Source organism: Epinephelus moara, chromosome 1 (assembly GCF_006386435.1).
Source record: "Epinephelus moara isolate mb chromosome 1, YSFRI_EMoa_1.0, whole genome shotgun sequence".
Classification (NCBI taxonomy): Eukaryota; Metazoa; Chordata; class Actinopteri; order Perciformes; family Serranidae; genus Epinephelus; species Epinephelus moara.
This window is the reverse complement of record NC_065506.1, coordinates 21,304,602-21,371,224: the sequence shown is the minus strand read 5'-3', so window position 1 is coordinate 21,371,224 and position 66,623 is coordinate 21,304,602. Positions and strand designations below refer to the sequence as shown.

Sequence of the window (66,623 nt, the reverse complement as noted above, 5' to 3'; positions counted from 1 at the left end):
GTACTGGCGAAATACCTCGATAGCATCGTTAATGTGGTCTGTAGGATCTGTAGCGGTCGCCGTTGTTGCTATCCTCACCAGTTACCCACTGGCGTACAGCTTGACATCAGCGTGGCGCTGATTGGCTAATCGCTAGACCCCCGGTGTTCATTGGTCTGTCCAGCGTTTGGACGAGATAAATCGCAAATTCATTGCAGTATGCCAGACCAGAGATGCAAGCCTACTCAGTTGAGTGGGCGGGGTCTATGGTCTGGAACCAGGCTAAACCGGCATGCATTGTGCGCTGATCGCCGGTGATCGAATCTGCGCAGGACTGGCTCATCTCGAACGAACCTGTTAATAAACATGGATGCCAGTACTAGTTTTGAGACTGAAGAGGTTGAAAATGTACATTCATATGCGTATGACGGCCCACAGGCTTATAATTATGAGCCTGCTAGGCGTCCAAGAGACCAGGAACAGATCAGGGTTAGGAGAAATAACGGCCACAGGAAAGAAATAGAGCTGTGGTGTGAGGAGAACCAGTGGAGAACTGGGCAGGTGTCTTGGAGGCCGTTTACATGTACACGGTGATTTTGATAAACGGAGACATCTTCCTTCGTTTGTGGCCTTCGTTTACACGCAAACGGAGTTTTCTCCTCTGAAAACGAGTCTTTCTAAAAACTCCGGCCAGAGTGGAGATTTTGGAAAATTCCGGTTGCGGGTTTGCATGTAAACTGAGGTAAACGGAGTTATAGGCAGCCGACGTCACAGTATGCACCGGAACTTGCGCCTGTGTCAAAAGTGCGACCTATGTTGCTATGGTGACAATGGATACATGGAAGGCTTGAGCTTCTCGTTACACTGCCACCTACAGGTTTGGCATGCTCTTGTGTATATATACACGGGTAAGTGTAAACGAAGATCTCTTTGAAAACGGAGACGGTGAAATGTCCGTTTATGAAAATAGCCAGCAACGTGTAAACGGCCTCTTGGTGAGCGACCAGCGTTAGCTAACGACAGCTAACGATGTCTAACGCTGTCTAACGCTGTGTTCACATCACAACATTGAGAGAGAGAGAGAGAGAGAGAGAGAGGATGTCCTGATAATTTTTTGTGTGATAGGTGCTTGTGTGGGAACTGCCAGCCCATGTCCTCAGCTGTGGAGAGTATGTGCTGCAGGGAGGTGGATGCCTTCTGGGCTCTGGTGGAGAATCTGACCGCCAGACCAGACATAACATGCCTCAAACTGCCCATCAACCTCACGCCGCCCGCTCCCGTCTCAAACACGGAGGCCTCCCTCTCCGCGGAGCCAGCCCGTACTCGCACATAACCCCGGCTCCGCACATACCCCTGAGGCTCGGGAGACCCGAGGGGGTATGTGCGAGGGCGGGCGGGCTCTGCCAAGAACATAATCCTCCTGTCCAAAATGAGCGCTGCACACGGCTGCGTTTTTGGTCACAGATGAAGCCGTGAAATCGCGCCTCTTCATCTGCACAAAACGCACCCAGGCACGAAAACTAACTCCACTCCTTTTTCTGTCCGGAAAACGGTGGAGTCGATGTCCTGACAGACTCGAGTTTGTGCAACCTGCACAAACACAATAATTCGGCATAATCACAAATGGTAAAATGCACTGTTAACAACCGAAAAAAATACCAACTCACAAGATTACTACCGCTCAGACTCACTACCACCTACTACTGCGAATTGATTGGACAGAGGCAGGGTCAAGGACGCAGAGTCCCTCTCGTGACGTAGTGTCAGGCGATGTTGGGGAAAAAAAGCGTTTTTAGAAGGGGAGCTAAAAAGAGCCACTTTTTCCTCTGAATTTGTGCCCTTATGTCGTGTAAACCATAATAAATTCTGAATTAACTTCTCATGGTAATTTTCAGACAAGGTTATGTATATATTTTAAAAAAAAATTAACCTGCAAGTTGCACTTTAAGCTTTTATTTTCACAGGAAGGGCCTTGTTTCATGTTAAGCTTTTATTTTCACAGGAAGGGCCTTGTTTCATGTTTTAGAAATTAAAAACAAATAATCATACCTTTATGTTTTAAACTTAATTTAGTATTGTCTTGGGGAGCTCTGATAGCCTCTGGGTTAAGGCATCACACAGAACTGTGCCATCCCTGGTTCAACTGCAACCTCTTGCATATTATTTCCCATCTCTCATTTCCTGTCATTGTTCTATTGTTACCTCCTAACATAAAATGCCCCAAATAAACACTGCTCAAAAAAATCAAGGGAACACTTAACGGTCACACTATAACACCAGGTCAGTTAAACTTCAGGGATATCAATCTGACCATTTAGGAAGCACAAGTGATTGTGAATCAGTTTCACCTGCTTTTTGTGTTCTGCTAGTGTGCTTGTCACTACTGGTAGCATGAGGTGGTACCTGCAGCCCAATCAGGTTCCACAGGTAGTCCAGCTCCTCCAGGACGGCACATCCATATGTGTAATCGCAAGAAGGTTTGCTGTGTCTCCCATGGAGGAGATATCAGGAGACTGACCATTACACGAAGAGAGGGTCGTAGAAGGGCATCAACCCAGCAGCAGGACCTGTATCTGCTCCTTTGTGTGAGTGGAACAGGAGGAGCACTGCCAGAGCCCTACAAAATGACCTCCAGCAGGCTACTGGTGTGCACGTTTCTGACCAAACTGTCAGAAACAATCTCCATGATGCTGGCATGAGGGCCCGACAGCCTCTAGTGGGACCTGTGCTCACAGCCCAGCACAGTGCAGCTTGATCAGCATTTGCCAGAGAACACCAGCATTGGCAAGTCTCTTCACAGATGAGAGCAGGTTCACACTGAGCACGTGACAGGCAGGGAGGAGCCTGGAGACGCTGTAGTGAACCTCATGCTGCCTGTTACATCATTCAGCATGACCGGTGTAGTGGTGGGTCAATGATGGTCTGGGGGGGCATATCCTTGGCATCAAACATCAAACAGCTGCTGTTTGGTACCAGGATGAAACCTCTTTCATTTACTCATGCAGTAAATGGTTGCAAGCCGGACTCAAACCTGTGACCACTGCGTCGAGGCATTGCCTCTGTACATGGGGCGCTGGCACTATCCACTACGCTACCGATGCCCCATCAATAAAGATTTTCAACTTGAATAATTTGTTCATCATGATCTAATGTGTGTTTAAAGTGCTCCCTTCATTTTTTGTATGAAAAAAAAAAGAATTACCACCTTGCAGTTGTATGCCTCCCCAAACCAGTCAAGTTGCAGTTAGTTTACATGCATGTCTGTCCATGACAGCTGACAGTGCTTTAAATATGGATGAGCTGCAAAGAAGTTACAACTTCTAAAACACTGATGCTTCACACACATCAAAACAATAGAGGTTAGTGAGAAAATGATAAATGAGTCATGAATGGCTGTAAAGTGAATTAATTTTGAGCTTTGTGAAAACTGAGTGTTCATGCAAATTTTTCACTGCTTCGACACAACTTTCCACTGAAAGGGTCATCAGTCAAATCACGCTGTTGGCATGCTGCCTTTGCTTTGCTGTAAGGATTGTTTATGTCACGAATGTTCAGCTTACAAGAGAAGTGCCGTGCTGCACTGGTTAAATGACAGGTGAGCAGCACGGACAGCACTGCCACAGGACATTTTGTTGAGACACTTCAAGTGTTTTCACTACAAAACCTGTGACCACTGGATATCGGAGGTTCTACATCAACCTGAGGAACCACTGAAAAAATGTTCACAATTCATCTGAATTCATCTGGTTCTCATTTCAACCGCTCTCGACACAGCAACTGCTGGCTGCTGAAAGATGACACAGATGTTGGTCTGTCTCTTATCTCCATCATCTTGATTAGTAACTTTGTGGTGGGCCTCCCAGCAAATGTATGGGTGGTTTGGCTCATTTGTCACATACCCAAAGAGGTGCTGTCCTCAGAAATCTATCTCCTAAGCCTGGCTGTTTGTGAGATACTTAACTGTTTGGGGCTGCCAGCACAGCTGTACTGTATGTACAGCTTTGAAAAACTCAGTCATGAGCTCTCTTTCCTGTTGTCAGTACTGTGGATGCTGGGGTGGGTTGGCTGACCCATATTCCAGTGCTCTATCTGTGTGGAACGCTACTTTGCAGTGGTCCACCCTTTGGTCTTCATCAGGTAAATGTTTGAACAGATTTTCTGCAGTTTAAGTCAGTCCTGTGAAAATAAGTCATATTTTGTGCTGCTTCTATTCACAGGTTCAAGCCCCTAAAGTACAAGGTGCCACAGTGTGCTCTGACCTGGTGTGTCTTCATTTTGACCATTTATCTTATGTGGACGTTACCAACAGAATCACACATCGGATTGATCTGGTTTCTGCCCATACTATGCATGCTTTTGTTCTGCTACTTCTCGGTGCTGTGCTCTCTGAAGCGGCGCGGTCCAGGAGAGAGGGAGGGAAACGAGAGAAGAGGTGACAAATTGAAGGGAAAAGCCTATAACATCATTCTGGTTCACCTGGCATCTTTTTTGCTCAATTATTTCCCCATACTGGTCCTTTCATATTTGAAAAAACAAATTCATATTCCAGGTATTGCTACTGATCTCATTCTGTTTGTGGGGATGCTCTTTGGGCTTGTACAACCTTTAGTTTACCTGCACAACGCTGGGAAGCTATCCTGTGTAAGAGAGCACGGACCTGAAGGTTAAATAGACAGAAATAACTGTTAAACTTATGGTAGATGTACAGTGAAACCATAATTTCCCTGACCACACACTGCTGAAACAAATCTTCAGCTAGACTTCTGCTCTGACTTTGTATTTATTAATGGAAATACCTCTCCGGGACTAAATGCACTTGAAAACTAGCCTCAGTCCGGGTAACTGGAAATGTTGTGTTTGCTGATGTGCATATGGTGTGTGTTTTGGCAAGCCGCTGTGACAGCAAAACAAACACAAGCACAGGTGTCCCCTGTGATAATTTGCCTTTGTAATGGGTAGTAAAATTGATTTGTAGCAGTTAAATCATTAGTCAAGGTGTGATGACAAGTTGAGTTGCTGAATTTGTTGGACTTTTAGAGCCTTTTGTATAAACTGTGCATGTAACAGAATATTAACTTTAAATAGTTAGTTAAAGCAGAATCTATTTTTCAGATGAGATTATGAATTTTCCCACATCAATCTATGTAATCTCATCCATGTCCTACCCAGATGACAGTGACTGTGCCATTAGTTATCCTAAATAAGATACTTGTTCATAATACTCTCTCTTAACCTGTAAGCGCTGGTCTAACATCTTTAGAAAAGTGTCTGTGCCATTATCTTGTTTTTATGTGTGACTTTAAAGTGAGATTATTAGATAGATATTAGTGAGTAAACATGAGAGCAAATAACATGTGACATGACAGAATATAATTAAATAAAACTAGATATTTAGGGTGTCTGTAGGTACAAGTTATATTTTCTTTTAAACTGTACAAACTATGATGAGTTCAGGTGACCTCTAGCTCAGTGGGGAGACTGTATGTCCCATATAGACTGAGTCCTGTGCAGTGGCCTGAGTTTGATTATGACCTGCAGCCCTTTGCTGCATGTCATCACCCCTCTCTCTTCCACCTCTCCTATCCATCTGCAGCGGTACTATTGATAATAATGAAAATAATAATAATTATAATAATAAAAACAAAACTATGATGACTTAAGAGAGTGAATGTTCCATGAAATGGCTTGAATAAACCCTGACATATTCTGGTGCTCAGACCAAATACTACACTGGTTGTTTGATTTTGATGTGTTTTAAGTTTGCCGTTTTTTTCCACAAAAGCCTTGAATTACACTTATTTTGATTTTTCAGTGCTACAGTAAATGTCTCTGTGAGTGATCCATAAACACTGTTTTACACAATGATGATCTGATTATGTAGGACGATTCTGTCGCTTTGCTCCTTTTTTTTCTTAATGCTGTCTGAAAATATGTATGCTGGACTCTGGTCCTGGCTTGTTTGATTTTATGGTGTCTTATAAACCCTTTAGGGCTGGGCATAATCACTTGCATAACACTATAATTAAAAAAAACAGTCATTCATTTATATAAACAATTTAAATTTACAGATTTATTAAGACAAGTTTTTAATACCACTTTAAATTATACTTTCTTTCCAAGCAAACACATTGATGTCAATTCATGAATAAGATGAAAGACATTGATGATAAGTAAGTACATACACAGGTGCATCTCAAAACATTAGAATATCATGGAAAAGTTATTTTTTTCCCCCTTACTAAAAAGAAAACTTTCATATATTCTAGATTCATTAAACATAAGTGAAATATTTCAAGCCTTTTTTGTTTTAAAGATATTTTTGGGCATTTTTAGCCTTATTTGACAGGACAGACAAGTGTGAAGGGGGGAGAGAGAGAGGGAGTGACATGCAGCAGAGGGCCACAGGCTGGATTCGAACCCAGGTCGCTGCGGCAACAGCCTTGTACATGGGGCGCCTGCTCTACCACAGAGACGCCGTTTACACGTTGCCGGCTATTTTCATAAACGGACATTTCACCGTCTCCGTTTTCAAAGAGATCTTCGTTTACACTTACCCGTGTATATATACACAAGAGCATGCCAAACCTGTAGGTGGCAGTGTAACGAGAAGCTCAAGCCTTCCATGTATCCATTGTCACCATAGCAACATAGGTCGCACTTTTGACACAGGCGCAAGTTCCGGCGCATACTGTGACGTCGGCTGCCTATAACTCCGTTTATCTCCGTTTATCTCAGTTTACATGCAAACGCGCAACCGGAGTTTTCCAAAATCTCCACTCTGGCCGGAGTTTTTAGAAAGACTCGTTTTCAGAGGAGAAATCTCCGTTTGCGTGTAAACGAAGGGCACAAACGAAGGAAGATGTCTCCGTTTATCAAAATCACCGTGTACATGTAAACGGCCTCGCAGCCACCGACGCCCCGCCTTTTTTGTTTTAATTTAGCTGATTACAGCTTACAGCTCATGAAAAATTAAAAACCCAGTATCTCAAAATATTAGAATATTACTAAGACCAATCAAAAAAAGAATTTATGATACAGAAATGTCAACCTTATGGTCATTTATGCACCCAATACTTGGTCGCGGCTCCTTTTGCACAAAGTACTATATCAATGCAGCGTGGCATGGAGGCAATCAGCCTGTGGCACTACTGAGATGTTATGGAGGCCCAGGTTTCTTTGAAAGCAGCCGTCAGCTCATCTGTATTGTCGGGTCTGAGAGTCCAGAATATATACAACAATTTTCAATTTCTGCACTAACTGACAAGAAATATTGAGCTTTTTCACAATATTCAATTTTTTGTGATGCACCTGTACTCTTGTCCTGTGGTTAAGTTGAATTTTGAGTGTTTCCATTTTATGCTACTTTGTGCTGAAACTTCACATTTTGGGAGCAAATATTGTACTTTTTATTTCACCACATTTATCTGTCAACTTAGTTACTTTGTAGATTCAGAATACAAAATATAAATTTGATAAAGTGTGATCATTATAGATGAGACTATATAGCAGTGTGTGAAGTAATTTAAATGAGCTCCATCTTTACCAGCTGCAACATTTAAGTGATGAACTCACTGATGCATCAATGATAATAATAATATATATTATTCTGAAATGGGCCATTCTGCATTAAGGAGTACTTTTACTATTGATATTTTAAGTACATTTTGATGCGAATACTTTTGTACATTTACTGAATTAAATTTCTGAATGCAGGACATTTACTTTTATATTTTTTACAATGTTATATTAGTATTTTTACCTAAGGAAAAGATCTGAGAACTTCTTCCACCAATATTCTCAAGCAATTTGTTGTTAAACCTGCATTTCCCTACTTCCATAAACTAACAAAATGGCTCGTAAGACCTTAGTTTAATGATGCAGATTCACTGTGTGATCTTAATGCATGGAGGGGGTGAAAATTGAGGCACTGTGCACATACAGGTGATGTGCTGAAGTCCACTCCCCTGCCAATTAGTGTTTCCCTCCTGTTACTGCCTTGGTTACCGTAAATTCTTGCAGTGATGAACTAAAAAACAATTAGGATCCATTTAATCTGAATTTAAGACTAGCAAGACTTTGTAAGTACCCACAACCACCCTGTATTTTAACAAAATTCAGATGTTTATTCATAAATATACAATTATCTCCAGTACAAAACAGATCGTAGTAGTAAACTGTTCATGACTAAAAATGGCAGGATGGTGAATTCCTTTCCCCACACAGTTTTTCTTGGCAGTTTCCTTTGTTAAAAAAGTCATTTGAACCATTTGTAGGTTCAAACAGCTGGCGTCACCTCCACATACACCATTACATGTGTCCATGGTTTTCATTCTGTATTTTGGCCAAAGTGCTGGTCTGACGAGTATCCACTATTAGAAGACATAATTGCTCTTATGGCTCTTCCCATATGTGCTCTAGTTCAGCAACCTTTTACACAAGGCAGAGCCCACTCGGCTCCTCTCTCGCTGTGTAATGTCTTTGACAGCTGCTTTCAGTATTACAGTGTACTGTGTTGCTGTTTGATCCACCTTCCACTCTGCAGCATCTGTTGTTCAGACAGTCTCTTGGTTCAGCAGCTGGTGTGAGTAGATCAAATCTTCATAGTGGTATTTCTCTGCTATCGCCATGATGGAGTCGTTACACCTGATTCTGCTCAAAATCTGCAGCACTTCAACCACAGAAGACCTGCAGCAGACAGAGACATACAAAAGTGGGTTAGAGTTGTGTGTTGCTGTAAATGCAGAAAGAAAGCCATGATATCTGAATGAATTTAGAGGATAACCAATAAATAAACTAAACATTTCTGTCACATTTGCCACTTGGGTCTTGAGGGAGGCAACTTTAAGTCAAACTACTGGTTCATCAAGTAACCACACACATACAGCCTTTTCAATAAACAGAAGTATCAAGGGTAAGCATTTTGGTTTAAAAGGCAATAACAATACATTGTTTTATTTGATAGTTGAATGGCTGTGAAAAGGTGAACTTAAAGACATACTATGCAGGATTTTCCCCAAAAACAATGTAAAGACTCATATAGAAATGAACCCCCACAGCACTCAGGTGGGGTTGGTGCTTCTCAAAAAGGTAGCGACCAGGTGCCAGACCGTTTGCAACAAGCATCAAAGAGACACAGCACCAAAAAAAAAAACACAAATACAGCGAGGTAAAATGCCAAACAAGGTGAATCTGGAGTTGGATGCGCAATCCTGCATGGAATACCTTTAAGTCTTATTTGCCACTTCACTGTGACTAACCATACAGCAATTGCCAAATCTTTCTTACAGAAACATGTTTTTTTTACCTGGTGTTTGGATCCTCAGGAGGGTGCTGTTTGCAGATGGTATGAGCTTTCTGAACTAGGTGGTTTTTGAAATTCTGGAGCTGAGGCAAACAGGCATCCTCTTCTTTGAACCAAGAGAGTGGCAGACTATCTGCTATCTGTAAAAAGGGAGACAAAGCAGTGTGAGGTTAAGCATAAAAACAAGTGTGCAGACACCAAAAATACACTCCACATTAGAAAAGTACAAATTTAAAAACCTTTCTGCAGGCATGGACAGCGTTGTTGTGCAGTGTCTGACTGCATAAGGTGATCATCAGGTATCTGTTCAGCAGCTTGTCCAACATCAGCTCCTTTAACACAGACTCAGGAAGCAGCGAATCCAATTTTCCCATGTTACCTAGTAGCTAAACACAAACAAACAGCAGCCCCATGAAATGTAACTCCAAGACCAAGAAAATATAAAGAACAAAAGGGCTTTAAAAAACATGTTAGAGAGCAGTACTTTTACGGCCGTCCAGAACTGGTGATCCCTGAAGCGACACTGGGGAGACGACTGATCCTCAAGGAACCTGATCAGAAAACAAAGACTTTAATTAACAGATTGAAAATACCATAGATCATAAAGTAATCTGACAATACTTTCATTGACCTGATCTTTAAACTAGGACTGGGTTATCATCACAATACCTTTGACCAAATACCTTGATATTGATACTGCAGTGATATTGTTGGGTTTTGACAACTGGTGCTTTCACAAAATATTTACACGGCATTTTTTGATGAATAATCATTAGTAATGTGGATATAATAACTAAGGCAGATAATAGAACATCTAGAAGAGTCTCATAAGTTCAGAGAGTTACATCACTTCACTGTAACGCAGCCTTTAAAACCAGGAAAAGACATCACTTAAGATATTTCAATACCCAAAATCTAAGACCATATCTAGGCTTAAATCACTATACTGATTTTATATAAAAATATTGCCCAGCCCTACTTTATAAAATACATCAAAGGTTATGGATTATTAATCAACAGTTTCATCTAATGATTAAGCAGAAACATAGTTGTATTTGAGTCTATACTCTATGCTGGGACTTTTCTGTCAAAAACAAGGAGAAATCTGTCAGAGTATGGACTAGTGGTTAGAGAAATATCCATAACAATTATGACTTAGGGGTGAAGTCATACCAGCTTTCCCCTCATCAGTCATTCAAATAATCACTTCATGTTTGAACTGGAAGAGGAAAGAAAAGAGACTGACTTTTTGGGGTACAGAGGGATGAAGACATCTTCATCTACGCAGCTCCTCAGTCGGCTGATCACAGCCTCTTTGAATGCCTGCAACGGACATGAATACACATCATTTACACAACGTGCTCATACACTGTATGACATGCATGTTATAGTATATTTATACATATTGTATGTGAAGGTGTGTCATTTGGCTTTACCTTGACCGGTTTACTCTGATCTCCTTCAAAGATGGAATAGTCCTCCTTCAGTCTGTGACACACATCAGACAGACAGACTGACTGATGATGGGACATGGGATCCCACACCAGCTCCACGTAGGCTAAGCAAAGACAGAGCAAAGAAAGAACATGATGTTTCTGTAGTTTGACACATCTGCGGTGTAAAACAGACTGATGAGGTGAGGGATGGTGTGAGAGATTGTTCAAACATGAAACTGATTTATATTGAGTAGAAACACTGTGTGTAACCAGAGGCAGTGGAAGAGCAAGAAACAGAGGGGATGAGGGAGACGAGGAACACTTTGTTCTTCTGGAGAGTGGATAGAAATAAGGAACAGGTACAGCAACTGGTATTAATATCTCTTTTTTCTCCAGGAAATCATGTACAGACCTGTTGTTAAGTCTTGCCAGACTGACTCCAATCAGTAAAGTGACATTTCTGGCTTAAATTAAATCATAGGAGCTTCAAGGCACTTGCATCTTCAAACAACTTTTACCAAGCGGTATGTGCTCTTTCTCTTGTATTTTAAATTATAAACTTATTGAAAATGTATGTGTGAGCCAATACTTACAAAGAAAAAGTACAAAACAATTGTCAACAACATATAAAAATGGCATTTGTTTAATACAAAGGCAAATTTGTTTAAAAGTTTAAAGTATACTTAAATATGTAAATATGAATAAATACTAAATACAGGTCTAGTGTGTAGGATTTAGCAAAATAAACTGCGACACTGCCATTTGTGTTTTTGTGTTGGCCATCTTAGTTAGCAGCCCCTTCCAAGACAAGAATGTCAGAAAAACACCTTTGTTGTTTTTTTTTTAACTTGAAATTGCTTTATTCAGTGCTTATTCAGGTTTAAATCATGTGGTCTGCTTGTTTTGGAGATTAGGAGACCTCTGCAGATAATTCAGCTCCCAGTAAAAACCTTCTAAATGATGGACAATGATGGAATTCTAACTGAGGGAAGTTTCAGCTGGTTGAAATCTGCAATCCTTACTGCTAGATGCTACTAAACCTTACACACTGGACATTTAATAAATACACATTACGAATTTACATCATGCAAAAACAACTCAATTACAATAGTTCAACACTAAATAGGTTACAGTCCTAATAACTGCACAATAAATGTTGAGTTTAGATCAATAATTGTCTCCTTGACTCAAGAGAGACTCAGACTTTTCTCTATTATCTATTTAAGAGTGGTTAAGATGATAATATGAAAAGCTGGTCCATCTTCCACCTTCTGTGAGCCTGCAGTTTCTACTGGGAGGCTAACTTTGCTCACTAACTTCAGGGCGCGCTCCCTTTACTTTAATCAGCAGGTGACAAGCAAGACCCGGGAACTTGACCTGAGTCTTGAGTTGTAGGATTTATTCACTGACAAATAACTGAAACTGTCCACACATGGGACTGCTACATTCTCTGCTCCCGTGGCAGCAGCCCCACCGTCACACAAGCTCTTTCTCTCTGTCTCTCATTCAACTGCACACTCACTGTGCACACAATTTGGCACCAAAAAATGGGTTGTGATCCAGTACGGTGGGTACTGGTCATATAGGAACTGGGTTTTCAGTGTGTTGTGTGTGCTACCTGTTATTTTGGGTAGGACGGTCCTCTCTATGACATTAGACAGTGTCTGTCTGTCTGTGTTCTCCAGCTCTTCATGGCCGTGACCATGACAGAAAGTCTCCACCGCTGTGAACCATGGGAGGTTTTCAAAGTCCCCACTGCTGTCCTGAAACACACAAATTACATTGGACACATGATGTCATAAGTTGTGTAATGGCGTGTGTGCTCTCATGAGCTCGTCTCTGTTTGTGTTCACATGCACCTTTAGTGGGTTCCACACCAGTAGCTGATGTCTTATGATGGGGTTCAACAGTTTGGGCAGACACAGAGAGATGTAGGCATTGTGGTAAGAGTCAGAGTAAGACACTCTCCATTCTTCAAAGCGGGACAGAATCTTCTTAGCGTCGCGGAAGTCGTCCTGGACATCAGAAAACACTGCCTGGGACCTCGATAGGATGTCAGCTGTAAAGGGGGCAGACAGAGAAGGACACGGTCAGACAAATTCAACAAAATGATCAATTAATTCAGCCTGGAGATAATAAGGTAGGATTTTTAATTCTGTTTTCTTCGACTTAGGATGTTCTGCATTTTTAAACATAAGGTAAAGAGGAAGAAGGAAACAAAGAGAGAAAGAGGAAGCTGCACTAAGTAAAGTACAGAATTACTGTATATTGCAGCCTGACATAATTTTACTGTGTCACACTCAATATAGTCAAAGCTGTTAAAATAAAAATCTGGTCTACAGATTGAAGCTTTTAGTTGAACAGATTTAATTCCACTTCACCTATCTTCTTCTGGAGCTGCTCCTCCTCTTCTGCTGAGGGATGTGTGTCTTCAGGTAATGCAAAATCTTCTTCAGCTTTAAAACCAGAATCTGCTTTGCTGCAACATGTCAGACAAATATCATATAAATATCTGTGTAAGACTAGAGTGAAGCAGCTGTTTCACAGACCTCGTACATTCCTCTTTTCCTTTTTTTTTGTGAGTCTGTGTTTGTCTACACGCGCACACACACACACAAATATATAATCTTTCTCAATCTTTTTGTTTATTTGTAGAATATAGTTAATTGGAAAATGTAATATATAAAAGAAGAAAATTAGAAAACTTAATTTTGACAGATATTTTTGGACACTCACCTTAGTGTTTCTGTTCCATTGGTGGAGCTTCCACTCTGCTCATCTGTGCTATCTAAAAACGTGGGATCAAAAAAATCCATTCAATGTAAATATTTCATCCAAAGACCATTTTAAGATATATTGTACGGATACAGATTGCTCACACAGTCACACAGAGGTTACTCACAGCTGAGCTGCTGCAGGCGGTCAGCCTGCTCCTTTATTCCCTGTCGTCTCTTATCCAACAGCGCATCCATCTGGTCAGACAGTGCAGAGTGCAGCTCCAGTTCCAGTGAGTTGATCTCAATGACCTGTCAACAATCAACAAATTATCATCATTTATCTTCAGAAAGGGGAGCATTTCTTAAACATTTTGTTTGACCATTCTTCACTTGATCATGTTATGTGGTATATATTCACACCATGATCACATCAGTTACCTTAATTGCAATACGACAACCATTCCATCAAATTTGGGTACCAAAACCTGAAGCCTGCCATCAGCTTTAAAAAGTAAAACTCACTGTCGGGACCTGTAACCTTCTCTCACAGACATTCTGCTATTTGTTACACAGCCATCAACTTGGGAAGGTACAATTTAAGGTTCTGTTATATCAACATTGTTAATTATTTGACACATTTGCTTATATATGATAGTTAACAGTGGATATTTGCTGAACAGATTTACTAATTTCTGACCTTCTCCTGCAGACACTCCACCAGGTTGTGGACATAGAGAGTCGTGGCCCTGTAGAACCTCAGCTGCCTCTCTGAAAAACTTTCCTCCAGAGACTCCATGGAGGTTTTAGCACTCTCAACATCGCCCTCCATCCTCCTCAGCTCTGCCTGCCGTGCTCTGTGCACCTCCTTCAGGGAGTCTAGTCTAGAAAAAAAATATCAGAAAAAGGTGTAATATGATGTAAGGAATAAGCAATGTAATATCATTTTAAAAAAGGACACAGGAAAAATGTGTTAGAAAGTATTGTTATTACAATATTAAGGCTTACCAGACCAATATTTGATTCATAAATGTTTTCTTTGTTGGTCACATTGATGAAGTGGTGTGTCTTTAAGGCAAATAAAGCTAGAGGAAACTTACTTTCCAGTGATCCTCTTCTTGACCATTGAGACAGTGATGGGAGGGAGAGTCTTTGGGATTCTGACCCCTGTTGATCTTTTCTTATGTGGTCGTCTGTTGCGCCTGCTGCTACTGTTGCTGCTGGACTCACTGCCAGATGGACTCTGAAGTTAAGAAACAGGAGGGTAGAGGAGGTCAAATCTGCAGTACTGAAGGAAGAAGTTACACTGATGGAAGGCTCAAGTCTTCAGAAAATGAGACAATTATGCTATTCAAGAGCACCACATTTTACAATAAATGGGACAAGAGTTTAACACAGGAAGAGCTGGGCAGAAAAGTTACATTCAAAAGAGGAAGTAAACCTTATAGACTTAAAGGCCCAATGAAATGGAAAGATAAGTTTTCCCAGTTTAAATCCTGTGTTACTTGTTTATTTCTTATGTGCCAAAATATGTCAAATGTTCATCAGAATGACAGTATTTTTACATCAAAATCACTGTCTTTTCTCTACCTGTAGAACCAGATAAAATGGTTTCAAATTACTCATCCTGCAGTCAGGGGCATTTAACCAAATGGTTTCTTCAGCTTTCACTAAGGAACAAAGATCAGCCTCTAAACTTAACTGATAAATGATTTGACAGTTACTATGATAATTACTGATATCAACTGATTGACTGAAAATTTTCATGGTAATAACATTTTTTGGCAATATCACCCAGCCCTAACAGGAAATTATATGTGTTTGTTCATTTCAAAAACAATGTAGTAGAGGTCTGATGTATTCATCTCTCCCTTGTCCTCCTGATCTAACAGTGAGGAAGGTTTGTGAGGAGCCAACAGTCTGCTCTGCTGTAGCTCAAGATCACGCTAGACTCTAACTCCGCACACTTTTAGCAGAACAATCAAATGTAACGGATTTGATATAAATCCCCCTTGTGCATCGCTCAAATATTCTGTTTTACTGGAAAATATGTTAAAGCACAGAAGCTAAAGATGTTCCAACTCAATTTCACAGAAAAAAAAAGAATTTTGAAAAATATGAGAGAAAGAGTAAGAGAGCTACTCAGTTTGTTCCTACCTGTTCTCCTGGCCGTCTCTTGACTCCCTTCTCAATTTGTGTCTCCTCCCAAAGCTCCTGCTCTTCTCCATCAGTTCCTGAGAGGCTGCCATCACTTCCTGGATTGCACACAAACATACAAAATAGTACATGTCACATTCCCACAGTTTGGTGAAAAACAAGCAGAGCTTTTCAGGCAGCCAGCCTGCCATAATGTAATTTTCAAACAGCACTCAGTTTAAGTTCAGTTCTGTTGCTTCCAGTCTGTACGTTGTAATAATTCATATGCTCGTAGAAAAAGTGCTCACAAAGTGACAGTTCCACGTAAATTCAGATTTCACCAATACAGTAATTTCTCCCTGCCACTCATACCAAGTTTCTCAGCAATCCTCTCCTTGATGCTCTTTAATCGTGGGGCAAACTCAATTCTTCTCTCATGATCATCTGGCTCGTCGTCATCATCATCAACCCTATCTTCTTCATCCTCTCTGCTGTAGTGATCTGGAGTGCTACCAGCAGAGCTGTGGCCATCTCTATCCAGGGAAATATATTCTTTCTGGGCTCGAGCGGCATGACGCTGCCTCCTGGCTGCCTCGATCTCTCTAGCATTAGGGATAACGACTGTAAAGACAAATTGACAGACATATAAACGCATGTTGCATTGCATGATGATGTGTGTTTAATAAAATTACTAATACAGATCCCCTAATTTTTAATTTAATCTAATACATACATACTGGACATTACAGTGGTGAGCAGCTGGCAGTACCTCCGCTGCTCACCACTGTAATGTCAAGTATGTATTAGTTACACTATATACATGCAGCCCTAATGAGCACTGAGCTGTAGGAACATGTAGCCTCTGTACTGTATGTTAATTTTGTTTTTTCTATATATATTCATCATGCACACAAAACAACAACCATCTGTGGATATAAAACATTAAAAGTTTTTTTTTCTCTCTGGCATAAGACACATGCAGACATACAGTATAGGCTACACCCACAAACACATACCTGGTTTAATGGCAGAGCGGCTGGAGTTTGAGGCTGAGCTACTTGATGGAGACCTGGCATCGCCTTCATCACTGTCACTATAATCATTGTTGTCATCATCATCATCGTCGTCATCACCATCACTGTCATCATTATGGTGCAGAGGACGTGGTGATGCCTGACTACCATATTCTTGCCTGGGAGAAGCAGATGGTGAGACACCTCCACCTGCTGGGCCTGAGAGAGAGGAGAGGGAGGCATGCCAATGTGAAAAATTTCAAAGAATGTTGGCCAACATTATCACATTATTATCTAGATAATTACTGAAATAAGATGAAAATCTTAAATATTACAAAGACCTGTTTGCAGTAGGCTGACAGTGCTAAAACATTTCAATAAGTACGAGGTGCCTTTTTGAAAACAATATATCTACACTAAACCAAATATTTTTTGACTATGTTGACACGCTAATTCTTAACCCACACCTTGTTCAAAAAGTCCATAAATAGGCATTCATTAAATTATACTACAACCACTTGTATTTTATTAGGATATGCAATCAGTCAGTTGCCAGTTACACTGATCTAATACGTAATCTGCCCTCATTTATATAAATGGCATGGACAAAATATCAGACATACACTGCATTAGTGTTAAGTTAGATGTACCCAATAAAATGTCACCTGACATGTTAGTGTGTAAGGACCATGAGTGTTTTTGATATAAACCAATCAGGTACCCAGTCGTAGTGGGGGGAAAGTGAAAATGATTACCCAGGGACTCAGCTGGAGTAGGGGCCCTAGAAAAGCCTGAAATGAAAATTTTGGTTTTGTTTGCAATTGTTTATTTCTAAGTAGGTAGTGCCATAACTAAATTAACATAGGCTGAATAAATCGGTCAAAAGACTGAGCTCTCTGAGGCCCCTTTCACCCCTTAAAGGCACAAAATGGTTTAGTCAGCCCCTGCTACAGGATTCATCTCTAATTGCAGCTGGGGCAGAGCAAGACACTTGGAAAGGAAAGGAAAATGATGCAAACAGTATAATTGTAAAAGAATAAATAAATAAATAAAAACGTGCATGCGCACTGAGTGTATAGTTGTGTCTAAATTTAGTATTTACATTTTAAATTTTTCTAATTCTGATATATATCTTTTTGTATTTTATCTTTATTGACATTTAACTTGCTTTTATATCTGTGCAATTTGAGCTGTTATAACATGTGAATATCCCCCAGTGTGGTATCAGTCAAGTTTTATCTTATCTTACGAAAGAGACAGTGAAGAAGAGAGGAAGGATGGGGGGCCCGGCCCACAGAGATTGCTTATGCATAGGGCCCAAAAAATGGTGCTACCAGGTACCTACCTCGGCTTTGGGTGGTCTTGGCTGGTGAAGCCTCCTTCTTTCTTACTTGGAACAGCACAGCTTTATCAGAGGACTTCTTCAGTTTAAATGTTGGTCCCTCAGCTAAGACAGTAAAAAGACAATCACAGATCCATGAGCAAAAACTCAATAGGAGAGCCCGTATTCACCTGCACTCCAAACAAATGCACAGGTAATTGAGACAATGTAACTTACAATACAAACCTATACCAACAGTTATTGTTTTCTGTCAGTACATCTATATTCCGTTGAGCCTAACTTAATATAACTCTCGTTCCTGCTGACAATTTCAGTCAAACATATTTACTTATGTATTTTTTTCTCACGTTGCTGTAACGTTTGTCAGCAGCCTTCACTGAGTAAACGTTGAGTAAACGTCTGACTCGGATCCATCTTTGTAAATACTTCAAAACGCCATATTTACACTTATTTACCTTCTTTGTCGTCAGAGAAACTAAGGATGGAGTTGGCAGTCTTCTTAGCCCCATCTTTATCTTTCTTCCTCTCCTCTCTTTCTTCTGTCGCTTCCACCGTCTCCCCGTCTTCTCCGTCACTGCTGTCCGGCTTGGTCGGCGTCGCTTCCCGCTTGGAACTGCATGTAATGCCGCGGCCCTGGGCCGGTTTGGACGGCTTATTTACCGCAGTTGGAGCTTTCTCATTTCCTTCTCCGTCTCCTCTGTCCTTCTGCTCGTCCTCCTCGTCACTGGAGTTCTCCTTTCTCTGCCGAAAGTTCCTCCGAGGCTTTTTATTGAACATTTTCGCTTCACTTACATGGAGGTTGTAAACCAGAACTGAACCGTTGTACGTTACGTCAGAAATGGTTTGACAAAGTCGCAAAACGTAGCGTGAAGCTCCCGCAATGCACCATGGGCTATGTTGTTTGATTTTAGGGGCTAACGAGCGAACTACACAGCGGAGAAACTGCTGCTCATATTCAGCGCTGTATCTGTGAAATTAAGAGATAATGTTGTTATTTCCACTTTTCAGTAGTTTCAGAAGTTTAGGCTTTTACGTAACTGTCACCAGTATCAATGGCTTTAACTGTTTTTTACTACACTTTGCTCCATAATGCATTGCTGCCCCCTATCGTCATCAACGGCGGGCCAGTTTCATTTATAAACCCTTTAAATGAAATTAATGAATGATTTGTAAATAATAATAAAAACAACATTGATATTAATAATAATAACAATAATAATAATAAAAATAATGTCTTCTAAAAATTGAATGAAGTGCACTTTGTTGCACATTTGATCAGGTTTCTTTTTTTAATGTGATGACTATGTTTATGGGATGCACCACAAAGCAGTATAATAGTGTGTTTCAAGTAATTCTATCTCCTTTGCTTTATTTTATCAAAGGATAACTACCGTTTTTAAACTAGACATAAGAACACAATAAAGATTCAACATACAGGGAATGGTATACAAATAGAACAACAACAAAATCGTCAGAAGTATATTACGCTAGATGAAAATATTATAAATCATACAGATATGTGTCCTGATGGCCTTTTTGTTAGTAAAATTAGAAAGTAATTTTACATATTGCTCAATATCCTTCAGGAAAACAAAAAAATAGGGCTTTTTATTGGTAAATGTCATTTATGAACTCATTCATTATCAAACGTATTATTAATCAGTTATTTATGTCATTAATTTGTCTTCTTGGGTTTTTGAAGAAAGCCAAACACCACTTTTTCCCATGATAATGTAGTCTTAAAGATATGATCAGTGACATATATGCAAAGGTCTTGTCAGAATGTCTTGTTGTGAGAACGATGTAAAAAATGTGTAAAACTGTTTCTGAATATTAATCCCAGAAAGAACAGTTCGTGTTTGTCTATTTTTTCTACACACATATTAAATTGTAAGATCTTCTGTAGCTACACTATAGATCAAGATGCTATAATCGTCAACTGGAACAACGTTAAAACTTGTTTTAGAGCTGAGTGAATAAACGCATGAGTTTACCGCAAACCTGCACTTTGACAGCAGACACAGCTACGCACATAAAAAGTTCAGAGTTGTTTCTAGACAGCAGATCCTGTAATCCCCACGACTGCTGCTTAACGCTTCCATGGAGACATGGTGACTCTGTGGACACGAGGGAGGAGGCATGATGTAACATGTTGCATCATGCAGTTAAGGTATTTGAAAGCGATTATTCAGTCTGATTTGAGATAAAGAGTAGCATGCTGCTGGCTCAGTCTACAAAACTGACAGTGGCAGGTAAAGGCCAATATAACTAACTGAAGTGTGACCGAAGACACTAAATGAATACAACTGTATTTATTTAAGGAAATATCTGTCAGGTAGATGAACACTACAGTTTCCCAAATTAAATGCAACACATTGTGCTCAAAAAGCTGTATTATCAATTAAAACAACACTAAATCTAAACAAGATAAATATTTCAACAGAAATTCACAGGCTGAAAACACAAACACTGAACAGAATAAACAATGGGGAACTCTCTCCACACCAAGACATAAATAAATACAAAACGTCTTCCTTATACAGACATGTTAAATTCATTTTTGCAGTGAGCTGGCTGGTACAAGCATCCCACTACATATTAAATATGTGGCATTTTATCAATTATCAGTGCAAAAAATAAAACAGACGTTAGCAAGAAGGTGAAAACTCGGTTGGAATGTATTTTAGTAGTGGTGAGTTAAAGAACATCCTGCAGACAAATGTGATGCGCTTGATAAAGACACTTAATGTAAACTTGATTAACTGTTTTTGTAAAGCACTGTTGGGATAGCGTGAGGTAAGCGTGTAATGTGTACGTAGTTGCAGATCCTGCGGGGGTTTAAGAGGGGAACAGACCAATCAAATCATATCAGCACACTGCTTCTGTCTTCATCTCCTGCTAAAGCCCAGTATTATTCAGGATATTAAGCAGTACAGCGAGATGCAGTGAGTGACTACGACGACTGCAAACTATTCAACACTTCCTTCTCATGGTCTGAGCGAGTGAGAGAGGCACACATTTATACTCTCGCATACATCAGATCCAGTGGTTCTACTCAACAATCAGTGAGGTTTCAGGATAATGGTGTACTCTCTGGACTGAAACATCTGGAATAACTCTGAATGCATAGATTGCATGAAAACAAATTATAAAAACAAATAAAATTATTTCAATCATCAACACATGTAAACAAACCTTTTACACATATTTTAAACTAATACAGATGTTAAAGCCGTCAGGCTTTGTATCTAAAACTTTTGACAACTTAACAATTAAAAGGTCACAAATCTGTAATTTCTAGGACAAGCCTGTTTCTGCTAATGTAAGATTTAATGTGATACCTCACCTAAAATCTATAATCTGAGCGTCAAATACTCATCCTGTGTAAGATTGACAGATTCCTTCTTCACAGTCAGTTACAACAGTTAAACAGATTATCATTGGTGAGTTTCACAGTGGAAACAGATGCTAAACAATCCCTGTAAATCCCTTTCTCTGAGATATAATCCACTTCACCTCTGTCCTTCCATATGTTCTTTGTTCCAGCCAACATTCACCCAAAATATTACTATCAACACTGCATCTGTGTTGCACTATCACGTTCACTGAAGCTATTAACAGTAGTGTATATGTATGGAAGAAGTATATTTTGATGAAATGATGACTGGACATACTGAACATATGGACAACGCAGGAGTGGTTTGAAATTTAGATACTTTTCCCCTCTACTATGAAATCATGTCACTACTGAAATCCGCTGTAGCACTCATGAACTCTGAAGAAAGAAACAGCGTCCAGGGTGAGTGACACTCAAAACTTAGATATAAGATTAAATACCACTTCAAGAATTGGGCATTTTAAGGGGCGATGCTACAAATTAGACTTTTCATTATTCAGTTTTCTACATAGCTTATTTTACTCAATCCCTGGTGTCTTATGTATGCCACGGCATGTCACAACACAAAAACCTACATGCCCCCTTTGCAAACTTTAAATGTATGCTTATTATTACACATTCCAAAAGTTAAAAAAATAAAACTAAACTCTGCACAGCTCCATTATTCTTATTCTGAATTTCTTCTGAGCTCCAGTGGAGCTTCATTTGAATTCTGCCAGTCACCACACTGCACAAAAAATGTTTTGTTAGTCAAATCATCCTCATGCTTTGATATTCACATTCATGCCCAAGGTAAACACTTCCTTTCAGAATAAGGTGCTATTCATGTTGCAGGTAAATTAACACCGAAATACATCGAAATGTTTTGTACAGAAGGGGATTAAAATGTTTTCTCAGTTGGCTTTACAGTTGGATTTTATTTTGAGCCATATTACTAAATTCCAAGCTTGGACAATTTGAGAGGGACCCAACTGTTGAGCAAATAATAATTCACTAACAGCACAACAAACCTTGTGGTTTGCCACAAACTGACACATGACATGTCATTACACTGGGTGGTTAAAAAAAACAGTATATGCTTGTGTGTGCCTGCATGTTTACAGGAATGTATCCAGACATGCTGCATAAAGTGTGGATAAAGGAAATAGACACACATCCACTGAAAGGCTGTTTTTTGACACCCATGGAATTTTGCTCTTGGCCAATATTTGACATAGGTGTGGCACCTTGCTGACAGGTGACGTACTGAATATCAACCTTATTTAGCAGGAAATTTGCAGTCATGACTTCAAGCTTCAGTGAGAGTAAAGACTCTCTACTTCTTGGCATGGTACAGGTAATAAACATGTAAACTGGGCACCTGTAGAGTTTTACACAGCTATTATAATATTTTCTGCTGAGAATCAGAATAATGGAGCTGTTTATAAAAAAAATTAGTGTACACACAAATCATAAATCATAGCTGTGAAGGTATAAAACATATACAGCACAGTTATGCTTTCAAAAGCAAAATATTCTGCTCAAAGTGAGACAGAATGTGAAAATGCAAAAGTAGTCATGAGTAATGTAAACTGCTTCAGCAGCTGAATGAAAGGAGAAACATTCAGAGCCCAGTTTTGTCAGACACATGTAGTAGTTGCACTGGGTGTATAAATATATTTAGTTCTTATTTCTCTGCAGAGCCTCACACAGATTGTGATTCGGATCTGGCTCCTGACTCATGATCTCAACACACTCCCATTCTCCGCTACAACTGGACCGTTTCACCGCCTCGACTACTGTCTGCACATACAGACCATCCTCGAATGTTGGGGCCATGGCAACTGGTCCTCGCGCCCATGACCTGCGCTCCTCATGAGCCTGAAAAGACTGTCTCAGTGCCTTTACCATGGAGCTCAGCCCCTGCAGGTGAGGCAGGGGCATCTCTTTCACCTCTGGTCCCACCCACCCACTGTCACCTAACAACAGCTCCTCACCTTTACTCCCATTGCGTTGACCATACAGCTCTGTCCCCCTGGCAACCAGTCTCCCAGTGGATCCAACTACCATAACCTCGTGCACAAATGACCCTGGCATGTTGAAGTTCAGGGTCACAGTGCAACACACGCCACCAGGGCTAGAGCCAGTTCCACTCATCAACATTTGGAAGAAGCAAAAATCATCGCTGGTGACGCGGCGGATGCCTCGGATCAAACCATTTTGTTGTACAAAGGTCCGCAGTAAGCCATGAACACGATGGGCTCGTGCACCAGTTAGGTAACTTAAAAGGTCAATGATGGAAGAGCCGACAGTGTGCAGACCACCTCCTCCCATCAGCTCCTCACACGTCCAGCCGTACGACTGATCCAGGAGGCTGGGGCCGTAGACTCGGACATCGCACACCTGCATTTCGCCAACATATCCCTCCACCAGCAGCTGGCGCATTGCCATAAAAGCTGGCAGGAAGCGCAAGGTATTACCCATAATGCTAAGCAGCTGTGGGTAGTATCTGGCTGCAGTCACCATCTTGAATGAATCCACAGCAGTGGCAGCTTTCTCACACACAACATTTTTACCTATACCTGCAGAGAGAGAGGGAAAGATAGGGGCTGTCATCATTCAGATAAAACTGGATTCAATGATCTTTGAGGTCAAGTGCAACAAGAATACTAGAATTTTACATTTCAGTGATACAATCTGGCAAAATCTAGGACTGCCCCCCAAAAGTCAGAGATTCAGAGGGCTGCCCCCCAAAAGTCAGAGATTCAGATCATCAGTCAGAGACACCTAAATCATCTGAGACTGCTTCAAGTCGAGCAGTCATCATTTGTTCCTGGGATTTGCTATGAATACAACAAAAAGTCAGCATTCTCCTGTAACCACACGATGTAGCACAGAGGTGTGTGTATAGCTTGTTTATATTGAGATCTGCAGCCTTTAGTATCCATTGAAAGTATTGCCATGGTTAAGTTCTTTGGTGGGGACACACTCAGGAAGTTGCAACTAAAACAGGAAGCTGAGGTCAACACTCAGGAATTCCATCAGATACAGTAAGTTAACTTCATAGATCTGCTCTCCCCTGATATGACTATGTGTTAACTATGTTTACTTCAATGTGCTGCTAACAAATGTGAGTTGTGGGGAATTTCCAGTTTTATAAGTATTGTTTTAGGTTTTTTTTCACCTCAAATTACTACGTTCCCTGAGGTCACGGGTATGATCGCCATTTATCACATCTCAAGGATAATCCCTGAGAAATATGCAGCCATGTCCAGGATATGCAATTTTGGGGGAAAACTGTCATTGTAGTGAGAAACGCTGAATCCCTCCAGAGCTGACCTGCCACGCCCAGCTGGGTCAGGTCACATTAGCAGTATGTACGACTGAGATGGTTATACAGTGTCAGTGGAAACTGGAATGCAAGATCTGAATCTGGTGTTTCGGGAAAAAAGCTTACTTGATTGTCATAATTTATTTAAACCCAAAAATTCTTAATTCTGTTACGTAAAAGATAAAAGACAGAACACTTTAAATGTGGCCAAGGTTTTCAGACAGGGCAGCCTTGTGAAAGGAAAAAAGTCTGCTTTCTATTTAAAGTTAATGTGAGTTTATCACCTCTTACCCAGTGCTTTGACAGCAATCTGTCGTGTCATTGAGGGTGGAATATAGATGCAAACAAGGTCGACATCTTGGTGCAGCAGGACGTCATCAGATCGGCTGGTGTGAAATGGGATGCCCAGCTCCTTTGCCAAGCAGCATGCCTCCTCTTCGCTTCGCCCCCAGAGTGCATGAACCTCAAAGCCTTCAGCTTTCAACAACGGCACCAGCACCCGGGCTGTGCTGCCCGTGCCGAATACACCGACTCCTGGCAACATGGCAGCGCCACTCCACTGCAACCTTATGTGTTAACCATGGCCAGCCTCATCGACATCCCAACAGTTTAGGATTAACTTGTCTGCCAAGGCTTTCACTGTGTCTGGAAGTCAAGGAGATCTCACTGTATCTGTCAAGATAAAAAAAGAAACTGATAAAGATAGGCAACATTGGTGACAATGACAAACTCAAATCTCACACATTTTTTATGTCATTTTTTTGTTGTTTCCATTCAATACCTAAATGTAAGGTGAACGATAGTGATCATGCATGTTAAAGCATTAAGTTAAATAAGTAAAGAAAACCACCTTACTGTAATGCAGGATTTAAAACCACACATTAAGACATTCAATCTCTATTACAATGTTACGCTAACCAAAACCACAGACAATAACTTGACTCATAACCCAGTATCAACATTATCTCTAGTGGCTGTATCAACACACAGGACAAACAGGTCCCATTGAGCTCTGGACCAGTTTTTCTCATCAGCAGTCTCAGACAGCTACTTACATTGTATCCTGCTACATAGTTAACATGCCATTCCTCATATGTTCCACACCCACCGAAAGTCAACGTCATCCCTATTACCTCTGTAGCAAGTGCCACTTATGTCTGTGTGTGCTTTGTTCAGGTTAAACATTTTCTCAGTGACATTTTCAAACAAAAACTTGCACACACAACAGCTGAATTAATCAACATTTTATCAGAATAACATAAAGTTAAATATAAAACAGAGTGTAGCTCAGCTCACCTGAGGCCATCCAAACTGTCTATTTACCTTTGGTGATTTCCTGATGTAATTGGACCTCTGACTGTTTGAGGTTTTCAGTAGTTCATGTAATTACTGTTAATGGGCTTTTGAAGTGTGAGCATCTGCCCACAGTAACATCTATTTTTGGGAAGGAGGGTGGAGGTAAACACAGCTCTTTCTTGCTTGAGCTCTGAGGATGTACAGAGACTAAATGGTTTGCCTATATTCTATTGGGAAAATGTATTAATAGGAATAGGTAAGCTGCTAACATAAGAGTAGTGGCTGATAGGAGTGTACAGTGTGCCTCACTTGTCCCCCTGGAGCCATGACTGTACTATAACAAAATGTGTGTGCCTGTGCACCTGCCTTACCTATGTAGCCTTTGAAAAAAGAGAGGCTCTCCCTACTCCTCACTGCATCACCTCAGGGCTCAAAAAGCGAAGCCAAACACGCATATATGTTTCCAGGCTGACAGGAGATGAAGCCACCACTGGAGAGTAACCTAGCCGTGCTGTGTTGCTGTCGGCTGGTCAGATAACAAAGCCATGCCGCACGTAATTATCACTACCGAGATCAATGGTAGTTGGGCATTAGGCATATTTTTACAATACCATAAACTTGCGGAAAGCAAGGAAAGCTTTAACTAATATAGATGTAGCGGTTATATGCTCTGAATGGTTCACACACACACACACACACACACACACACACACACACACACACACACACACACACTAAGCTAGCTAACGTTACACTAAGATGATAAGGTTAACGTTAGCTAGCACGTTTAGCTAGCCGCCGGGCCAGACAGCCGCAAAGCGAACTCAAAAACCTCCCGCTAAACGAAGGTACTTTACAGACTTAATATCTAAAGTTAATTTATCAAATTGTCTTTAAAAATGGTATAAAAACCAACACATACTGCTGTGTAACATAAGCTACCTACTGTATTCACCAGGACCACATCCACAGCGGTTGAAGGTGCTCAGCCGGGCGCTGGCCAGTCGCTAATGGTAACTTCAACAGCAACGGCAGGACTGTGGGGAGGGCCAGAGATACTACAAGAGGCTGGAGATAGGTCACCAGCAGAGGATTAAGTAAAGGTTACACACACACGCTAGCTCGACCCACAAATACGACTACTGACGGCCCTTTACACGTTAAACTGTTCAATTTGAATCATGTTATTTTGTTATTTAAAGATACATAATTAAAACGTAATTTACATGAACTTAGAACTGTGTATTACTATGCCCGTGCAGTTTTTGATCGGGCACCGATATTTCCCATGATTCAGTGTGCTAGTCTGCACACCGCACAGACCTGCATTGATAAGTAGCCCAACTTCTTTTTACGTTAGGGTAATTCTAGCCTACACATTACCTTTTAGAAATTATACTGAGGTTACTTCTGTGTAATGAGCTGTATTGTACAGTCTGTGTGTTTCTACGGTTGTTTATTTTTCACTGCAAATCAATTTCCTATTCATTGCTAAACGCTAAATGGCAGGTGACAGGTGTCTGCCAATGTGTAGAACACGTACTATTATGTTGTTTCCTGTCATGTCTATTTTTTCTCATGGCTTTATAGAGTACCAGTTTCTGGTAGACTATTTAAGAAAATGAATACAATTTAATAAGTAGCCTTAATATTCTGACTAAAATAAATTCTAGACATAATATTATCACCAATAGCTGGCCCAGGCACAGGGACCCAAGGGCTCAGGGGGCCCCTAAACCAGAGCCTCTGCACAAAGTCGCTCTTGATGACTTTGCATTTCTTGTCAAAGGGCTTATTCACCAAGTCAAAAAAAAAGAAAAACTTAAGTAATAGCCTAAAAGTTGACTCAAACGTTGTCATGACAAAGACACCATCATGACTCATTTCATATGAGAGTTTATTTACCCTCAGTTTTTGCTACAGGACTTCAGATGCACTGAGTACTCCATGCAATTTGGGCCCTTCACCTCTGTTTGGAGAAACAACAGATGTTCCTTAGGGGGATTAGGGAGGCCTTTTACATGTTTGTGTCATAATCTGCCTATGTTTGTTAACTTGATTCAGTTTTAGCTCCATGAGCCACAAAGATTTAACTGTGGTGCTGCATTAAGTGCTCAAAGTAAAATGTTTATAATATCTGATTAACTGTAAGGGCATTTAGTACAGTACAAATAGCACTTCTTGAAAAACATCTGGCATGTCTGCCACCAATTTTTGTGTCCATTTTTGGATTTTTTTAGTATATAAAAACTCTCCTTGCCATGAGGTCAGGATGCTCTTTTATTTAGCAGATAGGCCCACAATGTTCTGTCTTTACCAGGTTTTTGAAAAGCATAGTGATCCGTCAAAATTCTGTATATGTGTGTGAATCACACATATCATGCTGATGTTGTCATTGGTGGACTTTTTGGCTTTCACATGCTGGTCTCAGTGACTACCAGGTACATTTTGGTGAACAAAGGCTATGGAGTAGAGAGCTCCAAACCAGTGTGCAGTTGCATAAATCATTTTTATGTTTTCCTTGAATTTGTTTAATTGTGTTTCAATTTTATTTAACAAATTGCTCAATTTTTTATATAGGTTGTTTTTTGGGGGGAATGTTATTTAATAATATGATAATAAATAATAGGACTTCCTTAAAGTCTATTTTCTTTTACATAAAATAATCTATATATGGCTTCAAACATTCCAAAATTCAGTTAAGGATGTGTCTATGCATCTGATCATAAATTCAAACTACAGAAGATGTGTCTGCGAATGTGCAGAGAAGTGTCTGACATGTGGATCAGTAGACTTTTTCCATGTGTGTCTGACAGGTGGAGTAAAGGTTGTGCGTGGAAATTTGCAACCGTAAAACTCTATAATGAAATGTCCAAACTAGCACATCCTCCATGCAGGAGATTCAGGGCTGTTACTTCCCTGTGGTTTCCATAATAGACTCAATCTCAAAGGAGAAATCTACAAGGCCATCAGGTGGCTGATAAAGGTTACTACCACATGCAGACATGCACGACTCTAAAATGTGCTGTTTCAGATGGCAAGATTGGTAAAGCAGAAGAAAACAGATGGAATTAAAACGAAACAAAAACTAATATGTCCTTTTTTCATTTTTCATTTAACCTTTATTTCAACATGGAGGTCCATTTAAACCTGTTAACATTCTGTTACATAGAAAATGTAACTTTTCATGGATGTTTCATATGAAATGATAAAAATATAACCTGTAAAACTGTTCCTACACTGCTTTGCTTTGCCCCAGTGTATGAGGGGACATTAAGTTGAAAAATGTTAAGGAATGGTGATGCCAAAAGAAGGTACACCTGCATGCTGAAAACATGTGAGGCTCCAGAATTAATGTTATAGTCTACATAATCTTTCTGTCAAAGAAAGAATATATTCTGATGTGAATTTGTTGAGATCACCAACATTTTGATTTGTAACTATAATTTAGTTACATATTTTCTCAGTAATTGTGACTAATTACAATTACATTTATTTTGTCATTTAATTACATGTAACTAGTTACTCCCCAACACTGCTGACCAGATCTTCTATCAGCCAGTGTGACTGTTTTATTGGGCCTATGCATGGAAAATAATATCTGCATTAATGTAATCAGATTTTTGTGAAACATTTCCATCGCAAACATGGTTATTTAGATATACTGTATTATGTATGAGGTTACTGTTCTTCTACGTGCTGCTTTTATTATGTTCTGTGTGCTTGTATTATAATTAAATTAAAAGATTTGGACATGGAAACAACACTGTGGATTTCTCTGAGCTGAGCTTAGTGTGGCGTGACCAGCAGGGGGCAGTATATTACTAACGGACCTGGACAGGAAGCGCAAAGGATTATGGGACTTTTAGTTCTCAGTAGAGGACGGTTGGCTTGATAACACCGCAAAGAACAAAACAAGACCTCTATCAACGAAATTAAAACATCAGCCTCGAATTCAGCATCAGTGCGAGCTCCTTATCCGTCGAGTCCGGATCATTTCAGGCGGATTGAGTCGTCGCAAGAAGAAAAGCGGCTCACTTTTGGTGAAAAATAAACAGGAAGTTGTTAGCGTTGTGGGACGTGTAGTTCCGCTTGTAGGCCACTGAGCTTGATAACAACGCATAGAATAAAGAAACAACAATAAAATAAGCTAAACTTCACCAGAAGACCGTGCTTTTAGCCTTGGTGTGTCGGTAATCATGCCCGGGTTCACCTGCTGTGTGCCTGGCTGCTACAACAACTCGCACCGGGACAAGGACCTGCGCTTCTACACATTTCCTAAAGACAGCACGCTGAGGGAGATCTGGCTGAGGAACATCTCTCGGGCCGGGGTCAGCGGCTGCTTCAGCACCTTCCAGCCCACCACAGGACACCGAGTCTGCAGCGTGCATTTCGCCGGCGGTAGGAAGACATATACCATCCGGGTGCCGTCCCTCTTCCCTCTGCGGGGGGTCAATGAGCGCAGGAGCCGGCGGGGCAGAGGCAGGAAAGTGTCCGCGGCGGTTCCTGCCCCCGCCGCTGCAGCGACCTCTGGGATCGTCCTCGCCAGCGTACTGGACAGCACTGCAGAAGGAGCCGAGGGCAATGCTGGCGGTGAGGCGAGCGATGACAGCATCACCGTGGTTCAGATAGGCCAAAACGGGGAGTACCTGGGCACGGCGCGGCTGCCCGCCCAGTCAGAGGGGACTTGTTACACGGCGCCGATCGGCAGCGCGGAAGACCTGAACGCCGACGACTCATCGGTCGAAACCGCGTCCACCGTGCACCAGCCGTCCGTGCAGTACGTCAGTGTGACCAGCAGCCCGCTGGACCACTCGTACTCGCTGACCACCGGCACCACGTCCGCCGAGCTGCTGCGGAAACTGAACGAGCAGCGGGACATCATCGCACTGATGGAGGTGAAGATGAAGGAGATGAAGTCGACCATCCGCCAGCTGCGGGTGGCCGAGGCCAAGCTGCAGGAGGAGGTGCGGGAGCGCGACCGGCTGCTGTACGGAAACGCGGTGAATTTTAACGTCCGGAAGAAGGTGTGATGGGTTGGCATCACCGGAGACGACCCGTTACAGAGACTCATACTAACGGAGATGACACCGGGGTGGGGGGTGGTTTGAAGACAGCAGATCAGCCCTGTTTTGTATAAAACTACGAGCGATGACAATTTATTTTCAACAAGTAGAGCTGAGTTTTCGTAGGCCTTAAGTTAAAAAGAAGTTGACTGGCTAGTTAATGTAGCTCATATTAATAACACAATTGCTAATTACATAGAAACATGCTTAATCCGTTACTGACCTGCAGCCCAACCAAGGTCAACAATAGGCCTACACATTTTAATTAATTAATTCACCAGAAACTCATAGTTTGCACAGACTTACAAGTTAGACAGACTTACACATTAATAACTGGACTCATGAGGAAGATGCTCAAAACTGCCTAATTGCATAGAAGGTTTTTCTCCTTAAGATGTATCTTTCAATGGTTTTTTTTTTTCTAAGAGTTTAAATGAGCAGAAACATCTCACATTAGATCTACAGAGGTAAAGTATGCCAAAATGAAGTATCTACAGGATATTTTTTACACAAAACACTATTCTTGGCACACTTGTGTTAGTCAATAAAATACAACTCTAACATGACTTTATGTGAGTTGCCTTTAAAGGTACCTTAAAGGTGGAGTCAGCGATTTTGGAGAATTTTTTTTGAACTCAACACCCATAGAAATACACCCCTCCAGTCAGTGCTCCTTCAGAAGCTGTTTTACTGGGTTCACTTCATTTCAGTGTGCCAGTGCACCACTTGATACGTCATGGTGAGAGCCGGTAAAGCTGATAAATGGAGCGTAATCTGTCAGCCAGTGGCAGCAAGCACGCCATGGTCAACTGACAAGACATACATTAATGGTAGCTAACAGAGCAAAACCCATGGTAACTTTTCGAGTTGACAAATGATTGTTTGCACGGACAGTGATGTTCACCATGTGGATTCCTGTACGCCTGAATGACATATCAGTTCTCTGTATTATCAGTCTCACTGATGGGGCGTGTGGTCGTTGTGACGCATAGGCCGCTCTCACCACTGAAATTTAGCAGGGCTCTGTGCACCACAGGCATACACTGCAGTGCTAATAGTGTGGACCCACTGTCCCTCTCACTCCCACTGCCTTTCTCTTGATACATCCATGGCCTTTACCCTGTCCCGTCCACAAGCACAAACGCCCACTGTTGCTAATTGGCTAGTGTTGTGTGGCTCGGTCTGAGCTGCTTTTGTTTCCCTTTACATAGCCAAAGCATCAGGAATACCAGATTTTTTTTTTTCAGCACACACACTGAACGGACAGCTAGTGGAATGTAAGGAGATATTCGCTGACTTGGATAAGAATCTCTGACTGCACCTTTAAATTGTTTCCCTTCTCATCTTGTTGCCAAAGACATGAGCAACAGAAAACTGACTTAAAGGGATTCCTTAAATCACAAAGGGGCACTCAAAAAATCTTAAATGATGTTTCTTGAAAACGTGCGTTGAGTTACATTTGCTCAGCTTTTTTGTTTGTTTGTTTGTTTGTTTTGAAAATCTTAAGAGAAGTACAAAGAAAAATTTTTTGTCAAGATACTTTATGCAACCTGTACATGTATGTCTGCCCTCGAGGTTCTTCTGTGAAACACCACCTGCTCGTTTCATTGTGATTCATGTGTGTGATGTTCCTCCACACATAAGTTTAGTGGCTGCATTTTTCTGTCCTGTTCATGAGTGTTTTATGCACAGGATGTTACATACATTTCTGATTTTTGAAGTTGGTCTGACAGCTATGCTCTGCTCTCATTTTGAAGTAAATTTCATTTTGAAACAGTGCTGATTTATGATGAGTGTTTTCTTAATTTATGAAGTGTGTCCTGATTATTTCAAATGTCACAGTAGCACAGCAGTGGGTCCGAAGGTCCTGGAGCATTTTTTTATTGCTTTTACCTTTAAGTTGAGGGGTCTGAGGTCAGCCCACATGGGTCACAGTCACCTGCTAAGGGCTCTTGTTTTGATTTTTTAGGTGCAAAGAAGTGTTGGATTTCTAGTGAAGCTTAAGTATATTTTTTCATCATCAGATGTGTTAAATTTTGGAAAATGTAATAAAAATTTGCATCATCTCAAATCCTCAATCATAAAGACTTGTGATGGGAATGGAACATAAACTCAAACATTAAATGACAGCGTTGCTGCCATGTTTTCTACTCCTATTGGGGGCGGACTGAGCCTCACTCAACATTTACTCTGTTTTAAGATGGTGACATCATTAAGATGCATGTGATAGATGTGATGAAATGTGCAACTCATCATTTTAGCTGTTCTCTCCGAATCATCTTGGAATTATTTGGAGTTACTTCTTGAGACACAACAAAAGATACATATACTCCTCTTTGAGTTTCAGTGATGATTGTAATTTAAAGGTATACTACACAGGATTGTCGTTGCCAGTGAAAGGAAAAGCCAACCCTAGATTCACTCTGGTTTGGCGTTTCGCCTCGCCATATCCTCCTGAGACACGAACTTTCGTTTGGTATGCATTTTTAATTTCTCCTAGCTATTTGGGATCAGTAGGACCCGATAAGTATAAAAAACTAAACATTGTCAAAGATAATAAAGTCCCAATGTCTTCAAACGAGTACTTACTAATTAACAGTGTCTTAGTTTGTTAATGTTGCTAAAATTGGTCAAATGTGTTGCTATATGAAACTACAAACATTATTAATCATAAATAAACACGTTTCAACCATAAAATGTGATCAGGTTTTGGGCCTCATCGACTTTTGTGTCGGGATCAGCTGCAGACTGACTTGGCAGCGATGGCTGCCATCTTGTTTTTACATGGATTATTTTATTGTGCTCTTACAACCACTAAATGGCACAAGGAGTGTCCACGAATGAGGACAACAGGTCTAAGTTAAGCAGAATGAACTATAAGGTCAAGTAAACCTAAAATCTAATGTCTAATGAGGACACAGAGTCTCAGGAGGATTTTCTCTTGGTTGCCTATCTAACACCTGATCACTACCTTTTTATAAAGCCCCGACCTCACCTGAGCGCTGTGGGGGTTCAGTCCCATAAACATACCATACACAGAAAATAAGAAAATGTAGGCAGAGGACAGAGTCTCTGCAGAAATATACACCTCCACACACTTCTAGCAGGTCATAAGTGATAACTGAGAGGGATTACTTCTGTATATACATTGTTTTTTAGGAAAATCTGGCCCAGTATACCTTCAAAATTAGCTTTACAGTGGATTCCTGCAGAGATTACTATTGCAGAGTAATGAATGAATTGGTTTGGTCATAAAATATACCAAAGCAATTTAAAGTGTCCCTTACAATTTGCCAGGGGATATCCCCAGACCGCTTCTTTCAGTCAACAGTCTAAAAAAAAAAATGATAAGCAGTGTTAAAAGCAGCAAATTGTCATATTTGAGAAACCACATCAAGCAAATTGTGTTATTTTTACATCATAAATCACATACAACAGGTAATTGTGTGTCAAAAAACACATGGATTCATTCTGTGTTGATCATCTTGACTAATTATTTCAGCACTATCCTTACTGTGAGTGTACCACTACAGTGTATGGTATGAAGTTTGTTTATTTACTTGCCTTTTTCAGAGGTTAATAGCAGATCTGACCTTAAAATCTGTCAGATGCTGTAGCATGATTTTCACCCTCTAGATGGCGATGGCATAACAGCTTGAATTGCAGGGATTTACAGTGTAGCTCCTGTCTATATGGTCTAATCTACTTTATCTGTCCGTGTGTGTCTGCAGATTGGATGGTCATTTGCCTAATTGTTACTTATATTAAAGCTGTGAAGAGCGGAACATCTGAGTGTGACTGTAGAGCTGTAAATGCAGTCACTCAACCTCAAACTTAAAATCCGTCATTTTGAACACCTGCCGTGTTGATGTGTCACATGAAACAGAGAGAGAGGGAGAGACGGATGAATGGATAGACAGAGAGTGAGGATCTAGATCCTAATCTCATCTGGATTTATTTTGTTTGGTTTTTTTTTTTACTCCCAACAGTGTTGCATAATGCCTTAATCCAGCACTGTCGATCAAACTTACACAACTCTATCTTCCTTTTCTATGGCTGCTGCCGTTTACCACAGCCGCCTTTACATTCAGTCCAGACAACAGCTTCTCATTTCAGACCGTCTCATCATTTAAGAGTAATTATGTAATGTGAGGGGAGTAAAACAATGTGTTCCAGTGTTTGACATCAGGCACACACTGTGTATCTGTGCCTGAGAAAAAAAGGGTTACGATTATATAAAATCTCTTGGGCCTATCATTCATGGTATTTTGCTAACACATGGGCTGAGTAGAATGACATATTGCTAGTTATAGTTTGAAAATGTTGAACATGGACCAGTGTACAACTGCCCTGTGCAATTTAAGATATCTGTCTGTTAAACTGATCACCTAAAGCTTTTAGTGGATGGAAACATTCGACTCCTCAGTCTGTCACAGTGCTTGTTTTTTTATGTTAATTTCTTTCAGTTTTGGTGCACCATCCAAAGATTTTTTAGTGGCTCCATTTGCACACCCCTATGAAGACTTTCTGTGGGTCGCCAATACATTAAATATGCAACACTTAACAATCAAAAACTTTGCCTAATTTCTTTAAATGAATAATAAAGTACAGAAAAAATATATTAATATATTTCAAAGTGTATTGTTTGGGCATTGGTACCAAAAAAATCAAACAACACTCAAACCAAGAGAGCATAGAGAGTGCTAATAGAAAATATCTACATTTTCTGTCTTTTACCACCCTTTTTTACCATTAAAATTGGTTACTGATAAACCTGACTGACCAAAATATATTGTTTCTGTCTCTCCAACTGGATTTTGGATCATACATTTAGCATGAACTGTCTATATAACAATGTTTCTGCAGATGACACCACTGTTTTGAGCAGAAGAATGGCACTATGGTCCAAGAAAAAATGTGAGTGAAATTATCAGACAGCAGTGAGGAAGTGGGCTCAGTGGAGGACAATTCACAGAGAACTCTAGTGTCACAATAGGTCCTACTGGGATCTACTCGTGCAATGATTTCACCAGGAAAAAAAGCCACTGGTTGTACTAGGAGATGTTCCTTGAAGGAGGACAATAAATGCAACACTTGACACATTTGTGTGTATCTGGGCACTCTGACACACAGCTGACAAATTTAATACTTCAGCTGCAGTAAAATATACATGGACATAACAGGGACAATGAGATAACACCACTCCTGTTACAAAGCATAACAGTGCAGATGGATCACGCTCTTCAGAGTGACAGACATTACTTTTACAGGCTGATTTGCGACATGATTATGTTTGGGAAAAGATCATGTTTTGGCTTAAAGTTCTGGGTTTTGGTGCCATGTATGTGATCAGAACTGCATCAATTTATAAATGTTGATATGATATAAGTGTGAAACATGAAAATATAAAGTACCCATTTTTTTCAGAAGCATACAATACCAACAGCTTTTTCTGGCAACACAGGTATGTGAACACTTGATTCACAAGAGAATCAATTAGTTCAGCCACTGATGCTGGGATATGAGGCCTGGCTCACAGTTAGTGCTCCAGTACATCTCATAGATGTTGGATGGGGTTCAGGTCAAGGTTCTGTGCAGATCAGTTCTTCCACAGCAAACTGGGAAAACCATTTCTTAATGGATCTCCTTATGGATTTCAAATTAAAACAGAAAAAAATGTCGGATATTGGACACAAAGTTGGTAACACTATATTACCTAAAGTATCACTATACACTGCTGCGTTATGATTGATCTTAATTTAAACTTCTGTTATGGTCCAAACAATGAAAAACAGCCCCAGAATAGCACACAGCACCTTTGCCTGAGGCTTCAACATGTAACAACAAGAAAAGTCCTGAGAGCTAAACCATGGAATGACTTCAACAGACAACTCACATCCATCTTGAATGCACATGAATGAAAAAAAAAAGCAGATGTTTTCGGGAACATATACAGCTGGAATTGCAGCCAAAGTTCACATGATGTATTGATTTGGAGCAGCAGCTTCAGATACAGACAGATTATTCTGCAGTTAATGGTTGTTTTAAGCTGCAGATTAACAATGGGTTACCATTCCTCCTGTGTCAGTATACAGATGTGAACCGGGACTTATACTAATGCACGGAGTGTGAGCCATCTGGGGGGCATGGCAGAGGATTTGGAGGCCAAGAGGAAGAGGAGGGGGATGTAAGACAAACACTCAAGTAGGAAATTGGGAATAAGGTAGATGGTTTACAATGAGCCATCTAAAAACATGGTGCAGATCTCTGTTGCCTAATCTTTAGTTCAGAGTGTTAAAGATATACAGCGCTCTTTAATAACCCCTCATAACCTGCATAGCTGTGGATGATTCATTCTCACATGGGTTGCTACTATTCTCAGAGGGCGCCCTGCGTCTGTGTTGGACTCCCAGGTGAGCTGGATTCTCTTATCCTCAGTGGGACGTCATCCATCTGTTCACACGAAAAAAAAAAAATCCTCCTGACACTTCTGATCATGTTTCCTTCTATTATCATTTGTGACAAACTCCCTTTTCAACAATAAAATCAGGGTTTTATAGTGGACAAAAGTGTGGGAACAAGGCAGAGATGGTAATAAATTATAATATATTTAATTTATTTGTGTTTCAGATAAATGCTCTAAACACTAAAGACCGGAAATGAGAACACTCTAATCCAGTGTGGTGTGTTGTGATGCTGTCATTGGTCTGCTGCCTCCAAGCTCTCATGGCTCTCGCCTTGTGCCCCTCCCGAGAGCGCGCACACACACACACACACACACACACACACACACACAGCATCCTCTTACTCTGTGTGATGCATCGGTCCCTTAATCCAGCCGGGTTGTGCCTCTGTGCATTGCTTTACTTTTGCAATCTGATGAATTCCCAACGGATGGCCAAACGCATTACATTTTAAAGCAGCAATTTTGGACTCTTTGGATTTTGAGTCAGTGGGACCTTCACATCAGAGCCTCTGGTTCAGAGGGAGGTGGGACTCAGCTCCACAGGACTTGTGGAACGAATGATGAGGTCCCAACCAGGCGCAGCGACCATGCTGCTGCCCATCGCTCTCTGCCTCAGTAAGGATGCTTCTTTAATTATTGTCTGAGTGTGTTGATGAGGTGCATTCAAGTGTTCAGGACGAAAAGTTTCTAAGTGCTGAGTTTGCCTTTACTTGTCCTATGTTGTGCTCTTTTACTAGTTTTTCCTGTTGTGTCTTCACATATGTCTTGAAACTTAAGTCGATCAGAGGACTTTCAGGTTTGTCAGAAAAAGCTTGAAGTAGTTAAGATGGCTGATGAAGGATATTTAATTTAGCTTGTTCTGAAATTGAGGAGAGACAGGTTTTACAGATGCACTTACCTTAATGAAATGCTCTCTCTCTCCTTCTGCATGTGTGTGGGTGTGTGCACATGCGTACATGCCTGTGTGCATGTGTTTGCATATGTGCATCTGTGTGTGTGTGTGGGTGGGTGTACATGCATTTGATGCCTATCATGTATTTAGGTGTGAATTCTACCATCTATTGTTTTTGAGTGTATTTTTACATTTGGTTTTTCCAGTAAGATTAAATCTGCAAAAGAGCAACATTTTTCATGAATGAAACACTGTTTCGTTAAGGGATTTATAACAATGACAATGAATTTTGAATTTTGAAGAGAACTACATTGCAGTAAAATCATGCTACTCGTGGGATAAACAGTAAATTAACAACCACGATGTAATACAGACACAAAAAAGCAAATACACCAAGAGTAAAAAAAAAATACCAGTCTTTGACAATGTGTATTCATATGTAATTAATAAAGTCCTGAGACAGCTCAGCAAAAGCAAAAACTTAAGAAGACATCTCTCTGAGGCATAGACAGCAGTCACATAAAACCTAAAAAATAACTGGGAAAGTTACATCGAAGTTAAAGAAAAGGATATTAAGTTAATATAAAGAAGAAACATTTTAAAGTGATTACAAACATGTATATCTATTAAGGTGAGTAAATGATTTCAAAGACAAGATTGACTTTCAGGTAAGTGCTACTTGTGGTTGTAAAGGTAGGCAGGCCTCTGGTTTATGTTGCTCTGATATGTGGACACCCTTGTCCCCTTTAGATCTTGGGCTGTTTTTCCATGTTGCGGACACTTTGGACAGTTAAGGGAAATATCCATGCTTCAGCATTACAGTGATATGTTTGAAAATACTGTGCTACAAACCTTGTGTAAACAGTTTGGCTAAAGCAAAGAGAATTAAAGACAAACTAAAGGTAGAAGTCAGATAAAAGATCGTCACACATGTATTGATAGCTACCAATAATGATTTTTGTCAATAGTTTGAGGATGTTCCGTGATTTTCAAAGAAATTAAGATACGTGATTTTGAAGAGGGGTGTTATATTCAAATGTCCATGTAAACCCTGACCCTGGAACAGCTTAACCTGAGTCTGCTGACAACTGGATATGTCCACAGGCGTCTTCAACGCCAACAACAAAGCTGTTCCATTCAAAGGGAAAGATCTACCAACTCAAACACACCTCCATACCCTCATGCGTTGATCAGGTCATTGCATAAATGTCCTCTTTTCCAAATCAGTGTTGAAATATTCCAGTAAACCTTGATTCACTCCTTTCCAGGAACGTTTCAGTGACTCAACTCAAAGCAGGCTCACAGGGACGTGTTATGTATGAGCTGATCAATGCACTCACACAGCTCACACAAGGTTTTTGTAGCCCTACGTTGAATTTGGCTTTGAGGCTGTATAATCCCTCCAGATGAATGGAATACAACATATTTCTGTATTTGTTTGATCCATCTAAGCAGTGGATGGATCATGTCTCCATAAGCACATAAATATTGTGTTTCACTCTACAAGATAAAATCCCCGACCTGAAGAATGTAGTGATTTTATTCTCTCATGACTAATTTGTCCGCATATGTACATTCACTGAATTACTCGATGAAAAATTATCTCAATATCATGATCATACTGTTCTCTTGTCTCTTCCTCTCCACTAGGCCTGGTCCCCATGTGTTTTGGAGCTGCAATTCCTGTTTCATGTGGTTCCATCTACAAGAGTTTTGCTCAGTGTTTAGTAACACTTGGAGACAGTTTGGTGGAAACACAAAAAGACCAGAGCACGCAGGACATTGATGCAATCTGCAGGTGTGTCTTCCCATCACTGTGGTAACCATCCAGTAACGACTTGATACAACTTGTTTTTAATTTTTTATATTATAATCCCTAAAGCTGCTCTAAAGATTAGTTGTATTGGTGGTAGGGATGGTGATGTCAGTCCATTCACCCCTTTGGTCAACAACGGTTGGCAATGGATTTCCATGAAATCTTACACAGATATTCATGATTCCCAGAAGATGAATCCTATTCATAATAATAATCCCTGACTTTTTTTGTTCGTGCCAATATGAGGTTGACTCTTTTGGATTTTTGTGAAATGGCTGAATGGCTAATGGATGGATTACAATGAAGGAGTCTTACCTGTAAAACTAATGAAATTCCCATCTGTCTCAGCTGTACTTTCTGTTTGGAGCTAATTAGCCAATGTTAGCATGCTACCATGCTAACATGTGAATATAAACATTATACCTGCTAAACATAAGCAAATTAGCATTGTCACTGAAAGCATGTTAGCATACTGCCATTAGCATTTAGCTCAAGGCACTGAGTGCAGCCTTGCAGAGCTGTAGACTCCTCTGCTTCTGAGGTGTTAAAATGAGGTGTGGTCAGGTGCATTTTTGGGGTATTACTATTTTGACGTAGCAAGGAGAGATTGCACCATTGGCCACCAAAACCTGGTCCAAAGTCAGAATGGCTCAGTATATAAGGGTGCATTAGTGAGATGCGCCTACATAGGCGGGCTCAAAACACCCACACTTACACTTAACTTGTTACACGCACAGAGATGTGCAGATGGGTTGCATGTGGGCGAATAATAGCCGACATCATTACTGATCAAAATATTAATTACAATCTCTAAAAAGTAAACAGAGCAGACAAAAGCTGCTCTCGGCTGCTGCTCTGGAGCAAACTCCCCATTCAAGTTCCAGCGTGTGGGATTTAGCAGGATAACAGCAGAAATGGAGTACAATATCCAAACAACATTTTCATTAGTTTATAATCACCCCCAGTTTGTTACCAGTCTGCAAACTCACCGCTAGATGCCACTAAATCCTACTGACTGGACCTTTAAGACAGGTGCTGTGTACATTTATGCACAAGGAGCAGCAAAACTTCACTGATTATTTCAGTGAATTGAAAAATTGATTTTTAACTTGATTTTATATTGCATCAACTCTGCCTCAGGTTTTAGCACTGAATCACACATTTGATGATCATTACATTCTTGTGACTAAAAAGTGAGTCATAAAAAGTGAATAAATATCAAGTTTATTCAAGTTTTGTCAAGTTTATTAGGGCAGTTTTTAGTTTTGCTACTGAAATGTCCCACAGTATTTGCTGCAGTGGTATTACTGTTCGTACTGCATTGCTCTCACTGGAAAATTGTTTGCTTATCCAATTTGCTGAATTTGCCATGCTAATATCAATTTGCCAGGTGTAGGTGCACCTGGATTTTAAGGGAAATAGGAGATGACACTCTTATTGGTATGCCCAAAACACACCTATGATTAATTAAGGGACTAAATACAACCCTTTTGCCCTTTGTGCCTTTCTTTGCATCCAGATTTTGTGCCATTTAACAAAGTGGTTAGACGTGCCCTAAATGCACTTGTGTCATGCACTATCGACCATAGATCTTTTGCATAGGGTCCTGAGTGTTGTATTCAGAATCGATTTAACATGAACCCACAGATCACCTGACTCTGCAGTACAGAGGGTTATAGAGTCTCATTGTTTCGGTTTTATGGCCCACAACTTTACTGTTTTGATTTACGCTCTTCCATATCATTAATGTCATTTCCAGCAGGGATCTGTTTTCACATCATATTCTCTTCTGTACTTAAAAAACATGATGCAATGAACAATGCTCCTCTTCTGTTACTTTTCCACCAGAATAGCTGCAGCATGTTTTCTACCCCAGAATGGACTCTCAATGGACCTGTATTGTTTAAAGTTTATTACCATTGTAGCGTCTTGGTAGCTGAATGGTGACAGCGGATGCAACATAACCACAATATCACTGGTTTAGTTCCAGTCAGGGACCTTAGTTGCATGTCATGCCCTGCTCTCTCACACATTTACTGTCTTCTTCTTCATTGGTGTCAAAAATAATTGTGCTGTTGTCACCAGTAACCACAGGTGCTGTCAAATAAACAAGGGCTAGAAAGTTAAGGATTATAACTTTAAAGAGTAGTTTTTAATCAGACTTAGACACACCCAGTAGTGATGTCACAGGGTCCTGCAGTGCATCTGTCCATCACTGCAGCAACATGAAGGGTTTAAAGATATTTTTTTGGGGCTTTTTAGCCTTTAATGTATAGGACAGACAGGCGTGGGGGGAGAGGCATTCGGCAGGGGGGCACAGGCCGGAGTTGAGCCCGGGCTGCTGCGGCAACAGCCTTGTGTGTGGGGCGCCTGCTCTACCACTAAGCCACCGACGCCCCTGCAACATGAAGGGTTTAATCACTGGAGGTCACCATCTAACCTTGTCATTTTTCATTTTCTACACTGACATCTCATTGTGTCCTGGTTCCTTGAAGGTCCTGGAACGCATTCCACGTTTGTGCCAACTCAGCTCTGGCCGGCTGTCCTGGAGAAGCAGCAGCAGTCTGGGAGTCTCTTAGACAAGAGTCCAGGAAAACACAGTTCTCTGGAAACCTCTACGACATGTGTGCCAGCCTCACCACCCTCCCACCCAGCACTGTGCCTGCACCCCAAAGCCCTCCCACCTCCGACCAGACTAACCAGGAAACACTGAAAGGGCAAACAAACAAGCACAGCCCTACCTTCAGCACACTATTGATCCCTGTATGCAGCACCTTACTTCTTCTGTTCAGGAGTTAGTTTAACCATCTAAGTCTTTTAATCAGACAGCTGGTCGTCAGTGTCCTGCTCCCTCTACGATCCAAACATATGAGGGTAAACAATCTTTACAAATCAGGCTCACCATGATTACATATCCATCCTAAAGTGAGGAGTTGGACATAATGAAAAAATGTTTTAGTGCTTTTTACCGGGACAAAGTGGTGCATGTGGCTTTAAACAAATAAGATGTTGAGATTATCACATGCCTTGCTCTCAGAAATAAGTTCACACAGAAGTTGCTTTCACGCTGATATAAATATTTAAATTACTGGTAACAGATCAGCTGTGTCACGGAGAGGTCCAATGTGTAGGATTTAGGGGGATATATTGGCAGAAATTGTATTGTTCAGTTAAATTTAATAGGCTGGAGTGACAAACAGTTAATGCAAGGAGAGAAGAAAAAGACTCTCCTACTCACTGAAGTCACTTAGCTGGAGGACAGATCTCTGTAAGGTTACAGATAAAACCTAATGTTTGCTGTAAACACTATTTTTTTTATCACCACTACAGTAATACCGCATGATTTTTTTTTTTTATGGACAAAAGAGATTTGAAAGGGTGCCAGGTGTTCAGATGTGCTTGTGATCCAATCAGGTGTGATTCAGAGTAGAGTATTATTACGGAGTGAAAAACAGTGTTTTTGTGCAGTTTAATTCGTCACCCTATTTGACCGGTTTCATATCAGAGAATTAGATTTCTGTGTGAGAGAATCCTCTGCAGTGCATGCATGATGTCGCAAAATGTCACCACTTGTTTATTCTGTGTCATTTCATGTGGCCCCTTTCAGTGGTTTTCTGATCCTTCTTTAAGCAGCTGTATGTTGCTTTTTCTATTATGAACTGTTATGTACAGTAAAGTTTTACTTCTATCGGTTTAATAACTTAAAGCATCCCCTGTGGGGCAATTAAACAGGATACATAGCAGAGCACACGCATCTCAATGAAACACATAGGACACAATAATACAATAGATATGTACAAATTACGAGTGCATGAGTCAGTGGTGGAGGGAGCGGGAAGTTTCCCAAGTGTTTCCTAATTTTCATCCTTATTAACAGTTGCTGTAATATTATTTGATGTTGTATAACTTTTCTTTGATACTGAGCTGTTATGCAATAATGCACTGCGTTCTATTCACTGGTTTTCACTTTATGAATATAGTTACTATATTATTTTCCATTTTTGGTTATTTGCATCATACTCTTTTGTAGACAGCAGTATAGAGTGGCACATGCCTCTTTGTTTCACTCTGATTTTTAACCCAACAAAAAAACAAAAACTTAAATTAAAGGTTTGCTGACAAACAGTTATTTTCCTTAAATCACAACTCTACTTTTCTCGAAGTCATAGATTTTTGTGTCAGTGGTGTTTGCATGTGTGTGTGTGTGTGTGTGTGTGTGTGTGCGTGATCTTAATACTCTTAAGCTGTTTCATAACAGCAGAATCATGACTAGATAAATCTCATCTGTCTTTACTCGCCCACAGTGTAGCAGGTTGCACCTCGAAACCCTAGAAAACAGTCTTAATGCCCTCAGAGCACAGGGGTAAAACTGCTGTTCATGGGAGGTGAATGATAATTGGTTGTGTGGCGTGTTGCTGTGTCAGCATCGTCATAAATTATGACTTGAACATGAGTTGAGCAGGTAAAGCATCTGTAGGTCAGAGGCAATAACATCATTATGGCAGCATGCTGAATTTAAGATGTTATTGCAGCGGTCAGTGAAACCTCAGGTGGTTCGCCTGCTTTATATTCTGCTTAAAGTTTCATGTGTTACACTGATTAAATGCCAACATGCAGCCTCTGTAACCCAAAGTTCACAGGTTGAATGGCTGATTTAAATAGTGCTGATTCATGCACTTTTACAGCTTTAGTGTTATGCAGTTGCAGTACAGTTGGAGTTTGCACATGAGTGTGGTACCTGATACCATTTTTGATCTGAAATTAGACTGCCTGTCAACAAATCTCTGGCTTTATCTAGTTTTGCTAACAGGCTACATCTTTAAAAACCAGATCATAACCCTGACGTGGTCATGACGACAATATGTGGCAGATCACCGTGGACAGAGAGGGGGTTCTTGCTGTCTGACTCAAGGGCTGATTTTTACAGATGAAATATGAACAAATGTAAAGGTGTAACTGTAGTTTCAGTGGGAATCTTAAGGCAGTGTACCTGTGTAGAACTGTAAACTTCTGCAGACAACAGCTGTGTGTACTTTTTTGTGTCCTTTTGCCTTTTTAATGTGATAAGGCAACTTGGGGGTGAGGGGGAAGCCGCAGGTTGGAATTGAGCCCTGTCTGCTGTGGTACGGATGCAGCTTTGGTACACTGGGCACCCGCTTAACCAGGTAAGATACTGGGTGCCTCAATAATAGGAATAATTAGACAACTAATTACTGAAGATATACGTAAAGAATTATTAGCCATTAAATTACTGCATTTCACTCTATCCAACAAAATAATTATGAAAAGAAAGTTACAATGTTGTCGTTTTTCCTACACCTGCCAAAAAGATGTTCCTCTGGACTCACTGTCAGGTCTTATATTCTTTAAACCCTCTTTTTGATGGTACATATCTTCAATATCCTTTTATTAAAAAGTACAGTGATCATCATTATCTTGGTTAACTCAATTAAAAAGTGATTGGGCCTCTTTAAAGTAAAATCCTGAGATATTGCTGAAAACAGCACATATCTGGAGGATAAACTACTTCGGTGCGCCTGCTCACTCTAATCTGTCTTTGTCCTGCATTTCCCTCGAGAAAATCTGCAGTATCACCATGAAATCTTTTTAAGGTGCCCAAAGCCCTCAGATTCTGCATCCAGCTATTGAAATGTTCAAGATACAGCAAAAGTTTATTTTACCTAAGATTCCTCCTGACGGCTGAATGACCGTGAGATGTAGAACAGTATTCATGGGATTTTGACCGATACTCTCTAACAGATGGTGTGTAGCATCAAACATGGCTGGGATTATGAATTCCATGTGTAGTGGATTGTGCTGTCCAATCCATATGACTGAGGCTTTGTGTTACCAGCATATAAACTAATGATATAACAGTGTAAGCTGCGCTGCACACCAACTCCCCATTTATTATGATATATGAAAGATATAAAAATTAAAAGTAAACAATGGACAACACTCCAATCTCTCTGTGGTCTACAAGCAGCTAGACAACTGACATAAAGTCCACTAAATTTCCATTACAGATGTCTTTTGCAGGGTTTGTCCTCATCTGAATTGTGGGTCTACAGGCAGAAGGTGTCTTATGTTATACAGACTGTAAGCCAAATTTATATTTGCGTAATTCTAAGCTTAATTTTTTTATCAGATTTGATCAAGATTTGCTAGTGTAGTGCTAAAAACAGTTTACCCACAACCATTATTTAAGGGTTTAAAGCTTGTTATTACTCATTACATTAATACAGACACTGTAAGTCATTGTCCTTTGTCTCTAAAGTTATACTCTCTGCATGTCTCAACATATGTCATTACATGACCTGTACTATTTGATGAAGTAAAGAATGACTAATGATCTGTGTAATATATTTACTGTGTTTAGGTAAACAGCCACTGGTTGGTTCAAACATTTCACCAAAGATCTAAGCTCACATTTTTGCCATCATCTGACAGTTAAAAGTATAAAGACAGACAAGAAACATTGTGAGAGAAAGAAGAGACATGCAGCAGCCATGTGGTAAGCATTTTAAAGGTCCGGTGTGTAGGATTTAGGAGGATGTATCAGCAGAAATGGAGTATAATATAATAAGTATGATTCTTTAGTGTTTAATCACCTGAAAATAAGAATCGCTGTGTTTTTCTTACCTTAGAATGAGCCATTTATATCTACATAGGGAGCAGGTCCTTGTGCACAGAGATCGCCATGTTGCACTGCCATGTAGCCCAGAATGGACAAACCAAACATTGGTTCTAGATAGACCATTTGCATTTTTGCATTTTTGCATTTTTGCATTTTCGCGTTGGCCTGCGTACTTTGCAGCACCTCCGGGACATGAGCGTCAGAAAAACACAATTTTTTTAAAGGTCAAACTGCTTTATTCAGTGTTTTGTAGTTTAAATCACCAGGTCCATTTGTTTTGGAGACCAACAGACCTCTGCAGAAAATTCAGCTCCCAGTTAAAACCTCCTGAAAGAGCTGTGGCAATCTGCAATCCTCACAGCAGACAAAATAGGTGAGCACACATTTGCAAGTGCTTGGCTAGTGGGCTGTCCATGACATGCTACAGGGTAGGAGAAACACTTTTTTTGTGAGGTGAGACTGGTTTATTTAGTGTTTTTACCATTTTCAATCACCTGACAGAGAGTCAGGGGCCTTTGCAGATAATTTCAATAGTAGAAAACCTCCTGAAAGAGCTGATGGCAATCTGCAATCCTCACCACTAGATGCTACTAAATCCTCCTAAATGTTACACACTGGACCTGTAATCATTAGGGCACTATGCTGCCCTTCATTTCTTCATTTTGAGGTCCTGATGTCAAAATCTAGCTGTAAGGCATTTTGTTATTTCACCATCTTAAGTTATACGTGTTTAAATACAATATAATTTCTTAGTATTCCAGCAAAGGAAAAAAAAAAAGTACACATTCTGGGAGTAACAGGAGACCCAGCAGCATATTTGTACCCTGGAGCCCCCTGGCAGGTTAGTCCAGCCATACTTACTTTAAGAGCCCATGTTTTTATGTCCATTGGTTTTTTTCAGGGGAAGTGCACTTTCCTGCGCCATGTTATCTTGTCCTACTTCTCCTTCAGCTTTAAAAATATCAGAGACAAACCTAAAAAGAGAAACAGAGGGAGACCACAAGCAAACATACTCACTTTAGTGACAAATTTCTCACCTCACAGTGAAATGCCTAATAGTCAAAATGTCCAATTAGACCACGTGAGTCGTATGCGCGCGTGGGTGTAGGCTATATATTTGCATTGTTTCCCACTACTTGTAAAGAAACTCAGAGGGATGAACTGAACCAAACACCTGGACAACTCTGTAAGAGTAGGTCGTGTTGACAGTCTTTTTGAAAAGGTATACTGGGCTTTGATCAGGGTCATGGAGGAACTGGCCCGGGAGAGCATCAGCCTGCTGGCCCGGTCTGCATCTCACGCGGACCCGCCGCGGCTCGGCTCGTTCGGCGCGGTGTTCATCATGCTGAAGTCTGCGCTGGGAGCCGGACTGCTCAACTTCCCCTGGGCTTTCCAGAAGGCGGGGGGAGTGACTACTGCCGTCAGTGTGGAGCTGGTGAGGATCACACACCTACAACATTCAGATTACCAACTGCTGTTGTCAGTGTATTGTTTAGAAAAAAGTGTTAGACTTGTTGTGCACAGAGAGGCCCCTGCATGAGTATGACCCACACTTTCATGGGATTACTATAAACTTTAAAATTGACTTATATCTTTAAATATGTTACTCTTCAGTGGCTTTTGGGGGGTTAGTTTGGCTGTTAGCCTGCAGACTGTGTATGTATAGACTCACCACCCTGCAGTCTCTCTCTGGTGTGAAAGAGGCACATCTTTTTCACAGGTGAGCTCTAATGAAGCTTCCAGTTTAGGTGAAGACCTGAACTTTCACTGCACTGCAGCAAAAAAAGTGTGTGTGTGTTTGTCATCGATGGATTGACTTTCCTAGAACTGGCCCAGGACTCAAAGAGGTCAAGGTGTTCCGAGGAGAAATTGAGTCATTTTTCTGTGTGTTCTCCCTCCTGCATATTTACGTATATTAAAATTCAGATGCAGTTTTCAAACAGTTATCAGCACAGTACAGTTATGGTTGTTTGTATGTATGTGCCCTGCAGGTTTCACTGGTCTTCCTCATCAGCGGTTTGGTCATCCTTGGCTATGCCTCATCAGTCAGCAAACAGAAGACGTATCAGGATGTAGTGAGAGAGGTTTGTGGAGGAGCTGTGGGTCAACTCTGTGAAGTCTGTTTCTGTTTCAACCTCTTCATGATATGTGTCGCCTTCCTCGTGGTGGTGCAGGACCAGCTGGAGAAATGTAAGTGCTGAGTGAAGTTATTTTCACAATGTAGGTTCTCTCATTGGCCACAAGAAAGCAACCCAGATGCCAGAAAACATGTTTGCATTGTACATTTTGGTAAACCACACATATGTTACATTGTACATTATTATGTGGTGGACATATAAATGATGGAACAGATGGAATTTTACATTTCTTTATGATTCAACAACCCTGTGGTTAACGTGTGGTTAGATGTAGGCTCAAAAACTGCTTGGTTATGGCTAGGAAAAGATTATGTTTGAGCCAAAAACCCTGGTTTTGGTGGCATATACATGGCTGAAGAAACTGCCAGTGTCTCAGTAAAACAACAACTGCTTTTTGTGGCACTATCCTCCAGTGGAAAAACAACGATGGATAAAAAACACTCATGTTTGGTGGCTATAAAGCCACTGGAAATACAACAATGTCCCAGGAAAAAAACAATCCATTTAGTTGTTTGTTGGTCTTGAACGGTGGTTGACAGCATGGCGTCCTGCCTAGGTGTAACCCAGGTGTCAAGCAGCATATCGTCATCAAGCGGTTTGTATGACATCCTGAGAAAATTCACACGCAACAGTTCATCTGATGTCCTACAAATGCGGCCCATGAATGACGTTATGTCCTTAACATAAAGTTACCTAATTAATGTAAAGTTACTGAGGTTATGTTTAGGAAAAGAAACATGGTGAAGATTGTGGAGTTTCAGTCAGCACCATCAGAGCTGCAGCAAACATCAGTAGCTACAGGAGCTAAGAAGTTAAGGTCTCATAATGGGCAAGTGTCAATTTTAGCTAAAAAAATAATTAAACTTCAAGTCAATTAATTATTTTTAATTGGTTAATTAATCCATCCATGTATTGCTGATTATCTGTGTCCATTAACATGATTGATTACATCATTAGGAATTATTGTATTGGCTGTTATATAATAATTAATAACTCTGGGCCATATTGTCCCGACTGGTTTTCCATCATACTTTTATACTTTGAACACTATGATCGTTAAACAGGTATTAGATTGCATTCTATGTGGTATGAAAAAGTTTTGAGTTTAACTATGTGAACCCTGCAGAGACCTTAGTGTCGGAGGCAGGAGAGACATTGAATAAGTGTGTTTGAATGTTTGTCAGTTATACAACTAACCACTTCATACAATCTCAATGTCCTTTTCCCTGTTACACTGTGAAAGACTTGGGTTTGTCTTTCTCTTAACAAGAACTATGGTCCCTAAACTTTTGTCCAAATGGACACTACACAGCCTTTTGGGCACTATCACCTGTCATAAATAATAAAGATATTTGCATCTGTATTATGGCACAATGTTATAATGTTTTCATGTTGTCAAAGTATTCGTCTGAGTTTCTGATCAATTTGGCAGCCATTTCCCATATCAAAAAATTAATCTCTTTCCGACCACAAATCATCTGCACTTTAATTTTCATTCTAGCCAGTATTAGGGTAAAAACATGTGACTGGGAGCAGTAATGCTACCCTTTTATTTTTTATCTTTTGTCTCCCTGCCGTTTTGTCCATCTGAAATGATTCAAATCCCTTTAATGTTTTTGCTCTGTTCCAATTTTAAACAGAGCATTTGATTGGATTTACAGACACACCACCACCACCACCAAAAATACAAAAAATCCATTTCCAATTCTGCAGAGCACAGTGCAGATGGAGCACTTTCTGTAGTGACACAAAGTGCTTCATATACATAAATGTTCTGTTTTAATTATTCTGTATGTACATCCACCAAGGTTGAAGTATGTATGTTGCAGCCATTAAAACAACATAAACCATATTGATAAGCAGGATGCAGATGTCAATGAGCTTGTAAAGGATTCAGTGAGTGAGTGACTAAAACAGTTATATTACTGTTATTCTCATGTCTTTATTGCAGCAGATGAATAATGAGTCTGATTTTGACTTGTTCTTCTTCCAGTGTGTATTTCTTTATATGAGACAGTCACTGGGTCTGTCGAGGGAGAGATGCCGTATCACTGGTACACTGACCAACGATTTGCCCTCTTCATCATGTGCCTCTTCATCATCCTACCCCTTTCCATCCCAAAAGAAATCGGCATCCAGAAATACACAAGGTACACAACACTTATCTGTGCTCAGAATGACATCCAGCTGAGTGTAAACTTTGATGTGATCTAACCATTTTCTCCTCATGTCAGTGTGCTGGGGACGCTGGCTGCTACGTATCTGTGTGTGGCTGTGATTGTCAAATATTACCTAATGGAGAGCCACACTGTTATAATAACTCCAGAGCACAGCCAAGGGTGAGTGACGCTGTTTTTAATGGGTGCACACGTGTGTGTTTATCATTGGCTGTTGTTTTGTGCTCATCAGTTATTGTCTGTGTGTGTTTGTCAGTGTGAGTTCGTGGGCTTCAATGTTCAGTGTGGTGCCGACCATCTGCTTTGGCTTCCAGGTAAGATCACACTCAGGCTTTTAAGTGTGAGAGTAGTATGAACAAGTGAAGTTAAGTTTTCACTGTAGTAAATTAAAGGCTTTATGTGTTGGGCATTATGGAGTTAACATCTTCCAAATAAAAAAGCACAGAGAAATGTAATGGAAAATCTTAGCCTCTCTATTTAAAGACACATCATGACTTCCTTGACCCTGTGTATAAAGGAAGGGGTGCAGGTAGCCTTCCATTTCATAAGAACAAGCCTTTGTGCTAACAATGACTTAAATGCAATCACATTCGATTAGTATTAAGTAAAAACCCTGTCCGGTTAGAGGTATGCCAAATATTGCTCTAAATGGTTCAGGATCTATTGTTTTCTTGCAAATATATGAGTATACCTCAAATATAGACGTCAAGAAGTTACGTAATGAGTTGCATGACCAGAACATATGGCTCATTGTGACAGGAGATTGTTTGCATCTAGGACAACTGTCATCAAACATGGAGAACACTTTTGACAGTTAAGCTTTAGTGAAATAGAGATGGTGACAGAGCTTGAACTGCAGCAGGCAGTAACTGATTCAAATGGATGAGAAATAAATGCGACTAATGCTGAGATTCCAGATGTTGTGGGGGATAGTCATCCTTGTCCTAAGGTCTTGTTCCCAGGCATCTTTTGTCCTGGTCAGTGATGGAGGATTTATGTGCTGGATTAGATCATGTACTTTAGAAATCTGTCCTTTAAGGTTTGACTCAGGCTGTAAACATTCCTCAAGGGGGCAGTTTGGTGGGAGGAGGGGTGATGTTGTGTACTGTTTAATGATAAACTACAAACCTGTAAAAAGCTGAAATAACATCAAGGAATGTCATTTTTTGAATTAAAGCATCAAAAGAGATGAATGAATTATTTACAAAAAGGTCCTTACGAAAACTGTGCCCTCTCTGTGCCATAATTTGAATGCTAGGTCCATGAGGGCCAGAGGGAAAAAAGGATTTGAAGTGATGGGAGCAAGACTGAGTGCATGTTTAAAGCCAAAATGGCTCCGACATTGGAACCAAATTTTGACAATGTTGCCTATTGGCAAGCTTATGTGTTAGCATAGCCTATAGTTAGCAAGCTAACTCGATAACCCTACAGTGTTACTGAGGATTTTGTTCAATTGTACTAAATTCAATTTGGAAAACTTATCTTAGCTCGAAATGAGCACAAAGGAATTTTGAAAAACGCACAGAGGCAGCGCACTGATGACGTCAGAGAACAGTGATTGATTGATTGCAGTGCTTGTCCAGGATTGCAGTGTGGGATGTTGATCCAGGAACATGTTGTACGTAGCTAAATCCCACTGTGTTTTATAATCCACCCATAACTTTAATATCTGTTTATTTATTTCATGTAATATCATCAAAGCCATGTTCAACAATGTTATTGCAATTAACATATTTTCGTCATATTGCGCAGCCCTAATTTTGGAAACAGTAGTAGAAGATGTCAATAAAGGGATTCCATGTATTGAGATATGCTAACTAATTTACCCAGTGTTCATGATACTCTCATTAAATTACAAAAAAAGCAGGCAGGACTTTGGATAACTAAAAACTGATCTCAATAATCAGTGTGTGCCTGTGTGTGTCGGCAGTGCCATGAAGCCTGTATCGCCATCTACAGCAGCATGGAGAACCAAAAGCTCTTGCACTGGGTGATCATTTCTGTACTCTCCATGTTTTTCTGTTTACTCATCTACACTCTAACCGGTGAGTTCAGTTCTAAAGCGTCAACCTCAGTGCATTGTGTTCTCACCTGAAGGCTGCTCATCACATCCAATCTCTCCATCTCCAGGTGTGTTCGGCTTCATGACGTTTGGACGAGCGGTTGCCTCTGATATTTTGATGTCATATCCAGGAAATGATGTGGTCATGATCATTTCCAGATTACTTTTTGGAATATCGATTATCACCATTTATCCTATTATTCTTCTTCTGGGAAGGTGAGAGACACCAAAGTTGCCTTTTCTGTATATTTTGAGTTGTTGCGTGTGTTTCAACACCTAACATGTTGTCTGTGTCAGATCTGTCATCCTGAACCTGCTGCTGCGTGTTCAAAGACGTCGTCGAGGAATCGTCACTCATTCGTTTGAGAGTCGCTGCAGAGTTGTTCTCACTGTGATCTGGATCACCATCACTCTTCTCATCGCCATGTTTGTCCCGGACATGGGTGAGGTCATCAGTGTCATTGGAGGAATCAGCGCCTTCTTCATCTTTATTTTTCCTGGTATGTAAACAACCTTAACTTTTAATCTGTGTATGTACATGTCTGTGACATAATGAGCAATGTATGGCTTTGTATTTTTACATGATTTATATTTGTTGTATCATATTAACTTGTCAGTCTCCTGTAAATCACTTTGAGTTGAACTAACGTTTATAGTATACATCTAACATTTGATAGCCACACATGTGACTCAGTAACGTAATCCTGGTGGTGTGTGTGTTTGTGTGTTGCAGGTCTTTGCTTAATGTTCACAATGCAAACTGAACCTGTGACTCCAAGAGTCAGGTGAGTGTGCACTTACAGACACAGATGAGATAATTATCAAGATGCTTTGTTATACAAGTCCATCATTTTCTGAATTCTTTCCTAATAATTTTCAAGACATTTCCTAGAAACAATCCTGAAATCTGGGACTACTTACAGGGAAAATACAGAAAATTGGTGTTCAGCTGGTTCACTTTCAATGAATTCCAATTGCTAGTGTAACCTAGAGAGTCTTTAAGTCACTTCAGAGCAACTCAGCATCAGGTCAACAGGTCAACTCAACATGAATTTGTTTACAGGCAAACATACAATTTAAAATTTATGTAGAATTAAGTTTCAGATAGTGACTGAATTATGAATGAATATTAATTTGGGTTTAAATTGAGATTTTCTTTGAAGGAATTCCTCTTTATCCTTTAATTAGAACCAAACTAGTTCTTTTTCTCCAGGAACATTCCTAGGAAATTGTTAGGAAATTACAAACCTGAAGGTCCAGTGTGTGGAGAGCATTGCAGATTGCAACAAGCTGAAACCTCTCCCTTCAGTGTTCTTTGTTAAGGAGGTTTTTACCAGCAGCTGAATTATCCACAGACGTCTCTTTCTCTCCAAAACAAATGGACCAGGTGATTAAAACCAGTAAAAATCACTGAATAAAGCAGAGCCATGTTCCAAATCAGTGTTTCTCCAATACTGTTTGGTATGCTGGACACGGGCCACTAGCCACTTACCTTTTTCTTAACTTAAGATGCAGACATTCAGGGTTTTTTTTTACTGGGAGCCAAATTATCTGCAGAGGTCTCTTCCTCTCCAAAACAACTGGACCTGGTGATTTAAACCAGTAAAAACACTAAATGAAGCATTTTCATGTAACCATCAGTTTTTCTCACCGACTCGTCACTGAGGGGCTGCTAACTAACGTGAATGGCCCTATCTAGAGCCGGTGTTTGGTTTGTCTACTGTGAGCTACTGTAGAAACATGGCAATGCAACATGGTGATCTCCATAGACAAGTACCCACTCCCTATGTAGATATAAATGGCTCAATGTAACGAAAACATGATTCTTATTTCCAAGTGATTATACACTAACAGAATCATACCCATCATATTATATTTCATTTCTGTCTGTATATCCCCCTACACCCTATGCATTGGACCTTTAAATGTTACTGATTTTTTAAAAAGTTGAACCACAAACAAGTTAACAGAGAGGGGGCTACATAAAATCCTGCAGCTGGTCATACAAACATGACAGTGAGGTCACGACGTGGAGAGTGACAGTTACAAAAGTAGCAAGCAAGAAGCAATCTGCCTCAGTCAGTCCACAGAGTCCTACTTTTAGAGTACGGTTTGCATTGTCTCCCAAGAAGGAAAGAAAAGTGTTTCTTATTTTATAGAGCTGAAATGTTTGTCTTTCAAGAAAAAAAGAGGTCTCGAGGGCATTCATTTCCAGAGCTGATTTGATCCATTGTGTTTTAACATGAGGATGCTTTAATAATGGAAATGATGATTAATGACTATTAATTAAAGTTGAAAATGTATATTGTCTGTTGAAAGATGTCTGTACTGGTGTTTCTCTTGATGTCCTTTGATCTTTACAGGGTGATTTTATCAGTTTGGGGAGTCATAACTGTTGTAGTTGGAGCCTTCATCTTTGGACAGAGCACAACCATCGCAGTCATGGAGCTTTGCAACAAATTCTGATCTTCACACCAATATCACCACTACACGATCTGCAGCCACTGCTTCACTGTGACTTCACAGCGTTTTTTTTGCACAACTGAAAGTTGCATTTGTAAAGGTGGTTTTAGTTGTATATATGATCCTTCAAAGGTCATCCACGACCTGGATATAAAATATATATTCACTATGTGAGAATGTAATATTTCTGTGTGTGTGAAACATAAATATTGGACTTAAATGGATTGTTAATGGACAATTATGTAATATTAAAGAGAAAACCTGCCTGTGTCTGGATCTTTGAATCCACTGTCTGACTTCAGGCGAAGAGAGGAATGTATTGTTAGGTTTTTAATTGTTATGTATGTATAGGATGTATATCCGTAGAGGTATCCTTGAGCAAGATACTGAACCCCAGATTGCCCCCGATGGCTGTTCCATCGGTGTGTGAGTGTGTTAAAGACTGAGTAGCAGGTGGCACCTTGTTTGGTAGCCTCTGCCACCAGTGTGTGAATGTGTGTGTGAATTGGATAATGTCACTCGTAGTGTAAAAAGCGCTTTGAGTGGTCGGATAACTAGAAGGTGCCATACAAATGCAGGTCCATTTTCCATTTACCATTTAAATTAATCATGTATGTCAATAATATATTTATAGTATATAACAGTTTTTCTGGATTGCTAAGACACGCTTCACAAAACTGGGATCCACTTGATCTTCATCATCACCTTGTCAGCACAGCAGAAGTCTTCTCGTGCAGATGTGTTACCAGTATTTGACTGGTGTCACCCATTTTACAAACCCTTTTTCAAAACAGCTAGAAAGACCCCAAACTCTGTTGGATTAACTGTGTTAAACAAAAGGAAAAGATCTATTCACAGCTGACACAAAGTACATGCACAGTTATGAATCTCTGATGCACCTGTGAAAAACTCTTTCAAACAACTCTTTAATCAGCAGTCAGTTTGTATCCATCTATAAAATATGCCACCTCTGTGTTGCTATTTGCAATCATGGATCAAGGAAGAAAAGGTAAGGAGAGGAAGAGCATTTCTGAGTTTGAAAAATATGAAAACAAGACGGGTAAAACCCTGTATTGCTATAGCAGTCCAGCCAAAAAGAATGACATGAAAAAATTCTGATTGAGTACAATAAAAAAATGTTTCTGAGTATTTCTGAGGTTGGGTAACATTTTTTATTTGTTCTTTTGTAAGTAAATAATGTGGCACAAAAGCTGCACTATACTCTAGGTGCTCGCTGCAAGTATTACATGTCAACGACAGTTAGGTGTCAAACAAAAAACTGTAGATATAAGAATAAGAATAAATAATAATAAGAATAAAGTGGATGAAGAAAACTTTCTTAGAAGATGTTTCTTTTACAGTGTTTCAACAGGGCATCTCAAAAGGTGTAAAAAGTGCTGCTGCAGACTGCGGCAGGGTTTGGTGTCTCTTGTAAAATCATCTTTGGAGGAGAGAATACAATTCATGTTGTGATATGCTTGCTTGCTTTTTGTGCTTGCTATACAGTAACTATGCAAAGTATCGACAAATGGTGCAGGCATATAAGACAAATTAAGGTTCATATTGACAACTGTATTTTATATTTTGTTGTCCACTATGTAATGATTGATTGAAAGAATGCATTTATGTGACCACAAGTTGTGTTGTGTGAAGGAAATATTTGCTTTTGTTGCATGTGTTTAGTTTCTTGTGAGTGTGAGAGCATTTTGCAAATCAATGGCTTTCAGTTTATGCCTGTATCTGAACTGCTATGAAAATTCTTCTGAATGAATAAATGTGTCCAAACAATTGAGAAAAACTGTAGATAACCAATCACAGTGTCGCTGCCTCTTTAGTCTCATTTGTACTTGCAAACACTGCCAGGGGGCAGTATTGCACTACTGAAGCATTATTTATTTATCTATGTAGTCACCCATTCATGCATGTGTGGAGCGGCATATTGAAATCACAGATAAGAGAAAAAACAGTTCTTATCATTATTGTGGTGTGAGGGATCTTTCAGACAAGCAAGCAGCCCGTGTATATCAACTAAGCAAGACATTATTATTTTAATACACACAGATGGATTTTATGCCCTTGAAATACATGTTCACATCCAAGTGAATGATATTTATATTGTTTTCTCTCAAGCACGATTCTTATCCCTCCTCTGGATTTTTCTGTTCTCTCTCTCTCCACTGACCTCCACATGGCCTGAATCGTATCGGTGACATAAATCTGCAGCTTTCATTGAGCACAGATTGATGGCTGAGGTATGCTGAATATCCATGTTTATTGTTTATTGACTTCAAGCTCAAAGGAGTTATAGCGCGCTGCCTGTGGGTGTGCACGCACTCACACATGTGTGTTAGTGAATAATGATTTACAGTAAACACAGAAAATGAGTGCTGTATCTGTGCCTGGAGAGGCTACTTAAAAGCAACATATAGGGCACGCTAACTTCACATACAGATCTGTGTGAACACACACAGAACAAGAACATTCAAAAATAGACCTTGTAGAAACCCACAGCTGCTCCGTACAGACACTTCAGCTATATTTGTGTCATCTTGTGCAGCGTTAATGTCCTTAAGGGAAAACCTCAAACCGTGATACTCTACTTGTGTTTAGCCCATGGGATTATATTTCAGCCTTCTGACCAATTGACTAAATCCCCTAAATGTGGGCAAAAAAATCCTTGAAAATCACACAAACTCCTTCTTGAGTCCTACAGCTGCACTCTCTGTCAACTGGCCCACAGATCTGTAAAGGCAACTCAGCAGTCCTGGGAAATTCGGCTAACACGCAGGAGATTAGCACTTCAGCTCACTGTCTGTTTAACTCATCTCATACCTCCTAAAAGGAAAGAATAGCCTATCGTAGTTATGACTTCACAACGGCCATTGTTCTGTTTCATACCAAAAAATGAAAATAAGAGTTTCCAGCCTGCTAGTGAGTCTGTGAAACTATACTTAGGCACAGTGGTGAATCGAGTGAACGTCAGCATGCTAACGTGCACACAATGACAATGCTAGCATGCTAAGGTTTAGCAGGTAAACGTTTACCACTTCACTTTGGCATGCTATCATGCCAGGGTGCAGTGCTGACAATTTTGAAACTTTCAGAATTGGGGTCAGAGGTCATCTACAGGGGCATTTCAGGAGTAAAACACTTGGCATTGAATGTTTTTCATGTCAAAATCTAAATATCAGGCTCATCTGTGTTTCTCTTCTAGGCTTTTACACAAGTGGTTTATAATGAAAAAAATACATCTCCTCCATAGCTCTGCTCTCTGTCCAAAGATTTAGAGATAATAGATTAAAAATATCTTAAACAATCTCTGATATTCTTTACGTCCATGTTAATTATACTGGGAATTTTAGATTCAGCACCTGCATTAAATAGAACACAGCAGCAGCGGCTTCTTTATTATGGTTTGATTGCAGCTAAAAAAAATAATTTTGACATCCCCGAGGAAGAAGGAGGAGCATATGTGTGTGTACTTTTTGTGTGTTTGTTTATGTCGGATGCTATCTGTTGTATTTGCTCTGTTTTTCTTAAATGAAAATGGAAACTGCGGTCTCACATTGTTTACCTTGAAACCTTTCTTTAATAAATCCTAATTAAAGCGACACTTACCTATTAATATGCTATTAATAAGTTGATGGCACACTAAAATGTAAGTGAATTCCACCAGAGATAAAAACTCATAATTGTACCATTCTCATATGGTTCTAAGAAAACTCTGACTAATCATTGCATTCGGACCAAATGCAATGATTGGCCGAGCGTCCTGTCTGTCTTCCCCACATGGAGGCCTCCGACTGACATAACCGCTCTTTGGAGGGGACTTTGGAGGGAGGCGGGAGTTGTGGATGTGGATGCAAGAAAGGTAAGAGTAGCTTTAAATGAAACAATCATTACCATTCAAAAGTATGATCAGAGAGCTATAGTTTGAACTTGTTCGTTTTTTTCCTTAGCTAGGCTAAAACAGTTGTTGCCGGTTGTTAGCTTAGTCTGACAACTGACAAGTGGGAATGTTTGTCACATTCTCTTCAAGGTTGCCTGTCACATGTTCTTTGTTTTGTTCTTTGCATTGTTTATAAGTATGAAAAATGCACTAATAGGAATGATATTTCCTGCTTATGTTCTCTTAGTGCCTGAGCTGCTTAGGTACCTCACCATGGGGATGGTTGTCACAAGTGCACAAGACATATTTGACAATCCATATCTTTTAAACAGAGTAAGCTTCAGGAGATTAAGGTCATTCTATTCCTACCTGACACTTAAGGCTTCCATTACACATTAAAAGGGAATCTATTTAGGATTTTAAATAAAAGTGAAAACTGTGACGACCGACCCCGTTCTCCCCTACAGTTGAGGCTGATTAGAGTGTTAGTACATTTGCAGGTAAAAGAATTAAAGAAAACAAAATTTTGATCTGATGATGCCGCTAAAGAAAAGCCAGTTAGTTATTACAGTTCAGCCCACCAAGAACAGGAATGTCTGTGAACCATTAAATGTCAATCTGTCAAATAATTGTCCAGATATGTCAGTTTGGACCAAAGTGATGGACTTACAGACAGACCAATACTGCCATCCGTAAAGCCGTATCCAGCAGCATGTCTAAAAGTCTTTAATTAGATTATCTTTTCACTTTCCTCAGCCTGTGAAAAATAATTTCCAGTCCTCATTATTATGCTGTCCCCTGTAGCTACTTTGTTATTGAAAGATTACTTGTAATGTAGGCTTCTTGCAGTCCTAATTAATGAAATGGCAATTTGTAGCAACGTCCCTTTTAAATGTTAATTGTTTCTGATAAGAGCGAGAGTCCTGAATGATTCTGTGACTTTGTGTGTGTGTGTGTGTGTGTGTGTGTGTGTGTATGTGTTTGTGCAGTTTCTCTCACAGTCACTGTCACATCGATTGAAATCTGGATGCCTTTTGTGTTCAGGATGGGAAGAAACGCTGTATAGCTCCTGTTTAATTTGCAGAATAACTGGCAGTTTTATGACCGATTAAGAAGAGGGATGTTATTGTATCGCTGTGTGTGCATCTAACAGCCGACTGTCGGTCTGTCTGTATGCATGTATGGCATGATTGTGTGCATGTATTGTGTATGACCTTGTTTTCTATGCATCAAGGTTATGACCAGCAGGCTGAGATCATCATGATGGAGATAACATGCATCCATCACTTTGCTGCTCAGGCCTTTATTGAAGTGGTGACAGAGGATCTTTGACCTTCTGGCCGAACTCTGTAGGATAATCGCTGGAGTGGCAATGAGCTCAGGTGAAGGAGAGGCCTCTGTCATCTTGTGTGAGTGCAGCACATCAGGATTACATTAAATCCTATTTGTGATGCTTAAAGTGTCTTTAGATGTTTTAACAGTCTATCCTCTCTACCACATAGTTGATTTTGTTTCATTTGTAGACAAAACATTGTGTGCACGGAGCAAATGAACCATAATGACAAAACAACCCATTAAATTGCATTCTGATCTACCTTGAACAATTTTCAGTTCATTGATTAATCTTTATATCCAGTAAGAAAAGCAGAATTTGAACTTTAGCATAACTTTAGCATAACAGAAGTTTAATTAGCTGAAATTTGAATGTGCAAATTTTTGTAAAAATGTTTGTGACAATAATGTGAAGATCTTTTCAATTCACACCCTCTGATAGTTGTGTCTCTATTGATTGTTTCTCAGACTGAAGGGGAATAGTCACACAAACGAACTGTGAAGCTAACATCAGAGGAGGATTGTCGGATCTGCAAAGCCCCAGAAACTTGACTAATTACATTTAGTCCAGCAGTTAGATATGGTGAATGTACAGAAAGATACATGATTCAAAATTAATCCCATCGTTACATTTACACACAAGACTCTGAATAATGATGAAGAACAGAAAACAGTTGTAAGACTGCATGCTGAATTTATTCATCCTGTCATGTGCATTTGGGCTTCATTCACCCAATTTGCTTCATCCTCCCATTCAATTACAGCAGTGAAGTGATGACCGCTGCATTCACATCCTTCTGGGGAAAAAATACATAATGACAAAAAAACCCCATACACATAGTAACTTTTGTCATTTTAAATCTAATTACAAAATCTTGATTTCTTAAGATGTTACAGTTTTAACCGTGTTTTCAAATGTTTGCATTAAATGATTAAATAATTAATAAAAATCATTACATTTTCATCTGGTTATCCAAGGCTTGGTGCCGGGGGCAGCAGGCCAAGCAAAGCACCCCAGTCGTCCCTTTCCCCACCAGCGCTTTCCAGCTCCTCCTGGGGGACCCCCAAGGTGTTCCCATGCCAGATGAGATATGTAGTCCCTCCAGCGTGTCCTGGGTCTACCCCAGGGCCTCCTACCAGTGGGACATGCCCGGAACACCTCCAATGGGAGGCGTCCAGGAGGCATCCTGATCAGATGGCCAAGCCACCTCAACTGACCCCTTTCGATGTGACGAAGCAGCGGCTCTATTACGAGCTCTTTCCGGATGTCTGAGCTCCTTACTCTATCTCTAAGGCTGAGCCCAGCCACCCCATGCCACTGTCGCACAGTCACCCAGCTGCTTGTATCCATGATCTCATTCTCCTGGTCACTACCCAGAACTCATGGCCATAAGTGAGGTTTTGGACGTAGATGGACCAGTAAATAGAAAGCTTTGCCTTCCAGCTCAGCTCCCTCTTCACCACGACGGTCTGGTCAGTGAAATAGAATTATTTAGCTATAATAAACACAGATGTTCTCAGTAAAGTGAACTAAATAGTCGACTAAATGCATTTCTGTTAATAAGTAAGAAGTCAATATAATGTGTTAGGTAGCCAATGCATCCATATAGAAAGAAGAAACCAGCTGGTCTTGTCTGTATTGTGTCCAAATGTATAAAATAAAAACACTTAAAGTCTACTGCCATGCTATCATCTCTGTGAGGATGCTTTGAGCTAAATGCCTTATTTTCATAGACTATATAAAAAGTAGACATAGCCACGTTGACATCACCCATTGGACTACAATTTTGAAGCTTCAAGTTTGGCACTTTCGCAGTCACCATCCTGTTTTTTTGGAGCTAGAAGTGACCATATGTGGATGAAAGGGTGGAGCTGTGCAGGAGTGAGGGGTGGATCTGACTGAGAATCCATGACACCACCGTGTCAGCAACTTGCCAATCACAAGGTGGCCACGCCTGAAAGCATATCCTGCTTTATCGTCTGTTTTACTAGTAATGGGATCATAATTTAGAAAATGAACATCACGCTGTACTGGAGAAGACTTGAAACTAGTGATTGAGACCATGAACTCATTAGGAACATGTTTACTGAGGGAATAAATAAGGGTGAGAAATAGAATCCTTGTCTCATTGACTTTTATACAATGGGACTTCTTTTTGCAACCAGTGGAGTCACCCCCTGCTGCCCATTAGATAACTCCTTGGGTGTTTTACGTTAGTATGCAAACATCTGCATTAAACATACTGAGTCTAATGGGAATGGGATTAGCTTGGTTGATCATTAACAAATTATTGGACAAATTTGACCTGGTGATGGCGCTACATGAAAGGTTACAATTCATCCACTGGGACCCATGAGCGCCTGTGCAACGTTTTATGACAACCATCTCCAAACATCCAGTCGCCTTGAGGTTAATGCAATTATAATCAAAAATGTCAGCCTCTTGGTACTAGGGGACAACTGAAGACAGCAGGATACAAATTCTGCATGCTTGTGTTTATACACTGTTAGTGGTGTTAAAGCTGAACAATAAAAATAAACAAATCAACAGAACAGCTGTTTTCAGTAATTACTTATCTCACATGGAAGTTTAGACAGTTTGGAGACGTGATCCTGTCCAAAGTGCAAGCAGACTTTGAACTCCAGTTTATACCAATAATACATCTTATTCAAAAAGGCGCCTTTCCAAATGCCCAGATCGCCTTACAGAGCATAAAAATAAAATGCCAACAAGTAAAAAACATACAATTATTCCATCTATTAGAGGGCTGAGAGAGATTTTTCCAAATTTTCAAAATGTGAAGTGCAATGGCTAACCATCTAAAGTGAACATAAATGGCTCAGTTTGTTATTTATCTCTTTGCAGGTAGGTTTTGAGCACACAGGACACTTTTAAAAAACTGCCGTCACTGGCCGAGTCACACGGTTGGTTTGTGAGCGGAGACCTCAGTAAGCTGCAGGCTGGAGGGGACTAGAGAGTGGCTGCCCTTTAGGAGTAATATACTACACCCAGTATGGATGCTGTCTGTCCTCCTTCCCATTTGCAGAGCACATTTAATGTTTTCATGGTCACACATGACCTTTAAAACTCCCAATCTCTGTAATATCACTTGTGATATATGTACCGTTGCATTTGATTTGAATACTGTAAACTCAGAGCTTTCCTTGTCCCCTAAGGGCCCCTGTTTATTATTATTTTTTACATGACTAAATAAAATTCCCTTTAAACACCTTTGAAGCAATTTTCTAATAAACCAATTTACCAAACAATGTTAAGGTTAGCCCTGGTTAATTGAGCTGCAGAGATGTAAACAGAGTCTTTTAATCCAGCAGTTAGTATGCAAACAAAACTTTTTATTGTTTTGTTTGTCTTCACAACACAGTACTGCAGGATTAACCTTCACATCATCTTTGTTTTTAGACTTTTAATCTCCAGAGCTCTTATCAGAATATCCATAATTAGTTATTTATTTCCTCTCCCAGAACCTCTTCAAACACTTGACTGAATCGAGTGCATTTGTCCATCCACACTTGCGTGGACTGTGGGAGCATTAAGATATAAATAGAAACAATGCACACATAAATATTACAAGAGGTGTCACTGTTATAGCAGTAAATCTGACGACAAAATGTTTATACCCCCCATTTTTGGAAATCCTAATTGCACCTGGATATCCCAAAGGTGCATTATTTATGTATGAGACTCCCTCTGTGAGTGTCCTGTTTTCACTCAGTCACATATTTCTTATTTAAGCCTGAATTACCTTTTCATGAGCAGCATATGTGATCTGTGTGACGTATGTTGGACGGGGAGAAAAATTAATGCAGGGATACAAACAGTTTGTAAAGCCCGTTCAAACATGGCATTAAAACAGTTTTCATCAGCTCATACTGCGGAGAGCTCTAATAATTATATAACATGATGACACAGATCAGTTCACTGTGGATAATCTGGCTGGAAAGATGCACACACAAGCAAATCCAATAAAATAGAGGATCATAGAGTTTATTCAACAGCCAGAGACTCAAATTCCTCTGAATACAAACATAAAGAGAAAGTTAAACTGCAACACGGGCCTTTGTATTTAGTTATTTTGCTATAATAAAGTTTACAGTTATAATCTATGTTAATGCATCAACAAAAGGTCAAAACAGTAATGAACTAAAGCACTGAAGAAAGGAACAGCATATTGTTTTAGACCTTACAAGATAACAAGCTAATAAATTGGGTTTATTGTTCTGTAATTGTTGCTTCAGGCTACGTGATGTCTGAAAGATTTATTTTATTTGTATCTGATCTTAGATTTAAAATGATGATTGAATTAATTAGCAATGTTGTTGACAGCATATATTACAGTTTCCTGTAATAGTTCAAATTCTCAGACCCCAGCAGCTCCTTTAATTCACTTTCTTGCATACATTTTCATACATACAGTTTGTGTTTTCTCAGTATGTGTTTGCAAGATTTTTTTAAAAATCTAATTCACAGATCCACTTATACTCTGGCCATAAATCTTTATCTTTCCACACATCCAAGAGAAGCTGGCTGCAAACAAGATTGTAGTCCAGCAGTGTGTCTACATCCAGGTCCTTTAAAAAACATATAACTTTTTTCATGCAATTATTTTTATACAGAGCATATCCAAACTCAATCCTCTGTCTCTGACAATGCAAATGCTGTTGTACATATATAAAGAAAATTAATAACAATGCCTAGGATCAGTGGTGGAGAGTAACCAAGTACATACTCGAGTACTGTATTGAGGCAAATAACTGTTTGCTATGTAAAGATATAGTCAAGTAATGGCAACCTGAGCAGAGAATGGAGTCACATTACCTCTGTGTGTGTGTTGTATTCCGAGCTTCTCTGTTCTTTGTTGTGGTAGACATACTGGCTGCGTGTCCATGTTAGTGCACGTGAGTCCCTGTGTGTGTATCCCACTGGCGAGCTAATCGCCTCCGCTCTGTACTGGGCTTGATGGTTGCTGCTGTTAATGGCCATGACATTGTCATGAAAGTTTAGTGCCCACCCTCCAGTTCCCTCCTACGTAAATACCATTAACCCCGTCAACACTGTTGCCATTGGTGGCAATGTTCACGCTGTTAGCACTGTTTGCACTGTTAGCATCATTAGCTGCTAGCTGCCTTCTCAGCTACCTTCATGTTGACAGCCATGGGCAGAAAATCCCAGCTCAGAATCATTCATATACTCTGCATGTCATATACTCTCCTGTGAGTACAGTTTTGAGATGCACATGTTCTCTCTCTGTAAAGTTTCTGGTGTCAAAAGCATTCTTGCTTCCATTTGTACTCCGTTTTGCTGTCCGTAGCAGTATTGACCAAGCACGTTTGAGCGGCAAGTAAACAGTCTGTGTGGAGATCAAAAGAGGCAGAATGCATTGGCCAAAATGCAGTCTGTGGATAGGCTGGCTCTCGTCTGACAATGACTCAATTTTATACTAGCTTTTTAAAACTGTATCTGCGTTCATATGCAAATATGTTTTTATAAAGATTAGCCAAAATGACTGTAGCACAGAAGAGGAAGTCTTGGCGCAGATATCTGTTTGCTACACAGGATCTCCTGAAATATTGGTCTTTGCTCTCAGAGGCTTATCGTCGTCATGATAGTCGATGGGTTCTGAGATTGGTTTTAAGGCTATTAAATTAGCATTGTTGAAGGAAGTGTGAGACCCACGATTTGCAATAGCAATATCTGTAAACTTTAAACAAACTGTAAAATTAAAATCAATATTGAGCGCAA

The 66,623-nt window shown here is 40.1% G+C and overlaps 5 protein-coding genes across 6 annotated transcripts; 3 read left to right on the top strand and 2 right to left on the bottom strand.

Moving 5' to 3' along the window:
- Positions 1 to 6,082: 6,082 nt before the first annotated feature.
- On the bottom strand, positions 6,083 to 18,760 carry gcfc2 (GC-rich sequence DNA-binding factor 2). Its single transcript, XM_050050165.1, has 18 exons — positions 18,377 to 18,760; positions 17,925 to 18,026; positions 16,583 to 16,798; positions 15,939 to 16,187; positions 15,588 to 15,685; positions 14,531 to 14,673; positions 14,131 to 14,314; positions 13,619 to 13,742; positions 13,453 to 13,504; positions 13,098 to 13,195; positions 12,576 to 12,775; positions 12,335 to 12,479; positions 10,717 to 10,838; positions 10,527 to 10,603; positions 9,765 to 9,831; positions 9,520 to 9,666; positions 9,284 to 9,420; positions 6,083 to 8,664 (listed from the first exon to the last, which is right to left on the bottom strand). The coding sequence occupies exons 1-18, from the start codon at positions 18,696 to 18,698 to the stop codon at positions 8,532 to 8,534; spliced, it is 2,616 nt and encodes an 871-aa protein (XP_049906122.1). The 5' UTR covers positions 18,699 to 18,760; the 3' UTR covers positions 6,083 to 8,531.
- A 1,459-nt stretch (positions 18,761 to 20,219) lies between these two features.
- gfod2 (glucose-fructose oxidoreductase domain containing 2) lies at positions 20,220 to 27,007 on the bottom strand. Of its 2 annotated transcripts, none has more exons than XM_050049499.1 (3): positions 26,871 to 27,007; positions 24,920 to 25,300; positions 20,220 to 23,879 (listed from the first exon to the last, which is right to left on the bottom strand). In XM_050049499.1, exons 2-3 carry the CDS (start codon positions 25,170 to 25,172, stop codon positions 22,978 to 22,980), a joined length of 1,155 nt encoding a protein of 384 aa, XP_049905456.1. In that variant the 5' UTR covers positions 25,173 to 25,300; positions 26,871 to 27,007; the 3' UTR covers positions 20,220 to 22,977. The 2 variants fall into 2 exon arrangements, with proteins under 2 accessions (XP_049905456.1, XP_049905462.1); XM_050049505.1 differs by having other exon boundaries at positions 26,867 to 26,932.
- Positions 27,008 to 29,703: 2,696 nt separating this feature from the next.
- thap11 (THAP domain containing 11) lies at positions 29,704 to 33,059 on the top strand. Its single transcript, XM_050051128.1, has one exon. It carries the CDS (start codon positions 30,124 to 30,126, stop codon positions 30,955 to 30,957), a length of 834 nt encoding a protein of 277 aa, XP_049907085.1. The 5' UTR covers positions 29,704 to 30,123; the 3' UTR covers positions 30,958 to 33,059.
- A 4,730-nt stretch (positions 33,060 to 37,789) lies between these two features.
- On the top strand, positions 37,790 to 44,310 carry LOC126396250 (neuritin-like protein). The gene is made up of 3 exons (XM_050054191.1): positions 37,790 to 38,071; positions 39,999 to 40,146; positions 42,660 to 44,310. Exons 1-3 carry the CDS (start codon positions 38,014 to 38,016, stop codon positions 42,961 to 42,963), a joined length of 510 nt encoding a protein of 169 aa, XP_049910148.1. The 5' UTR covers positions 37,790 to 38,013; the 3' UTR covers positions 42,964 to 44,310.
- Positions 44,311 to 47,940: 3,630 nt separating this feature from the next.
- LOC126396012 (putative sodium-coupled neutral amino acid transporter 8) lies at positions 47,941 to 57,447 on the top strand. Its single transcript, XM_050053834.1, has 10 exons — positions 47,941 to 48,236; positions 48,793 to 48,991; positions 50,933 to 51,089; positions 51,174 to 51,278; positions 51,373 to 51,430; positions 53,047 to 53,161; positions 53,247 to 53,394; positions 53,476 to 53,678; positions 53,912 to 53,963; positions 55,542 to 57,447. The coding sequence occupies exons 1-10, from the start codon at positions 48,048 to 48,050 to the stop codon at positions 55,642 to 55,644; spliced, it is 1,329 nt and encodes a 442-aa protein (XP_049909791.1). The 5' UTR covers positions 47,941 to 48,047; the 3' UTR covers positions 55,645 to 57,447.
- Positions 57,448 to 66,623: the final 9,176 nt, after the last annotated feature.

Coding starts and splice junctions, on each gene's coding strand:
- gfod2 (XM_050049499.1), bottom strand. CDS start 25,172: ATGTTGCCAGGAGTCGGTGTATTCGGCACGGGCAGCACAGCCCGGGTG. Junction 23,880..24,919: donor GATTGCTGTCAAAGCACTGG/GTAAGAGGTGAT, acceptor CTCTCTCTGCAG/GTATAGGTAAAAATGTTGTG.
- LOC126396012 (XM_050053834.1), top strand. CDS start 48,048: ATGGAGGAACTGGCCCGGGAGAGCATCAGCCTGCTGGCCCGGTCTGCA. Junction 48,237..48,792: donor CTGCCGTCAGTGTGGAGCTG/GTGAGGATCACA, acceptor TGTGCCCTGCAG/GTTTCACTGGTCTTCCTCAT. Junction 53,679..53,911: donor CTTCATCTTTATTTTTCCTG/GTATGTAAACAA, acceptor TGTGTGTTGCAG/GTCTTTGCTTAATGTTCACA.
- thap11 (XM_050051128.1), top strand. CDS start 30,124: ATGCCCGGGTTCACCTGCTGTGTGCCTGGCTGCTACAACAACTCGCAC.
- gcfc2 (XM_050050165.1), bottom strand. CDS start 18,698: ATGTTCAATAAAAAGCCTCGGAGGAACTTTCGGCAGAGAAAGGAGAAC. Junction 14,674..15,587: donor AGAGACGGCCAGGAGAACAG/GTAGGAACAAAC, acceptor TCTTAACTTCAG/AGTCCATCTGGCAGTGAGTC. Junction 12,480..12,575: donor TGGTGTGGAACCCACTAAAG/GTGCATGTGAAC, acceptor TGTGTGTTTCAG/GACAGCAGTGGGGACTTTGA.
- LOC126396250 (XM_050054191.1), top strand. CDS start 38,014: ATGATGAGGTCCCAACCAGGCGCAGCGACCATGCTGCTGCCCATCGCT. Junction 38,072..39,998: donor GCCCATCGCTCTCTGCCTCA/GTAAGGATGCTT, acceptor CCTCTCCACTAG/GCCTGGTCCCCATGTGTTTT. Junction 40,147..42,659: donor GACATTGATGCAATCTGCAG/GTGTGTCTTCCC, acceptor GGTTCCTTGAAG/GTCCTGGAACGCATTCCACG.